The 72,089-nt window shown below is 41.0% G+C and overlaps 1 pseudogene; it reads right to left on the bottom strand.

Moving 5' to 3' along the window:
- Positions 1–42,959: 42,959 nt before the first annotated feature.
- LOC100347663 (small ribosomal subunit protein uS5 pseudogene) lies at positions 42,960–43,615 on the bottom strand (annotated as a pseudogene).
- Positions 43,616–72,089: the final 28,474 nt, after the last annotated feature.

Here is a 72,089-nt window from a genome sequence, read left to right as displayed (position 1 = left end):
CCATACTTTGACCTCTTTAGTCACTCCTGTGTTTTATACTGCAGAAAGTCTCATTTATACAACAAACTCGTTAACACTTAGCATGTTCTTATGTATATGCACTTGTATGTGAGTGTGTTTGTTTTGTTGCAAAAGTATATCTAGACAAGACAAGTAATTTCTTTTTTAGAAGATTTATTTTATTTATTTGAAAGACAGAGTTACTGAGAGAGGTAGAGACAGAGAGAGAGGTCTTCCATCCGCTGGTTCACTCCCCAGGTGGCCCCAACGGTTGGAGCTGCGCTGATCCGAAGTCAGGAGCCAGGAGCTTTTTCCGGGTCTTCCACCCGGGTGCAGGGGCCCAAGGACTTGGGCCATCTTCTGCTGCTTTTCCAGGCCATAGCAGAGAGATGGATTGGAAGAACAGCAAGGACTTGAACCAGTGTCCATATGGGATGCAGGCCAGGGCTTTAACCTGCTGCGCCACAGTGCCAGCCCTGACAAATAATTTCAATTTCATCAGTTATTTATACATTTGGATGTAAGACTATGGCCAGATTCCTTTAAGAACCTACTTTTCAGATCCAGAGGGAAGAATAATTAGATTTAAACTCTAAGAAGACAACAAGAGTTAATTGTGTAAATACAGTTTGCTAAATTTCTTTATTGTCAACAACTTGCTACTCATAAAGAAAGTTCTATGGAAACTCTGTCAGTTCTTTCAGGCCGTCCATACAATAGTGTACTAATAGAATTGATGTGACTGTTAAAAGTGTCTATTTACAACTCAGAATAAGTTATATAGTGCCTTAACCCAACTCAATAAAATGTTTGTGCTTGAATCTAAAAGAATCAGACACTTGTTTTCTCTAGGAATTAAAGATAGTATTAGAGGAGTGGGCCCCACCTACTCATCCCCCAGTCACTCTTTGATTCTTTTATTTGGCATAATTTTATTTAATGCCTGCTCCGTGCTGTGTGCTGGTTTACATTTTGACGTGGAATATCGTGTAAGTTGGACATGTCCTTCTTTTAGGAGCCTATATTTTAGTGAGGAGACAAAACAATAAACAATTAGTGGACAAACAGAAGGTGATTCCTAGTAGTGATGAGTGGCATGAAGATGGGTGTGTGTGTCAGGGAAATCCTCTGAGGAAGTAATGTTGGAGTTGCTCTCTGAAAGGGAAAAATAAACAGGTCCTTGAGGGCCTTATGTGTGTGTGTCGGGGAGAGGGGTCATGCATGCTTCCGGCGCTGGAAATGGAGCTAGACCTAAGCAATGGGGAACCGGCAGGGGGCATTCAGTCCAGAGGGGCAAAGACTCAGCTCTATAACCATGGTGGGAGTCTGAAGTTCTTTAATCAAAAGCCATCAGAAAGTTTGAAGTAGGTCGCGGGCCTGATTTATGTTTCGAAAAATCATTCTGATCACCGTGTGGAGGAAGCGTTGTGAAGGACAGGACTGGAATCAAGGGTTCTAGACAAGAGTCTGTTGAGGCTTGCACCAGGGTAGAGGAGACGGATGGCAGGGGAATGGGTTCTGAAGGGAAATGGGTTCTGAAGGATGCTGGCTTAAGGGAAAAAGGAGAAGCTCAGAGATGGCTCAGAGATGACACAAGCGGCGTAGGAAGTTGTGAAAAGCGGGTGGTGATGGGCTGGGCAAGGACCCAGTGTTCCGTTGGTTAAGTTGTATTTGAGATGTTGATGAGACGCCCTGGTTGAGCTTAGTGATCAGGCAGAGAAAGCAGGGCTGTTTGTTGGTCAGTTAATCAGTATCAGGGCATTAAGAAAGCCAGTAGAGCTCCAAAAAGAAGTAAAGCATGTGTTTCCCAAAGCTTGGAAAGCCTCTGAGTCAGGATTCCTCACTCAGCTTCCTCCTGGGCCTTATCTTTTACAATCCACTCCTGCCCCCCACCCCTCCCCCACCCCAAGAGGGACGAGTGTCTGGGGCCAAAGGATTAAGGACAACTCGGAAATATTTGTAGACTCCACTACACAAACACGATTTTAGCACAACATCCCCAGCCACCTCTTCCAGTGCTGTCCTGCACCAGCCTGGTTTTCTCCGATGCACGATGCACTGTGGACTACATTCCAGTGCCCAGGGAAGCAGGAAGAGAGCTGGTTGTACTGGTGTTTCGCATTCCACCCATCCCTCCAGGAGAACAGGCTATATGTTTATAACAAACCAGTAGAACTTTGGGTGGGAAATGTTTTTTTCCTCTGTTATCAGAACACAGCCAGACTTAAAGAAGACTGGTTATCTGTTAGTCATTTGGTATTCTAAACACGTGGGTGTGGACTCCCCACCTGCCTGTGGCTTGCCTGAATTATAACAACGTTTGTCCTAAATAGGTTCCCTGAATGCCAGAGAGATTATGTTTTTTGGTATTCAGCACAAGTCCAGTACTTAGGCCAGAACATTACTACTATGGGAAAGTCATAAAGGACAGAACTACTGACTTGACTTCTAAGATTCTAAGATTCTAATAAGAATGAAGCTAAGTGAGTGCTTTACAAATGAATGATACGAAACAAACACAGAGTGAGTTTGATCCTTTAAATGGTCCTTTAGAGAAACAATCCACAACATTTTAAAAATCCTCTTAAAAACATTATAGGAATAGTTTTGGTTTCAATGACTTTTTGATTGATATTTATCATTTTCCATCAAAATTCGTTTCTCATTATGGGGAAAAAATATCACCAGATTTAGAGAGCCATAGATTTATGTCAAATCCAACCTCTGTTACATTCTGGGTTTATGACCTTGGAAAGTCTTTCTTTAATTTCTCATTTATTCATCTAAAAAATGAGAAAATTATCATATCCTCTAGAAATATACATGTCCTGAATCCAGTCACTCTGCTTCTTGGAATTATCTGCATGATTATAGAAGTCCAGAAGGACTTATCTATGACAAATACTCTTTTGCAGCACTGAAGTATTTGAGTGGTTTGGGTAGTTTAGGGTAGGAGGGTACTTCGAAAAGTTCATGTCAAATTGAATTGAACGAAAACTTCATTTGGGCTCAAAAGTTTTTGAAACCCATGCATAGTTTTTCATCATACCCATTTCCCATGTACATTTTGAAGAATTCTTATATACCCACATATAGAAATACCAATTAATGAATAATGATTTTGTGGAAGAAATTTAGTGACATGAAAAACTGCTCAGAATATAATATTAAATGAAAACTAATAAAGTTAAATACATAGTGATTAATATCAAGGGTGGGGAATCACAATTAGATGCTCATAGAAGAAAGACCAAAAGACAAGCACTGTAAGTTTAATAGCAATGAGGTTTGAATTTTAATTTAGTAGCAATGAGACCCCAAAGGTTTGATTTCTTTACTCTTCTACTTTCCAAAATTCCTTCAGTGACATGTATTAACTTAATAATTATTTAAAAAAATTGAATGTAGGACATTAATAGCTACCTCATAGATTTGCGTGAGAATTAAATTGAGATGTTTTTTTTTAATAAAACTAAATTTAGTGCCTAGCATTTAGTTGATGTTTTCAATTATTTTTACCCAATTTAATCACTTATCAAAGACTTGGCTTAAAATTATTTTTGAGTTAAATGAGAAGCAAAAAATGTTACTGTTTAGTGGGTAAAGATTGTCACCATTCGGATATTTAAAAGAATGCCCTTAAAGCTGGGAAGGCAATTTCAGAAGAGATGTACATGAAGTGCTTTGAGCAATGGGAGTGATAATGAAATAAGCATTTAAGCTTAAGGTGACCACGAAGGAGCAGTTATTTGGACCTACAAGCTTTGGTTTGTTTGTTTAAAAACCTGTCATTACTTGATAGCCACATTGGGTGCACAGAGAGATGGAGCAATATCTAACTCTGAAGTGAGCAATTAGTCTGTCACGATGAATGCCCAGTCTTCTTCCGGCTGACGAAAAGTGTCTTGTCAGAGCCTCTGGGTCAGCCTCAGAACCCTGCGCCTGGGCCCGGCTGCCTTCTCTCTGCAGCTTTCTTCATCCTGCAGAAAGGAAGGGGAGCCTTTGTGGCTGTGCCTGATGGACAGCTCCTAGGACCCCTACCCCTATCTCTTCCTGCACTATTTATTCTTGGTGTGCTAGGCCCCTTCCCTCTGCCCAGGACAACACACACACACACACACACACACACACACACGCACACACACACGGCTCTACTTTCCCCTATCTTCTGCTATCTCCCTTCCCCCAGCTTTGTCAGGAACTCCTCCTTTTTTCGGTAATTTTTTTTTTTTTAGCATTTCCCATAGAATCTTGCGAAGTCTAGTTTACTTATCTCCCTCCCGCACTGGTTCCTTGTGAGATCTGCCACATTTATTCACCTCTCACAGCTTTTATTTCTTCATCTCCGCTTCTCATTGGCAAATGGGAGAATAATGCCTCATTTAGAAGTTTGTTGTGGGCATTCCATTGTGTAATGGAGGTAGAGTTCCTGGCATGAACCAGGCACCCAATAATAGAAGCTATTATTATAATTAATTATGTTATTTTTTCAATTTTATATCCTCAGGGCCTGGCATAGTACCTCAAATGTGATGGGTACAAAATAAATTTATGGTGAATTAATGAATTAACTTACAAGCTTATGGAATATGACTCTAAAATAACATAAGAATGTTGTTTGGTAGTGTTTATAGGAGACTCCGGCAACAAACCTTTCCCAGACGACCTGTCTGGGGCCCATCCTTGGAAATCATCTTTCCTTGGGAAAAACCATTGTTACCATAGAGGTATAGAAAGGCTATTGGTGGTTATTTCTGAGTTGATATGGCTTTATCAGAATAAGAACAATTTTCTCCATTGATCAACGCCTCTTTAATCTACCTAGATTCTTGCCCAGAGGCCAGCCTTCCTTGGCCTTGTTAACTTGCACACTCCCGGAGTCTGACACGCAGTCCCTGGCTGCAATAACTTGATCCAAATGAGATCAACTCCATTGCTGCCTCCACACTCCAGTAGATCTGTCTGCTAGTTCCAATCTACTCACCTCTCTGTGTTCATAAAACCTGTTAGCTAATTTGCATTCTATCTCTTATCTTTTCCCTTCTTCCTTTTAGGAAGATGTTTGTGAATTATTTTAAGCCAGTTGAATCATTCTGAGAGTTCAGTGCTATTTTTAAGCTGTGGAGGAACAGTTGGGCAGGAATGATTTAGGGATGTGAAGCCTTTCACAATAATATCCCGCAGACACTTCAACTTACCAAGTTTCTGGTAAACCTCAGTGTGTTAAGACAGTAAAGGTTTATGGGTCACTGTTCTCAGATACCAAATTCGAAGCTGCCAGGTAGCAAAATGCCTGATAAAAGCAATGGCATGTGGTGCAGGTGAAGCCGCTTGTCTGCTGCCAGAGGGAATGCCTCCCTCTCCAGCACTTTCCCATGCACTGCTTTCCCTTGCTGCTTTCTCTGCCTGTTTTATCAGGACCTGTTTGTCTTGTTTTATCAGGACCATGGTCTCCACGTCCTTGTAGACTTCTTGACTCCTACTGGCATCCTTTCCCAAAAGACTGGAGGCAGAAGGCTGACAGTGGTCCTGCAGGGTGAGCAGACCTCCCGTAGCAGTTCATAAGACGAAAGCCCCATGACTTACCATACCACTTTTTTTTTTTTTATGATTCTTTTCTGAGCCCCCAGCCCACAACCAACCTTCATTTTCCTACCAAAAAATAAAATAAAATAAAATAAAATAAAATAAAATAAGCCCTACCAGTTCCACGAAGTCTTCCCAGGTTGATGAGAACACAGATGCTTTATCTTATCTCAACTTTTCTAGACTGTTCTATTGATTGTTCCCATCTCAGTTATGCAAGGGATGCTCTGTCTCTTCTTGTTACTCATCCTTATGTGGCAATCTGTACCTTCTTGATCAACTGCGCTGATTCCCCATCCGTATGTCCTTATCGGGACGTTGTTTTCAATAATAGACTGAAGGATCATGTTTCTTTTCTCTTTCTTTTTTTTCTTTAAAGGTAGTCAGTGAAGCACCAAGTAATATAATTACAACTTAATAAATACTTTTTTGTTGATGATGAAAGGTTCTTTTGTAGTCACAGATTGTACCTTTCTGTAATCCAGGTACTGTAATTCATCAAGGAACACAGTGGAATATTGAAGCTGATGAAATTTGGAGTTATGTCTTTGTTATTAACAAACTGAAAACTTGGATATGACTTTAAACAATTTCTTCAAATATATCCAAGTTGCTACGTATCATGGGGTTAGGAGTGAAAATAAATCCACAATTTTCATCATTGGATTCTAGAGTTTGGATAAAGGCAAAAAATGTTCTAAAATGACAAGTAAGCTTCAGACTTCAGAGAAATTATCACACTGCACATAAGGAATTGTAAACTAATCCTGTTCTCAGAGTACCCAGTGTCCATCTATCTTTCTTGCTCACTTTCTCTCTCCATCTTATCTAGATTTATGTTTATAGATAAAAGTTTTTTACATGTAGGATACCAAGAAAATCTAATACTAAATTTTGTACATATCATTATAATCACTAATTTCACAGGGACAAAAGATGATTACAATAATATTTTTGTCATTTCATTGATGCCATTCTTGGCAATAATTGATGGCCAATTGAATTTATATTTTATTCAGAATTATCAACAAAAATAAGAAGTTTAAATTAAGAACTACATGGAAGCCAAAACCTTTTTGTTTTCTAAGTGAGGAAACAGATCCTTAAGTGATTTACTTAAGATTCAATGGCTGGGACCAGTGGCATAGAGGATTAAGCCACTGCTTGCGACAATGCTTGGATCCCATATTGGTGTGCTGCTTGAGTCCCAGCTACTCTGCTTCCAGTCCAGCTTCCTGCTAACCAACCAAGAAGGCAGTAGAAAAGAGCTCAGATCTTGGGTCCCAGCCACCCATGTAAGATACCAAGATGAAGTTCCTGGCTCTTGGTTTCAGCCTGTCCCAGATCTGGTTGTTGCAGCCATTTGAGGAGTGAATCAGCAGATGGAAAATCTCTCTCTCTCTCTCTCTCTCTCTCCTTTCTTTCTTTCTGTCATTCTGCCTTTCAAATAAGAAAATCTTAAAAATAAATTCAATGGCTAATGTATTACAAACCCAAGCTCTTGTATTCCGTTTCTCCTGCCCCTTGTGGTAAACCCGCACTGCCTCTATGAGTTCTTGGCACTGAAATAATGCAGTACTGGGAGATGTTGAGAAATTGTTCCCAAGCTGTGCTTATTTTTACAGAAGTTTTCGTGGTGCTTCCTTGAAGCCTACACATCTACAAAGGTACTTTTGTGGACAGAATCAGTGTGTCCCTGTGTATGCAGAACACACATTCCTGGTACGTACAGTGATGACCTATTGTAATAGAAACTTTTGTTCCAGGCGGTATTGAACTATCACACACCTGGCTGGTAGGCTTTGGTGAATAAAGATGATTAATTGTGATATCAGCCGGTTACTTGAGATGGGGAAAAACGGGGGAGGAGGAATAGATCTTCAACTTTTTGCACCTTTCACAGGACGCAAGGTTCCATCAGCTACACTCTGGGCTTATTGTCCATAAGGGGTTGCCCTGCTGTTTTCTTTCATCCTCTTATTTACACCCCCAACCCAAGAGAGCTCCAGACATTCCTGTCTCTTGTCCAGCAGAGGAGATAATACATCTTTCTTCCTGAAAGGAACGTTTAAAAGAGATAAAAATAGATTATAAACAGTATTTTCTTGATTTTACATCTTACTTCCTAGTTCTAATAGGAACTAGGCTGTGGAGATGGTGGGCCAGAGTTAAAACAACACCACCACCCAGTAAAGCAGAAGTCAGTCCCCTGAATCACTGTCATGGCCCTCTCCTCCTGCCATCGCTCCTGGAGGAGACCGTGGCTGCGTTCCTCAGGCACACTGTGGCTCAGGGGACTCCCCTGTAACCGCTCCAGCGGAAATTGGAGGGAGGGTGATACTGTTCCTGTTTACCAACATCATCATCGATCCTTTTCCACGTTAGGAGGGCATTCGTTACTCTGAAGCACAGGTCTTCCCTTCCCAAGAGACTTTGACGTGTGCATCTCTCTTCCAAACTTATGGGAATCTTAACTTGTCATAAAATCATATGAATGAGTTGTGGTTAAGTTTTTGGCAGGCTCTAGACAAGAAAAATGGTTTCATTTAAACATGAGTCACTAACTGCTTCCTTGACACAATTAACTGAAGGCAGCCCTTCTTGTTAGAATTAAGAGATTTCCCCCACAAAGCTCTCCTCCTTCACACCGACTTTCATGGTGGAGGCCTGGGCACCCTAAGCACGGAATTGTCATCACACATCGTCTTCTCTAAAACATGGGGAGAGATTCCCGAGATCCTTCTCATTATTTTCCTAAAGGGATCTTCTCACGTTTCTAGAGAGTTAATAGATTGATTAGGACATGCATACGTCAGTCTATCAAATGTGAAAGAAAGAAAACTGAGGTGGAGGGGGACCACCATGGCGGGGAGCACGGCTAGGCTAGGAGCTGAAACGTCTACTCAGGTGCTCGGATCCTAAACGGGACTGCTGTGGGGTGCACGTGGTGACAGCGTGAGACTTAATGAAGTATCAGGGAGAGCTTTGCTTTGCTGTGGAATCAGTTGCTATACAATATTGTTTCTGAGTCACATAAAGCAAAAATGACATTATTGTCAAACAACAATTTTAAACAGGTGGATTTGATGATGTGTAAGATGCTGAAGAAAATGAAAATGCTTTCATCTCTGAGAACTTAAAGTCTAAAAGACAACATGATTGGCAAATAGAAGAAATTAATTAGAAGATTTTGCTTTTTTTTTTTTTTTTTTTTTTTTAATTCTCTGCCCTCTGATACTGATTCTTTCTGTTCCAGGTTTTTGTTTGGTGATGAGGAAGGTAAAGAGGAATATGACAGTAATTTCACTGCAGCTGGTCAGAAAAACAGAAAGCTGATTAGAGAAAACAAAGCTGATTGGAGAAGGGGCATGGCAAAGTTCATAAATTAAGTATATTACCTTCAAGGCCATGATAGTCAATTATAAAATAGTGGAGTACTTCATAAAAACTATCCATGATTTTGCTTTGCATAGTTTCAGTTACCTGTGGTCAACTGTGCCCCAAAAATATTAAATGGAAAACTCCCCAAAATAAGCAATTCAGAAGTTTTCTATTACACATTGTTCTGAGTAGTGTGATGAAAACGTTTGCCGTCCCTCTTGGTCCTGCTTGGGACCTGAATCACTCCTTTGTCCAGCACATCACGCTGGACTCTACCTGCCAGCTGGTCTCTCACTAGCCATCTCAGTTATCAGACTGACTGCAGCGATATCACAGCCTTCACGGTCAAGTAGGCCTTCCTTAATAGCCTACCTCTGTGTCACAATGCCTACGTCATTCACCTCGCTTCATCTTGTCACACAGACATTGCATTATCACATAACCTCATGAGAACAATTAATACAGTACAGTAAGAGAGATCACATTCACATAACGTTTTTATAGTATGTTGCTATAATCATTCTAGTGTTACTAATCTCCTGTTGTGCCTAATTTGTAAGTTTTGCTTTATCATAGGTGTATATTAATAGGAACAATCATAGTATTTATAGAGATCTGTAATATCTGATGTTGCAAGCACCCATTGAGGATCTTGGAACATGTCCCTCATGGATAAGTGGGGGCTACTGCATCAGGATTTCAGATGTTAACACATTCTGGATTTCCTATTAGGAAAAATCATAGGGATCGTTGAGCTGGATTGCTTCTTTCAGATGGGAGCTTATGATCTTTTAATCTTCATATGGAATGGGATGCCTTTTACACTGAATGAAGTCTGAAGAGCAGAATAAAGCCGTAAGTCATTATCATCCATAAAATAAAGATAAACACACAATGAAGGGTGGCTTTTAAAGACTACTTCAGAAAATTACACTTTATTTATTATTTTACTAGGTTAAACATGCACATGATGCATCGTTTTCCAAAAGCACACAGTGAGAGGTGAACTTCCTTCTGATGCCCTGTCCACAGCCACCTGGCCTTTCTCCGGAAGCACAGTGCTTTACAACAGCCTAGAAAAGTTTAGTGATAGCCAGTTCCATTTCCAGATGAGAAAAACTGATTCCAGGAGATCTGTAAGGTTTGTTCGGTCAGGTGGTTTGTTCTTTGTAGAACCAGTGTTCCCGGCGGGCACTGACAGCCTCCAGCTGCACTCTCTCCACCATGCAGTGGGGCTCAACCAACTTACAGGGCTTCTCTGGCACCAGCTAGAGTGAGCTAGTGTGGGTGCAAATTGGTTTTCCTGTTTTGATATCATGCTCCAAAATAGCTTGTAATGAGCCAAAAATACTTCAGTATTGTGCTAGCTGTCACCGGAGTTCCAACAAAACCTTCAGCGTACAAATGTGGATAAATGCAGGCTCATGGTTCTTCATGACCTCCTCAAGACCCCTGCACACCTGACAGCAGGTTCACTGGGCACCACAGTTCTTAAATACTCTCAGTAGGAAAGGTAGGCTTGTTTCTGCTATAAAATGTCAAGAAAGGAGGGGATTCAGGGCAGACTTGCTAGAAGAGTCTGGCAATTGTTCTTCACTATTCTATCTGCAAACTTGTTGTTATCCTTTCCCTGTACTCCCAAATGTACCCCATTTCATCCTCTGGCAGTGACAACCACAGGACATCTGAGGTTGTCAGTGATCCAGCAGTTTCCCATTGGATTCCACTTGCTAGCACATTCTTAACTGTGCACATCTTGATTTGGTTTTATATGGCTCAGTCTCTTTCAAGCCCTCTGAAAATTTGACTATGATAGACGTGCAGCATTCATTTTAGAACCCCTTTTAAAATAAGGATCGTCAATAGTTTCCGAAGCATTACACAGGAAGACATGTTGTCCTTCATTTGTATTACCACGTCATTTTTTGGATGTCATTAATAATTGGTCTGCATCATCCATATGCTACCACCCCCAACTCTCCAAGGCTGATAATTTCAGCATTATTTTTAGTCCGTCTACATAGTTCTAAAAATGCCCAAAGAGAGGAGGAGTGTTCTTTTAAAGCACATTCTTTCTGAGCATGAGCTTATCGTCCATCAGTGTTCACAAAGAATGAAGTGTTCTGCCACTTATCCTTGATCCTGAAACACTGAAACATTTCTCATAGCTCTGTAGGCACCTAAGAATCAAAGTCCATAAATATCAATGTAGGTGGGGTGTACTTTTTTCCCTTGTTGTATTAAAAGCACAGCAACATGTCTGACCTAGATTAGTATTATTCAGCATTAGAATGCATAGGCTTTTAAATTGCTTTCCAACTGTATTAAAGTTTACTGAGGTATACTATTAAATACTTTCTTTTCTGAATCATGTAATAAAGAATATTTTTGGGAGTGATGTTCCTTATTTGCAATATTAAAAGATAAATTATGTGGTGGACATTTGGCCTAGCAATTAAAACACTCATGACCCACATCAAAGTACCTAGATTTGATTTCCAGCTCTGGCTCCTGACTCCAGCTTCCTGCCAGTGCAGATCCTGGGGGGCAGTGGGTGAAAGCTTAAGTAACTGGGTCTCTATCACCCACATGGGAAGGTCATACTGAGTTCTCAGCTCCTGGCTTTGGTTTGGCCCAACCCCAGCTGTTGAGGGCATTTGGGAATGAATGAGCTCATGGGAGCTCTCTTTGTCTGTCTGTCTCTGTTTCTAAGATGAAATTTTTCTTTCTTTGTTTTAAGACTTATTTATTTATTTTTAAAGTCAGAGTTACATAGGGAGAAGGAGAGAGAAACAGAAAGAGAGGGAGAGAGAGATCTTACATCCACTGGTTCACTTCCCAGATGGCTGTTAACAGCTAATGCTGGGCTGGACTGAAGCCTGGAACCAGGAGCTTCATCTGGGTCTCCCACGTGGGTACATGGCACGGCCCCAAGCAGTTGGGCCATCTTCCACTGCTTTTCCTAGCCATTAGCAGGGAGGTAGATGGGAAGTGGAGCAGCTGGGACATAAACTAGTGTCCACGTGGGATGCCGGCATCACAGGTGGAGGTTTTTACCTGCTGCTCCACAATGCTAGCCCCAAGTTTTATTTTTTAAAGAGAAATTATGTGTGGCACCTCTGTCCCTCCTATCCTGCCTCAGGAAGCATGCACAAAGGTAACAAGGAATTTGGCACCGAAACTTGGGACTACGGTACATTGGCAGTTGAGGCTGAGTAACACTGCAGACCACTGCTACTGTATGCTTTCCTGGGAGTAGAGTTCTCTAGGTGGGAGGAGAGTGCCGTTCCCATTGGGGCCAGGCGAATGACTGCAGCGTGAAAGCTCAGGTGTCCACTCACAAAACAGAGCATTTCCAAGGATGTTCTGGAAGGAAGTTCACATCTGCTGTTACGGACAGAATGTTTGCATCACTCTCAAGTTCAAATGTAGAAGCCCTGGCAGGCAATGTGATCGTATTCAGAGGCAGGGCCTTTGGGAAGCGGTTAGATGAAGTATAAGGGTGAGACCCTCATGGTAGGTTTATCTTGTACAAGAAAAGGAAGAAAAGTTAGTCTTCTCTTTCCCCACCATGTGCTTATTCAAGGATGTGACCCTCTGCAAGCCAAAAAAGGACCCCTAGCAGGGAACTGGATTGGCAGCTATCTTGATCTTGAACTTCCAGCCTCTAGAATGGTGAGAAAAACATTCCTATCCTTTAAGCAACCTGGATTATGTATGGAATTTTGTTATGGCAGCCCAAGCTGACTAAAACACCTGCATATTCTAATGCTGTTTAGCCACTGACATTTTAACTTGTCATTTTAGCCTTTGACCCAGTGTTGCTGTTTGTTTTAAAGTGGAACATTTCTTGCTTATGACAAAGCTCTTTTGTTGTTGACTGAACAGTCATTCCTCCAACATTTTCAAATTCAAAGACAGGCAATGGCTTTCCCTAACCAGGGGTATTTAGTTTCCTTGATTGCATTTTTCTGATAATTATTCACAGCAATAAAGTACTAACATTGTCTTAGAACCACATCATTTCATCTCCTGTGTCTGTGCCTCTCCACTGTCTTAGCTCTGTGAAGGTGGGGACTTTTCCTCTTGCCATCCTCAGCACCTCACACAGAACCCAGCCCCTACAAGAGCTGAGTGAATGACTAAAATGACAACATTTCTGGAGTGTGATGAGGGTAACTTGGTAAAAGCACCTCTGATTCATTCTCTGAGAAGAGTTAAGTAATTCCCACATAAAAAGCCACACAGAAATGTTGATAGAAACTGTACTGATAATAGCCAAGACTTGGAGACAACCAAGATGTCGTTCAGTGGATGAATGGATAAGTGATCTCTGGTGAATATAATGAAATACTGTTCAGCACTGGAAGAAATGAGCTATCAAGTTATGAAAAGATATGGAGGAAACCCAAATGCATATTACTAGGTAAAAGACAAAAATATCATTGCTGTATACTGTATGATTCCAACTATATGATGTTCTGAAAAGATGAAACTGTTAAGATAGTGAAAAGATCAATGGTAGCCAGGGCTTGGGGGATGCAGAGGTGAGTGAGTGGAGCACAAAGGATTTTTTTTGGTCAGTGAAACTACTCCACATGACTCCAAAAGGGTGGATACATGTCATTATACAATTGTCCAGACCCATTGAATGTACAACACCAAGTGTGAACTACGGATTTTGGGTGATCACGATGTGTCAATGTAGGTTTATCAGTCATAACAAATGTGCCATTCTGGAAAGGGATGTTGATAATAGAGGAGGTTTGTATGCCTGAGGGCAGGGCATATATACTAAATTTCTTTATTTTCCTCTCAGTTTTTGCTGTGAACATAACATTGCTGTAAAAACAGTCTTTAAAAAAAGTAAGGAATTCTTTGGATGATGTTTTTCCCAAGGTAACTTTTCCACCTTCCCCTGTATTCCTTCTCTAGATGGCATTGTATTCACTTCTTTGATCTGCCTTAAATGGAGCTCTCTAAATTGACTAGTAACAAGAAGACTTAAGTCAGCAAAAGGGACAGCCCAGAACTCTGAAGAAGTTTATGGACAAAATTGGGAGTTGCCTGGCCAGATTTGTAATCACAAACAAGTTATAGTTTATACCAAATATTCTCTTCAGAACCAAGAAGAAATCTAGCACAGACCCAGGAAACTATAGTCTCCGACTTTTCTCTGTTTAGCACACTATAAAGCTGGGATTGCTGAACATTTTACATGTAGGAAAATGGAGAGAAAGATTTCCTGAATAATTGACTACAAGTCCGAACTAATTACCTTGCATTAGATGGCAGATTTACATATGGATATGGGGAAACTGTGGGTGGAGTATATATAGCTTTTTGTAAAGTATTTGCTAAAATTCGACTTTTGGTGAGATATTCCAATAATTGTCTCACTGGGAAGGGAGTATGATCAGTCACAGTTGCAGAGCCAAATTAAAAACAGGACATGAAGGGGATTGTAAGTAGACAATTTTACTATGGAGAAATGTAAGGGAAACAATGTTCAAGCCTTTCAGTTAACCAAATTCTTTAAATAATTTTTGGTTTAGGATAAAATGTACAGCACACTCTCCAAGTTTGTGAATGGCACAAAACTATTATGGGTTGGGAGGCAAGCCAACAATAGAGGTTAATGCAAGAAGTTTACAGAACTGTATGGGGATAAAAATGACAACTAGAACATTTGAAAAAGTTTTAGATATAAGAAAAAAGTAATACTTAGTGAGTTTACCATGTTCTAAGCACCTGGTATTTAATATTTTTCTTATATTCATAGCACTGTATGAAGTTGATATTATTATTCGCCTCATTTTATTAAGGCTAGAGCTGACATAGTGAGATGTTAACCCACCCAAGTTCACACACAAATAGTAAATGGTACAGCTAGACTTAAACCTGGAGAGGCTGATTCAGAACTTGTGTGTTGTTTCACTCCCCTGTCATTGAATACCTAGAAGATGAAGGGAATAGAAACCAAGACAGTAAGTAAGGATCTGAATGTGACGTGGAGTTGGAGATTTCTGTTAGAAATGAGAGTGGTCGTTTTGAGGAAGTGATAGAGACTGAGAATATGGTTTCCTAGAACTTTAGAGGAAGAATATATAGTGAGAGTGATTGCTCCACTGACATTTTTAGAAAAGCAACTATTCCTTCAACCTAATGTGACCAAAGCAGCCTTTACTGAGGCACTTTGGCATACGGGTGTAGGCTCAACTTTGTTGTTCATTAGCTGTGTTGCTTTGGCAGGTCTTTTAGTTCAGCTCAAAGAATGTGTGTAGAGAATCTGTTACGGACTTAGTATGTTTGAGAGCCTTCCTGAGAGTCAAAGTCATGTCACTTCTCTAGGCTTTGATTTCTTCATCTGGGCCAAACATTTTGGTTCAGATGATTTTTTAATGTCCTTCTCAATTGCCTTGGCCTCAGTGTTTCATGTAGGGTTCTTAACACAGACTCCACGGAACCCTTGTCAGGGGATCTGTTAGCTGTGGGTGGGGAAAAATTATGCCTTCAGTTTTACTGACTTCTAACTTAAATTTGGCCCTTTGTTTATGAATGTAGGCCAAAAATCCTACTTTCAACAGTATTGTGAGGGTTTTCTTTCTTTGTCAGTGATGGAAATCACAGGTATTCTCATATAAATGTGTAATCCATGAAGGATATTATATAATAAACTAGTAAATATGATTCTATCACAAAAAGTAACTAAGGATCTGGAACATTGTTCAATAAGGAAAGTCTTCCGGGAAAATAGAATGAAACAAAACTGATGTATCACTCTGTTTTCTGTTACTATAACAAAATACTGGAGGAAGGCTAAATTTATAAAGAACAAAGGTTTATTTAGCTCATAGTTCTGAAGGTTCAAAGTCCGAGATGAGATAGCATCATTGGTTTGCCCCTTGGTGAAACCCTAAGAGCAGATGACATCACAGTGGTGGGAGGAAATCATATATCCTGGAATGAATGTTTGGTACATCAGTTAGGATACTGTTTGGTATGCCCACACCCCATGTCAGAGTTTCTAATGTGAGTCTTGGCTCTTAATCTGGATCTAGTTTTCTGCTAATGCATACCCTCAGAGGCAACAAGTGATTGCTCTAGTACTTGGGTTCCTGCTATCCATGTAGAAGACTTGAATTGAGTCTTGGGTTTTTGGTTTCATTCTGGCCCAGCCTTGGCCATTACAGGCATTTGGAAAGTGAAGCAGAGGATGGAAGATCTTTCACCATCTGTCTGTCTTTGTCTCTCTGCTTTCAAATAAAATGAAAAAGAAAAAAAAAAAAAGATTGGACATATCTCAAATAGGAAACTAGAGAGAGCTGGGTAGGGACTGTTCTTGCTCCTTTTAGAACACTCTTGTGAGATCTAACTCATTGTCTCATGGGAACTACCTTAATCTCTTCTAAGAGCAGGGTACCCAGTGACCCAAGAACCTCTTAGTAGGCCCCACTTCTCAAGGGTCCAACCACTTCTCAGTCACATTGAGGACCAAACATCTAATATAAGAACACTGAGGGGACAAAGTATATCCAACCATTGTAACTGAGCACCAGGAAGTTATTGAGAAATCTAACTGAAACTTATCCCATTGGTTTATAAATAGGATGCATGGTTTTTTATTTTTTTTTTTTATCTTTTTTACAGGCAGAGTGGACAGTGAGAGAGAGAGAGACACAGAGAGAAAGGTCTTCCTTTGCCGTTGGTACACCCTCCAGTGGCCGCCACAGCCGGCGCACCGCGCTGATCCGATGGTAGAGGCCAGGTGCTTATCCTGGTCTCCCATTCGGGTGCAGGGCCCAAGCACCTGGGCCATCCTCCACTGCACTCCCGGGCCACAGCAGAGAGCTGGCCTGGAAGAGGGGCAACCAGGACAGAATCCGGCGCCCCGACTGGGACTAGAACTCGGTGTGCCGGCGCCGCAAGGCAGAGGATTAGCCTAGTGAGCCACAGCACCGGCCAGGATGCATGTTTAATTACATTATTTTTGGGGAATTCTGGTTAAATTCATTTGAGAAACAACCAATAGAAAGAGTCTATTAATAAAAGGATTGAACTGCTAAATTCATGTGTTGAGATATTGAACTATACCTTAGAAAAATGTACAAATTTTATATGTTAATCAAAAGGTTTTTTTTTTTTTAAAGGGCCGCCTGGGTGAAAATCAAATTGGAGACTTTATTATAGAAATAAAGATTGAGAATTAATGTCTGTGAGGTCATAACTGGCATGACTAAAGTGGATATGAAAATTCATGAAACTTCTGGAAAATAAATTTAGAATGCTAAAAGAGATAGCGCTGAAATCATTTAGTAATATACACATGGCATCATTACCATGGGAATTAGTATGGGCAGTGTTTAACAAATTATTTGGAATAATTATAAACAACTCCTGAAGATAGGGATGGAGCCAACCCACAAAAGCAATGCCGAGGACGGTAGTCTTGAGCTTTACCCAGTAAACCATTTCTAAAAAAAAGAGAGAAAGCATTTGTAGAGGAGTGTGACTTTGAAGTCAGACCTAGGTTCAAATTCCGGCTCTACAGTTCACTGAATAGTTACTTAATCCCTCTGAGCTGCAGTCTTGCCACCTGCCAAATGCAAAAAATCATACTTCACTGGACAATTGGGCCTGGCACCTAATTGGCACTCCAAGGATGTTGACTGTTGTTATAATTAAGATGACCCCGTGTATGTCTGCCTGATGCGCTCAGAAAAAGCCTTTCTTTTAATTTGGGTTGGAGGATGTTGAGAATTTCAATTTTGTTTTACCCTGAGCTGCACGTCTCAGGCTTAACTCTGAACTGTGTTCATCTCTATCTATATGCACAACGAGAAATTGCTGTGACCTCTTTTAATCTTCAGAAAACACAGACTTTGGTGGCAGCTTACCTCTGAGTCCTTGATGATCTTTTTAAATAGCTTACAATTATCTACGGCTCTGGGAATCTCTCTCTCTTGAATTTTGTGTTTTGCTTGTGTGGTTTGTTTCTGATGATCCTTTTATGTCTAATATGAGGTGAGAAGGGCAGCGGGTGTTTGCCTTTCTGCTGAGAGGGGGTTCCTTTTTGCTATTTCTTATTTTCTGTATTGAGAACCCTTGAGTCCGGGGACCAAACGACGTGCAAGTTAACAGCAAGTACACAACAAAACTCAGCTAAGCCTCCTGCAATGGAAATGAGATTCTGAATAAAACACACAGTCTAATGTGTTGGTTATGACTCACATGCTGTCTAGAACTTCAGAGTCCCTGCCCATTTTGTGTAAATCAAACATGTCAGGTGATCTGGCCACAAAAACTGACTGTGACACTGATGTGTATTTTGCTGAAATCAGGTCAGCAGTCAGAGCTGGAGAGTGACACTCTGGTGAATTTAGCTGTGTCAGTTGCCCAGAAAATTATAATTTAGGAAATTATTTCCTAAATTTCAACAATTCTCATTACTGGACAATGTCATTTTAAAAAAATCCTATTTTTCTTTCCATTTGCTTACATGTAGATGACAGCAGTGAGAAAAAGTAGAAAATTGACCTGAAAGAAACAGGAAGAAAGAAATTGTCTAGAACTTTGAAATTATATATTTCTACTTCCATTATATTTATAGTTTCAAAGATATAAATAGAGAAATGATTTTAAAAAGGGAGCGCCAGCCAGAAAAGCATTTACAGTAGAAAGCAGCTAGTTGACTAGAAGCTAAGATGATGACTGTTCCCTTCTTATTTTTATAAACTGACACCTACCTTAGAGACACATTTACAGTGCCACACACTCACTTATCTTCCTTTTTATTTTTGCCTCAGACTCAAAGTTTCTGGCAACAGTCGCAGAACAATTAAAAGGTCAACACAGAACGACATAGTCTCATTTGATCTCTAAAACGTCACAAGGTGCTTTAGCTGGCATCTAGCTGCGTCGGGGCCCTGGCCCCTGAACTGCTGCTTGTCCACAAGCTCGTGACAATGGCTCCTGGGATGCCATCCACTCAGAAATGCAGTCATCATCTAGGTTTGCTTTAGATTACAAAAAAAAATATATATATATATATATATATATCATTAACAAAGTCAATAAATTACTGAGCATCTTAGCTAAAATTAAAATTATGTTGAGAGAGACATGATGGGACTTAAATGTCTGTTTTAAAGTTATGAGCCTTCAGAGAGCTACCTCTACACGACCGCCCCTCCGTATCACCATGACCATACATGTATTCTTTTTCCTTATTCCTCACAGTTAACAATGAAATTGCAAAGGTTATCATTGGTACTTTTTTTCCATATTTACTCTTGTCATTTAAAAAAATTAAGCATATTCATTCATTTGTTTATTTTTATTGGGGGAGTGGGGTGGAGAAGGAGAGAATATCTCTCTTCAGCAGATTCATTTTCCAAATGCCCATAACAGCAGGGGCTGGATCAGGCAGAAACCAGGTCTCCCACATGGGTGGCAGGGATGCAGATGCCCCTGCCATCACATGCTGCCTCCCAGGACGAGCATTAGCAGGGACTCAGAATTGGAAGTGGAGCCAAGACTCAAAACCAAGCACTCTGATATGGGATGTGGGCGTCCCAACTGGCATTTTAACTGTGACAAAGGTCTTGCCTCCACACCCACCCCTTATTTTCAGGCTGGTTTTGAGTCATATTTGGTATGAAGAAGAGAGGAAACAGGCTAAAAGAAATTTAGAGGTGCCAAATCCCGATTTTTGTAAATAATACAGATACTACAAGTGGTCTTCAAAAAGTTGATGGAAAATGCTTATTAGGGAAAAAAGTATACATGGATTTAATTTTTTGACTCCATAATACACTTACCTATTAAATCCTATCTTTCCATGATCTGTGTGGAAGCACCCCCATACATTACAGACAACACTTTTGTAAATTGTGGCGAATTTATAAATATCTAAGCATTTGTCTTGTTTTTTATATTTATTTTAAAAAGTTGATCTCAGTGTAGGAGAAGCTAAAATGGTTATGTGTCCTCCAGCAGTGAAGGAAGGCTGGAGAATGGCCCCCGCCTGCTAACCTGGGGGAGGGCTCCTACCTGGGGTCGGTGTGCTGGCCCCTGCAAACTGTGTTCAGATCCCAGTGTCCTTGCTCAACTAAACAATCGACAAGAGATGGCTGTAAGGCTAGGTTATTTTTTTCCTGTATTGTTTTTAATTCTGTCATTAAGGAATTCTGGATATAGATGAATTTTTCTCCAGCTCCATTCATTTCTCTCCTAGGATTTAACTAACAAGGACAAAGCACTATAGTGCTTTAATAGATTTCCTGTTTCAACAGTGAAATATTCTTTTTTCTTACAATGAAAGGTTTTCTATGCGCCTAACAAAGTTATTCTTTGAATTCCTGATTCCTTCCCTTCCATGTTTCAAGAAGGGCCAGTTAAGCAATCCTGCTGTTTCTTCTGAAAGTAGGAAAGAAAGTGGCTTCAAGAGCTCTTATGCTGAATCATGACATAGATACTTTTTCTACACTGCCGGGAACATTCTGAATTGAGACTTGAGTCTAAGTCCTGGGAAGAAAAAAACTGGAAGAAGAAAAGAGTTGAAGGAACACAACCTCTTTGGAGCAGAAAGTTCAGTCTTAAAAGTGTAGACTCATTGGAATGAATCTGAGGGTTAGGTTACAATTTGTTTATGGTAGATTTTATGATTAAACTCATTGAATAAGCCTTTTGAAGTCACTAAGTAATATATACATGGGATTGAACAGGATGAAATTCTTCAGTTCTTGACTAACGGCCTCAACCCCGTATCAATCAGGATCATTGCTATCTGATTTCCTGTTCTGCAAAGGACCCTGGAAACAAATTTGCCTTTCACAAATGGGCAGGTGTAGGAGCTGGGCATTTTGGTGTCCTTAGGTGCACTGGGCTGGGCAGCTCGATGTGTGCAGGGAATGCTGCATTCCATCGAGTGAAGGGCCCAACCCAGACCATACCTTCAGTGTCTTGTGGAGCTGGAGGATACAGAGATAAGGTACACGGAAGGGAAGGGAGGCAAGAGCTCTCTTCTCTCCCCTACCCTCCTTTCATTCCTCTCGGGAACAGTCCAGCCTTTCGTTATGTTTTTCTTCCGAGCAGAGATATGGCACTTGACCTGACTGTCACTTCTATGGCTCCGTAAAGGGTTCAGAGCCATTTTTTTCCCTAGGGGGGAATTCCTGATACCCACTCCTATTCAGTTCGGAGGACTGTCCCCTTAATGGGTTATTTGTGTCTTCTTCCTCTGGAGTGGGCCCCGGCTGTTTCACCCTCTTTCTCATGCCCTACCCCCCAATTGACTGGGGAGTTCTCCTTTCAGACCTGACACCCTGGCAGTCTTGGAATGTCTTTGCAGCCTCCTGTCCTGCACTTAGTATATGCACGCTTGTTAACTGAATGAGCAAACAAACTGTGGGAACCCACAGAGCTGTTCTGACTTCCTGACTGCCCTTGTGAGCTACGTTTATGTTGCACCGGATAGGAGCCCAGCACTTCTTAAAATAGGAGATACTTTGAAGGGGTGCTGGTGCAGGCAGAGGAAAACAATGATAGAAGCCTCTCTGGTAAACAAAACTAAGGGCCTTTGGAGGGATCAACAAATAAACACTGGCTGGGAGTCTGTTTTGCTGCCAGTTGAGTTTTCTAAACTTTGAGTCAGTGCTGCCTTGCTTTGTCACTGTGGGGCAACCACAATTCCAGTTGTGTCTGAACATATTTTTTTTCCTTCTAGTTCTGTGGTGGAGTTGAAGCCATCAAAATGCTAGTATGATCTATGTCAGTAGTCTTGAAACTTTTTAACTGTGCAACCTACAAGAAATTTATCAGCCTGCATATTCTCTTTCCACACAGCTATCAATTATGTGCATGCACTACCATGCTAATGTGTCATGTATGCTATGAAATATTATACACATAAATTAAAAGAGCATGCTATGGAAGTATAAAAAGAAAGTCCAGAATTTTCTTCCCAAGTCTGCAGAGATCCTTGTTGCGCCCGCCGTGGGCAGCACATGGCATTTTGGAAGTTGCTGCCAGGGGTGTGACTTCTCCCATCCATGACTTTATGATTTGGACAAAATCAGAGCTCCGCTCCTCTCCTGAGCTCTTGGGGTGGGGGTGTCAATGATGTGACTGTGGGCTGCTCATTATGTTTCTCTCAGCTTTGGTTTCTCTTAGCTTATGATATTGCCATGTTTATCTGAGAGAAATGTACAGATTAATGGGTGATAAACCTGGCTTTAAGACTGATGCTCTTTGTTTGTTATGATATGTATTAATTCCTTTTTACATCTTCTGTTTTCTGGGAAAATCCTATTGCTGCATTAAATCGTGTTGGTTCTTCCATTAATATTTGGGAGTAGTATTGTCATCTTCATCTTTGAACTGCGTAATGCAGGAGGCATCATCGAGGGGACCTTTCATCGAGATGTTATGCAGTGACATAAGAGAATTGAGCCATAAAGAAAATAGGAAATGTGATATATAATTCTGGTTGCCTGCAAACATGACCTCTCCTCCTTTCCTGTAATTTTGTTTATCCTCTTCCGAGTGTCTGATGCTTGAAGACAGGCTGTGCTCTTCCTCTGGCCACTGCCCTCGGCCCCAGGCATTGCAACCTGGTTGGATAAGTCAGTTAGGCAGACACCATCCATCTGCCTGGTCCAGTGGTTGGGTATCTACGTGGACATGGGCTGACAAGCTGCTTGGGAAGTTTCTTTTGCATTGAAAAAGAGGCACAACTGGTGGATATTCCCTTCCTAGCTCTGGATCTAAGTGTCTGCATGTGACACAGACACTGTAGTAGCCTCCTGAGGGCCATGAAGGAAAGCAGTCTACAAGGATGACCGTGGTAGAGTAGAAAGTCCCAGGTCCTGGAGCTGCCAACTGAATCATTCTGGAAATCCTAACTCTGGACTCCATGCTTTGAAAAATAATAAAGACTGTAATTGTTTAAGCCTTTTCAGTTGCATGTTTTGTTATTTGTAGCCAAATGCATCTTAACTGATACATTTACAAAACAGGGTGGAGGTGACAAAAATGGAACAAGAATCCAGATCTTAAAAATAGTAAGTACTTGGTTTTTATTCTCAAATAATGGCTTAAAAGAATTCACCCATCGTGTTCAAGAAGGGCAGTTTGCTTTTCACTTTAGGGACTTTTGTCCCCATAATCCTAGAAAGCTCTGAAAGAGTAAAATCATTCGGTTACAGGAGTGTTCTGCGTCCTCGCTTCCATTGAGTGTTCAACTCTGGTGACATCTTGATGGACTTTTTCTGGGAATACATATTTACTTTTCAATATTAAGCTTCTCATTCAGGGATATCCAGTTGCACTATAAATTTCATCTGTTGGCAAACACAGTTTGCCCACAGAGGCCTGGGCCAACAGTCCCTCAAATGAGCTGGTGGTGAACTGCCCGAGTGTGGAGTCAGGTGGCTGTGTGAACTCAGAACTCGCGGGCTGCTGGTCCTAGTTCCCTTTGCTGCTGATGAGTTGGGACACTCAGAAATAACCTCGGGGGCTTCTAAGTGTAATCAGTGGTTTCAAGTCACCCATAGACACCCATAGTAAATGGAAAAGCTTTTGTCAACATCTTTAATGGTTTCAGTTGGTAAATTATTAACAGAATATATGTGGAGTCCTCAGCGTTTCAAATACGTTTGCTTTCTGAACAAGAACAGTCTCTCCTGCCAACTTCCAAGGTACAGGTGTTCTCTTTCCGGCACTCCCCACCCCCCCCAATCCCCCGCTTTTCTCTCCCTACCCCATAATGTTAGGAGCCTCCTGCACTTACAGAAGGGGCTCTCCCTGCAGGGCCAGGGCCTCTTAGCTTCTGGTGTGCACTTACCCTAATCCAGGCCCTGTCATGTGAACAGTTCTGCTGTATTCCATTCCCTTTCTCCTAGAATGTGGGGGAAAGATCACAGTTTGAAAACAAATAAACAAAAACTTGGATTCTTGTAAAGGCTCTGCTACTTACTAACTTATTAACCTTGGGGAAACCACATAACTTCTCTCGCCTATCAGTCAGGGGTAGACCCACTCTTTGTGTTATCTAAACCTCAGAGACCTGTCGAAATCAAGTGACATCATCCTTGGGGAGAGGCTGGGGAGCTTATGGTTCTCACCATCAGGTATTGTCCGCTGTTGGCTGTTTTGCCAGCACAGGTTCATTCAAACATTCCGATTCTAACTCAGTGGGAAGAACAAGTCCACGTGCCAGTGAGTGGAATGACCTGCATGCATGATGCAGTGCTGAGAGAGAGTGTGTTGTTTTCCTACTGACAAACCCAGAGAGGGGGATCCTGTTATTGTTCTTAGCCATGTTTCCTGGTTTAGGCCTGCAATCCTGGTTAATGTGTTGGGGACATTCGACATTTCAAGGGAGAAAAAGGTATGGTTCAGAGGCATAGAGGAGGGGTGTGGGGGAAATGAGAGGTTGTATTTTATTAAGATTTATTTTTAAGAGCATTAACTATTACATTGTTAGGATTACATCTGTGGGGTGGGAGGCGCTGTTGTGAGTGATAAAATAGTAAAGTATATGAACTATTATTGTCGCTAACTCAATGAGTTTGGGCAAAATATGTAACTTTCCTAAAATTTCCCTAGTTCACTAAATGGAAGTGGGAATGGTTATCTGCCCCATAGGACTGCTGGGAGTGTTAATAAGATAACATACACTGTAACTAGCATGTGATGAGCATGCTCTCTGTGTGTGGGTTTCAGTGCTTTAACCCCACCCAGTGTCTGATTCAACAAGAGCCACACTTTCCACCAATGACTGCACTTGTTAATCACCTATAGAACATAGTGCCATGCTTCAAGGCAGTGTGCTTAGCATCTAGACAAAAACTAGAGAAAACAAGGACACAGAAAACAAGGAAGAATCCAGGTGGAAACGAAATAAACTAAGATGCCAAGTACAGATCATTATTGATGGAGAGAAGGGTTTGAATTCCTTGAGACGTGAGACATTCACAGAAGGTATGCTTTACAGGCAGTGTCTCGGAAAGTGACTGTGTTTTGAAATAGGGAAGAAATTCCAGGTGCAGAAGCAACAAGAGCCCAGGCATGCTGAGGAAGGAGGAAGGAACCTAGAGGGCTTCAGCGGCCGGCCCATGGGAACGGATGGGTAGCAAGGCAGGGCCAGGCATCCTTTACAGGAACCTGCCATTGGCCCTGGCGCTGATAGGATCTGCTCAGGAGTCATTGCTCAGGAATTCTGCTTCTGAAGGGAGCAGCTTCAGTGTGCGATGCCTGGGGGCACCCCATTATCCTGTGACCCACAGTGTGGCTGCTTCTACTTTTTGTGAAGAATTACAAACATTTTGGTGTGCTATGCATCAAGAAAGGTTATGAAGAAAGTATAGACAGGGCAAAACTCCTGGGCAGAGGAGATCATCCCAATTATGGACATAAGAAGAACCACACTGATAAAGAGAATAAATCTTTATAGAATAGGAAAGCTGCATGCTTTAAGGATGTTGAAAACTTCATGATTTCAATAGAAAAAAATGGGGTTGCTGTGAGGTTTGTGTGCGTGCAGAGTAACGTTTGGAAAACCTGAAATCATGATTTGACTATACCTTGCTGGTTGTATGAGAGGCCCACTCAGCCTGGGGGGAGCCATGGGCATGCCACAATATTTCCTGTTTGCTTGTCAGGTTGCCTGTCATATTTTGATCTTGCTCCATCAAAGCAGTGTTGACGTGTTCAGTGATCTTTTTCCTTAGTCCTCTTCCTCATTTTCTTTTTTTTTTTAATTCATGGATCATGTGTCTCCAATAATTCCTCCTCAGCCTCCCTCTTGGTGTTAATCGTATAATTTTCTTCCTCACTTACTGACAATTTTTTTTTATTTTATTTTTTGACAGGCAGAGTGGACAGTGAGAGAGAGAGACAGAGAGAGAGAAAGGTCTTCCTTTGCCGGTGGTTCACCCTCCAATGGCCGCCACAGCCGGCGCACCGCGCTGATCAGATGGCAGGAGCCAGGTACTTATCCTGGTCTCCCATGGGGTGCAGGGCCCAAGCACTTGGGCCATCCTCCACTGCACTCCCTGGCCACAGCAGAGAGCTGGCCTGGAAGAGGGCCAACCGGGACAGAATCCGGCGCCCTGACTGGGACTAGAACCTGGTGTGCCGGCGCCGCAAGGCGGAGGATTAGCCTATTGAGCCGCGACGCCGGCCGACAATTCTTTCTTATCCTATGATACTTTTAGTGTGTTCTGGAGGAGGACCCTGAATGCCCCCTGCTTCTTGTGAAGAGTTGGGGAAGCAAAACCCTGACAGATGAATTGGTTGCATCTGCAATTTGGAATTTAAATGTGGATGCTAAAAACATGGTGTTAATCTTAGAAATTGTAGTTAAATCGTAGCTATGTAAGTTTTTTAAAAAATATTTATTTTTACGTGGCCTGCACTGTGGTATAGTAGGCTAAGCCTCTGCCTGTGGCACTGGCATCCCATATGGGCACCGGTTTGTGTCCTAGCTGCTCCACTTCCCATCCAGCTCCTGCTAATGTGCCTGGGAAATCAGCAGAAGATGGCCCAAGTACTTGGGCTCCTTTGCCCGCATGGGAGACCTGGAAGAAGCTCCTGGCTCCCAGCTTCAGATTGGCCCAGCTCCTGCCATCACAGGCATTTGGGGAGTGAAGCAGCGGATGGAAACACACTCTGTCTCTCCCTCTCTCTCTCTAAATCTGCGGCAGCTTAACATGCCACACAACAGCACAGTCTCCGGGATGTAAGGTTTTATGTGGTCATAAAGACAACTAATGCAAAGAGAGCCAATTGCTTTCTTTATGAAGGTGAGGAGGAAGTATGATGAGGGTGGGAGCTCTCACCAGGTAGCTCCTTGGGAGCAGGGATTGTGTCCATTACTACTTTGAGCTGCACACGTTTTAAGGACTCACTGAGGGCTGTGTGCACAAATAGATGAACAAACTCCAAAAAACCCTTCATAGACAAAATAGAAGCCTCCAGCAAAGGAGTAGACCTTCCAGAGAGTCACCATGTGGGCCTCTATTTTGACTTTGAACTGATCACAGATGTCCATAATTTGGTGTTTCCTCTGGAATAAAACCACTATTTGCGACCTGAGATCAGCAAGTACGTGTGCCAGCATTTCCTGAAATACTGTTGAGGTGGTAGCATCTTTTTGTTTCTGAAAGTATTCCTTTATCAGATTCCTTGCCATTAATATTAGACTTATTTTTAAAAATACCTTTAGATTTTCAACTTTTATTATGTCGATTGTATTTAACAAGTGAGTATTCAAATCCAAACCTAGTGACTTTCTAAGGAAATTACACATAATTTCCGAAGAACTAAGCAGACAAAATTATTGCACGGAAGAAAATCCACACTGTAACTTTGTCACACTAGTGTCCTTGAGTCTATCATTATTTTTAAGAAGAAAAGAAAGGTCTGTTTGTATTATGGTCTAAGTAAGAATGGATGGTAGAAACACACTTTTCTTGGCAACAATGATGTCATATTTTGTGTCATTCAACCATTTTTCTCTTTCTGTCTACAAACCAAGGATCAGAACAGAGTGAAACAAAAACTTTCAATGACTATAACAATAGCAACTGTAACAAAAACAATAACCCAGGAGTTAGGTGCCATGGTACAAAAATTAGATCAGCAAGTAAGTTTTAGGAATTTCATGTGTCTTATATAATTCTAGAAAATAGATGTTTTATGTGCTGCTACCAAAGGTAAGTGAGAGATGGAAGAAAAGAAAAAGAGAAAGCCTGTGTCATGATCAGTCTTTTTCAGAGAGCATTGTGAGCATTTGGGGTAAGGGGTAACCATGTTGTATAAACACAATGAAGGAATTCTGATACAGACTTAAACAAGGGTAGGACTCCTCTTGATTAGTTGTGTACTTTATCTCCACTTCCAAAAATTTCTAATGTTTAAAACTTTTTTGAAAGAGGATTTCTTCCTTCTACAGTTTATAAATGTCTCAACGTGTGGGTGTATGGCAAGCCATTCCAAATTTACCCTCCGAGACGCGTTCTTCCCTTCTGACTGTTCTGGTTCTCCATTTGACTTCTGCATGAGAATCCTTAGCTTCTCTGCCTTTCAGTTACCTCTGGGGTTAACCAGTTAATCTTCATGGCTTCAACTGCTGTTGATGGCCTAGTTTTTAACATCCGTGTCTGACATTTCACTACTTTTCAGCCTGATGCCTTCAGCAGGGGTAGGGAATCTGCATTTAGATCTATTTCCCTTATCTATGAAAAACATGATAAAAATCATCTATTTCTCTTTAATAATAGCCATGACACCATCATTTATTTTCTTAATTTCAGAAATATTTGAGTGTGTAGTATGCTAAGTTCTAGTGAGATGACGGTGACCAAATAAGCAGTCTCTGATCCCATGGTACTTCATTGTTCAGGGGTAGAAGAAAGTTATTAGTTAATAACCACACAAATATATGCTAGTAGAGCTAATGACATGGAAAGAACTATACAGATTCCTACATGTATGCAGTATAATAGACTTCACTTAATCCCATCTCAAAATGTCTTTATAGACTACATTTCTATTAATTCCCATATCCATCCAATCACTAAGAACTCTTGACTGTTCTCCTGTTGTTACAGTTGCAGCTGTATTGGGGGCCCTCCATATCTGACATCTGGGTTACTCCAAGTGGATAGTCACTGGATTCTGTCTATTACAGATTCTCAGAATATAGCTGCCATGTTAATAATTTTTTTAAAGATTTATTTAATCACTTGAAAGGCAAAGTGACAAATTGGCTGGTTCATTCCCCAAATGACTGCAACAACCAGGTGTGTACCAGGCTAAAGCCAGGAGCCAGGAAATCTAGCCTAGTCTTCCACATAGGTGCAGGGGTCCAAGCACTTGGGCCATCTTCTACTGCTTTCTTAGGCACATTAGGAGGGAGTTGGATCAGAAACAGAGAGTCAAGACTTAAACCAGTGTTCTAATATGGGATGCTGGTGTCACAGGTGGCAGCTTAACCCAATGTGCCATAATGTTGGTCGCTGCCACATTAATAATATTTTTTTGTTGTTGTTCCTTTTTAACTCATCATTCCTCAATTCAAGAATCTTCAGTGATCTCCAATAGTGAATTCAATAAATTTTACCCAGATTACTTTGCCTAGATGTGTTTATTGTGCTGATATAAAATTTTATTTATTTCCTCATTTCTAACAATTTTCATGTACTTGAAGTGGAGAGAGAGAAAGAGACAAAGATGCAGAGAGAGAGATCCTCCATTCACTGCTGCACTCCCCACATGCCTGCAGCAGCCAGAGCTGAGCCAGGCTGAAGCCAGGAGCCTGCAACTCCATGTACAAGTACTTGAGCTATTACTTGCTGTTTTGCAGGGCACATATTAGCATGAAACTGGGTCACAAGAGGTGACAGGACTTGAACTCAGACACTCTGATATGGAATGTGGGCATCCTAAGCAGCTTTTTAACCATTGTGTCAAACACCTGCCCCAAGTGTGAGGGTAGAAAATCTTTCACCAGCCCCTCCTTCCATTTTACATATCCTCTTCACACTCAGAATGCTGCCTGCCTTCTCTTTTGATACTCTGTATCTTCTCTATTTTGATGATCTTCAAACTGAACACTTGGTGGGGGGGCGGGGGATGACGGTAAGAACAGAGGACGTGGAAAGGAGAGGTGAACACACTGTTAATGCTCCTTGCATTCATTTTTCTTCCGAGATTTTGTTTGAACAAAGAGGTCCAAGGCAAAAATAAATAAAAATGATAAGCAACAACAAATGGAACCTTAAACCACTTGAAGATCTCAAGAGTTCCATTAACATCCGTCTTTCCTTATCATGCTTCCCTCTCCACATTGGCTTTTCCCCTCTGCTTTCAAGTTCCAGAGTGGTGTAACTGTTCTAGTTGAGACGCAGTTGCTTAAGCTCTTGCATTATGGTGTACTTTTTTTTTTTCTTTTTAGATTTATTTATTTATTTATTTGAAAGGCAGAGTTACAGAGAGGCAGAGGTGGAGAGAGAGAGAGAGAGGCCTTCCATCCTCTGGTTCACTCTCCAGGTGGCTGCAATGGCCGGAGCTGGGCATATCCGAAGCCAGGAGCCAGGATCTTCTCCCAGGTCTCCCATGTGGATGCAGGGGCCCAATGACTTGAGCCATCTCCTACTGCTTTCCCAGGCCAGAGCAGAGAGCTGGATTGGAAGTGGAGCAGTGGGGACTCGAAGTGGCATCCATATGGGATGCTGGTACCGCAGACAGCGGCTTCACCTGTTAGGGTACAGTGCCAGCCCCATGGTGTACTTCTAATAATAAATAGCCTCCTTGATCCTTCTTTATTTACTTCTTTTGCACTCCCTTAATTTTCTTTATCTTTGCATATGTGAAAGAATAAATTTATAAGCACATTAGTGCTCTATGATTCTTTCAACTAGTGAGAATTTTCTGTTCATCAAATGTTTTGAATTGTTCCTCCAGTTGCATCAATGAAATACATAGAAATGATCCATATAGCTGAAGTGACAGTCTGTTTGGGTTTCCCTACCAGATCAGGTGAGTCCACGTAGATGTCCAGAACCTAAGGGAGGGGCTGGTGGGAAGTGAAGCAGATGTTCTCCCAGGAGCCCCTCGTTCCCCAGGATTGACCTCTTGCCTCCCTGTCCACCCCTTGGAGGTGTACCTTTGCTAATCTGCAGCACAGAACTTCCCTTTTTGCATCTTCCATCTCTTAGTGCAAAATGGTCTACTTTGTTGAGCTGGAGTAATGTGAGTTTAATGAGATCACAAATATTGTTAGCACTTATTATTCAAACCTGTTCTTGAATTATAACAGGACACTGATTTATCCCAAATTCCCAACTGGAAACAAAGAACAAAGAAAACAAGTCCCTGCAGTGGTTTCTCCACTGAGCCCAAAAACCACATCTGATAAGCTATGTAATTTGCTATAGCAATTTGTGCCAAAAATAAAGGCACACTTCTGCAGAGTCGCACATTTCTAAGAAAAACCGAACTCCGCCCCATGCTAATCCAGTTCGTTTTCTTTCTTTTTTGAACTTGATGTTTATGGATAGAAAATACCAGCTTGCCTGTGAGGTCCTGTACGTACCATTGATGCCAAGTGGCTTATCTATTTTCCTTCGGTCACCCCGAGCCTCTCTCATTGTCAGGGTGAGACCTGAAGGTTAAGCAAAAGCAACAGCAGTGGTCTGTTTTACAACACCCCCAAAACACGATGGCTTTAACAGCATAGCAGATGCTTGCCCTGGTTAAAGGAAGAGAGGCACAGAATCTTCGAAGTCATCAATTTTAATGAGTACTGCAACTATTCCAGTAAACTAGATCCCTTTATTTTTGTTTGCCCGACAAAGAAACTTGATACATCTAAGACATTTATTTCTTTTTAGTTCAGCACCAGGACAGGAACTTGCTTTTTCACCACCCAATGTCAAGCCCCCACTGGTGATAAAAATTCCTGTGCAGTCTTCTGGAGGGGAAGAATAAAGGAGGCTGTTAGGGGCGGGGCAGGGGTGGGATGGGGGGGGCGGCAAAACAACAACCACGCACATGCAAAGTTCGAAAAATTGGGGCTTTCTTTGGCTCAGAGGTCAAACATGAATTGTTAGAGTTGTTTTTCTTTTTTTTTTTTCAAAGTTGGAGTTTGCAAGTGTATCTCATAAGCTTAGGTGGTTTAGTGGAAGTTACAAAAGAAGTAAGAAATTTCATTTGTATTTTTAAAGACCAGGAATACTCATCAGTGTGTGTGTGTGTGTGTGTGTGTGTGTAAATGTAAGAGAGGGGGAGAGAGAGAGAGAGAGAGAGAAAACCAGAAACAGATGAAAATTTAACCACTTTACAACTTAAAATGAATTGAAATTTTTTGAAGTCCTGTTTCTGAGCACTCTGAGGCAGTCCCAGTAGAAGCAGTCACTTCTAAGCCTTGTAGTGAGATGAACAAAGAGATAAGTAGCTTGAGATATTTGTGTGTGAGAGAAAACAACCTCCTAACCTTTGCTTCTTGTCTTTTCCATCTTTGTTCAAATTCATTGAATTCTTATTCCAGATCTGAAGGCAACAGGCTGGAATTTGTTTTTTAACTCTCCAGACACAAATTTTAGAATCATTAAAGTTGTAAGTCTTTGAACCATTCACTAAATTACCCTCCTTGTTAGGAAGGGATTCATAGCTTAGGACAAGTTGTGCCATCTTTAGGAATTTTTCGATCAATTTTTTGAAAAAAAAAAAAAAAAAGTGACAAGGGAAGCAATAACAACAACAAAACCAACCCAGAAAAAAATTCTGCAAATGATAAGGTGCTGACAAGGCATCTATCACAGTGGCTCTAGAAACTCCAAATTTTAAAGTGCCATAACAATATCGTTATTAATGATGATTGACTCGGTTTTCAGAGCCAAGATATTTCAGGTTGCTAAGTTGGAGTTGAGTGCAAAAACAGGGGTGCTGAAATGGCTTCAGGGGCTCCTCGCTTTGTTCCTTCATTGATTGCTAAGTAACGTGTGAGCACAAATTGATGATTTTCATTTTGAATTAGTTTGGCCTCTGCCATGGAGGACTTTCCATCTTTTCCTGACTGTCAGTGTCTAGTTCATCTTCATCAAGTCCCCAGCAGGAAGATTCAGATCTTATTACTCTTCATTTTACTGTTTCATTGTTTACAGGAAATTGGGACACAAAGAAAAATAGAGTAATTTACTCAAGTTTTTAGTAGACATGCCCAGTGGGAGAAGGTACATCTCCATTTCTAGACCTGCACAAGCAGAAACTTCTGAATTGTGGCATTGCAGCACATGAGACATTCGGGACTATAATCCGATTCTCCCTTGAAATGCTTTGTTTGTTTACTCTTTTGCTTCTGTTTCTTTCCTATTTCTGAAAAATATTAGCTCTTGGTCTGGTAAATGTCACACCTTTTACCTGAGGTCTCTATGAACCAAGAAAAACTATCTTATAGCTGGGAAAAGTAAGGCTAAAGATAAACATGCACACAATTGGCAATAACCATATTAGATTTCAGTTAGATCAACTGTTACTGAGAAAGTCTTACATTTTCAGTCACTGTAAAGACTGGAAAAAATGATAAGTATAGTTTTTAGAAGTATAAGTAGGGGCTGGCGCTGTGGCATAGCAGGTGAAGCTGCCGCCCGCAGTGCAGGCAGCCCATATGGGCACCAGTTCGAGTCCCGGTTACTCCACTTCCGATCCAGCTCTCTGCTATAGCCTGGGAAAGCAGCAGAAAATGGCCCAAGTCCTTGGAGCCTTGCATGGGAGACCTAGAAGACGCTCCTGGCTCCTGGCTTCAGACCGGCACAGCTCTGGTCATTGTGGCCATCTGGGGAGTGAACCAGAAGATGGAAGACCTCTCTCTCTGTCTCTATCTCTCTCTGTAACTCTATCAAATAAATAAAATAAATCTTAAAAAAAAGTATAAGTAAAATGTGCTTGAGAAACATCACAAGAATATTGTACTATTTAGGTAAGTCCCACAGCTCAAGTTAGAGGACTTCTTTAAGGTCACAGGAAAAAAAAAATCAACATCCACAAAACCTATCATTTTCTGAGCAAAAAATCTTCTTTCCACCCCCTGAAACTGCTTAGCTCTCAACCGCTGCTTTTAACAGCTAGAATTGCTGCATCCTCTCTGAGGACTTACTCATTCCTGCAGTCCTATGGGAAGACCTCAGTTTGTCCTTAAAACAGCGTGCCAAAAATGGAAAAAGGAAGAGTTTAAGCAACTGTCAACCAGGAAACTTTTTGTTTGTTTATTTTAAAAAAAAGGAAGACTCAGTAACCCAGCCAAGAAATTTTTGTCTGAGTTACAGACTGTCATTCTTTATCATCGCTCCTCTTCTTTCTTCTTCTTTCTGAATCCCGCGTTTTCACAGAGGGTAGATCATCTTTGGCATTATCCTTATTGGCTTGCCTTCGCTTTTAGTCTCTTGGGATCCTGCTAGCTCTATAAACTTTCAATCCTAAATCCAAGGCTGGCGCACCCAGGAAAGGAAAAAGCAAATTGAACAATAAAATGCAAGCTGGAGCTTCTGTTGTGACTCAAGAACAGAAAATGTTTTTAATTGCCAACAGCACATCAAGTGCCATTAATCACCAAGAATTTACTATTTCTCATTGAGGTCCCCAACCATTTTTCCCAACTCCATTACTATCCAGGATTTGAAAAGCCTTTCAAAGGTAATAATCTGATTGGATCTTCACCTAGGGATGAGCATTTTGAAAATTCCCTCATAAAACTTGAATATGAAGAAAAGTAGCACATTTTCTTTAAAACAGAGAAAGCAATATGTTTTCTTCCTTTCTTTTCTTGTCATTCCCCCTCTTGCCTCTCTTCCTTTCCTTGGCAACTCTTCTGCTGTGTCAGCTCTTCTATGCACGATCAGTTTGCTGTGATCTATGGGAGACTCCCCCCTCAGGAATTTTAAGCCTTGTGTTAAGTCTTTTCATTTTGTTTTATTTTGTTGGGTCCAGGCTATAGATTTTTGTTTTGACAAAAGCCTTAGAGGCTTATGTTATAGCCGAAAATTTTTTATTCTTGGAACTTCGTGGGTCAGTTAGACCATTTTAGGAAGAACCTTATGGTCAACTGCCAGGAACACTTTACTAGTGTATCTCTGAAACATTCAGTATTAAGGGTTCACAAAATCGGTTGACAGGAAGTTTTCTTTTTTCATCTGATGTTCCTAATATAGTACATAAATGATTGAAAGAGTATAAATTCAGTTGTTGGTAATTTTAGGAGTGAACAGAATAATGGATGTGGCTGATCCAAGCAAATATTCATCACAAGAAATTCATTGTTGATTTCCTATGCAGGACAGAAATCCCTTGAAAAGGTAAGGCTGAGCAGTAGGAGCTCCAAGGCCACTCTGGTCCTGGGGGAATAGCACAGCTTGTACTTGCTGCAACTGGAATATTTAGGGTGAAAGAAGTAGTGTTACATTTTATTCTTTTCTGTGTTGGGATCAACTTTAATCTTGCAGAACATTGCAATTCTGTGTGCCGCAGTCAAGTCAGGTGCTAATGTGGGAACATAATTGTGTTTACTGAAAGCTGTCTGTGTACCAGGCTCCTGAGAAGTTCTCCCCACATTACTTCAGGGCAAGCATCCTTATCCCCATTTCCCAGATGAAACAGAGGCTCAGAGGGATTAGGCAGCTTAACCATTGTATAAAATATAACACGTAGCCAATCTACGAAGCTCTTTGTGACTCCAAATCCATGTTCTTTTCTATTATAGCCCATTACCTCCAATGAGTATGTAGCCTAATTTGACGCTACTTCCTACCTATACAGCTACGTTTCATTTTCCAATGATTTGCCTACAAGAGGTGTGCACAGTCATTGTCTTTGGCTAGCCTGTCTCCAGGAGTTTTGAGCAAGTATAGAGTGTCTTCTCCTCACTGTGTTACCCAGGGGAAATGGGAAGCTAAGAGTGCTCATTCCCTAATCCCAGCAAATGGCAAAGTATATTTGAAGTGGAGGGAATATCAAGTGTCTGTTGGCATTGTTAAAGCAGGTATAGTAAAAGAAACACAAATGATCTTCCGTTTGTGTTCCCCTCCTCCCACTGCCTCTTACCCCATCACTGCGGAACCTCGAGAGTTAACTTAAGCTGGGAACAGTTTCAGGGAGGGATGGGAGTAGCTGTGACACTATGTGCAACTGTAAAATAGGAAGACTCCTTTTCTGGGATAGCTGCTTCCAGTTCAGGACTTTTTGTCTGTGGTACGGAAATTTTTCTTCCTTCAAGCACCCCAGGTCTCACACTCTCTCCGTTTTCCACTCAACACGACCTGCTCTGGTGAGCTATCGCTTGGAAAGGATCTGCTTGATTACATTATCACTTGCAGTAATGACCCTAATGGTGGAATGTCAAGAATTAAAGTAGGCCAGTAAGGATGAAATGTCAGAATGGCAGAGGTTTCTTCACACCGTTCCATGTACAGAACACAGATGATCCCCCGTTTATGGATCAGTGTGTAAGGCTGGCGCTGCATGCAGATGGTAGAAGCCTAATGCAGACAGATAGCCAAAGGTGCCTGCTCAGAGTTTGCCTCTGGAGAAGAACCAAGTTTCTTTTGCTGGTACTTGATCTCTGGCCTTTTCCATGTCACTCTACTACAACTCTTGACATTTAGATAGAGGCTGGCAGGGGGACTGCATGTGGGCGCATTTTCTTTCCTGTGACTAGGTTCTCGCCTCTTACAAGAAGGCCAAAATTATTCTTCTAATCATTGTCTCTTAGTCAAAGTTATTTTCTATGGATAAAAGAGTGGTTATAAAAACGAATAGCCTAGGAAATGCAGCACATAAAACGTAGTCTACTGTTTGGCAGTACCACCAGTGGAATCAAATGAAGTTTTGCTAAAACTATTGCCAAATCTATTGTGGGGAACTATTTTGATGGCCAGAGTTTTCATAACTGAGTTGGGAAATGTCCTATGCTGTCTATTTGTTTACTTATAGTGAATAGTCACCCAGGGCAGTATTTCCAATTGAAAGCATAGTCCATGTTATAGGAGAACATTTTCTGGGAAGAGGTTTCTTCCCAGTTCTGAAGCATTACTAGTTTATCTAGAGAAGTAAGAAATACTGAAAGTTGCGATCTCCGACAGGACAAGTAGATGCCATTTATTTTCTGCCTGAGAGGATGGCCAACAAGGTTTGTGGTCATTGTGACTGTTCTTTCTCCCAAAGCAGAAGGTTTTAGTGCTTAAGGGGCACTTTGTTTATGAGGCTGCTTCCAAAAGGTCTTGGGAAGTGGAATTCAAAAGTACGTTGATTTTGGTGCAAAAAATGTTAATGTCCGCATACAGGTTTTTCATAACATGCATTTTCCATGAACTTCTTGGAGACATCTCATATCCACACTGTTAGGAAGTTGCTCTGTAGAACAAAATCAGACAGTAAGCCAGATGAAAACTCAGAGAGGAAGAGAAGGAGAAGGAAAACTCATGTCCAAAGTAGGTGTCATGAACTAAGGACCTTTCTCCACTGATAGAAATGAGATATAGCAATGATTTTTTTCTTTTTAAAATTTGTGCTCTTGTATTAGAGTAGTGTTCTCTGGTAGTTTTATGATTCTTTCTCTAAGTCTGCCTTTCTCTACTAGACTATGATCTATGTGACGATGAGCATCTTCTTTATTTTTGCATCCCTGTCATCAAGCATGGTGCTTGTTGTAGAACACATTGCCAACACCTGGTTGTTGAGTGATTGATGTTATTTTCACATCATAGAGTTTAAGTTTAAAAAGATCACTTTCTGGAAATAAGATGCTACTTTTAGTTGTCACAGAGAATTTAGGAGATAGTGGAATGAATAACTTTACTTGAGAAATGCTAGATGATTAACTAGTCAAAGAGATGTTATCCTTTCACATTGCAAATTCACTGACTCTGAACCATGAATAAGGTGAAGTTAACCCAAGAGGGTATACCCAGAGGCAAGGAAGATCATACAAGTTAGAAGACCTACAGAAGCCTGGGTTCCAGAAAGATGTGTTGTTTGCAGGGCCTGCTTCATGGAAGTACAAACCTGTTCACTCACATAGACTCCTGCATTCAGAGGGCTGTGAACTTGATTTAATGCTGTGATGCTGCTGTCTTACAATTCTTGAAATTCTTAACATTTTCTTATCAAGAGACCCCATGTTTTCATTTTGCATTGGACCTGAAAATTAAGTAGCTATCCCTGACTGCTAGTAAGAAGATGAGAACTGTAAGAGTCAAGATGAGAAACCACACTCAGAAAGTATCTGAGAAGAAGGAAGCATTGGTTATAAGTAGAACTAGTCTTACCTGGATGGTGAGTGGCCTGCAGGCTCTGCTGATAATGGTGAAAGATGGGACTACTGGTCAGAGGAGGACAGGCATCCAGGGAAAGAGTCTTCAGGGAACAATCAAGCAAGGCCCTCTTCCCTCTGGGGTAAGAAAAGTTGGAACATGGACAGGAGGGAGGTTAGGGTGGATAATGATACTTCCCACCCAACCCTCCCTCCTGCCCATATACTTCAACCTTTCTTCATCCTCCCTCTCCCATTCCCACTCCTAATTTTTACAAAGATCTACTTTCAGTTTACTTAATGATCATAAAGTTAACTCTACACTAAGTAAAAGAGTTCAACAAATACTTGAAGGAAAAAAAACCATCATTCCTCAACAGAAGAAACAAGGGCTGTAAACAATCATCTAATCTCAAAATGCCCATTTCATGCAAATACATTATATTTTAGGTTCTCTATTAGTTACCACAGACCTAGGAAAAACACATGGTATCTGTCTTTTTGGAACTGGTTTATTTCACTAAGTATAATGGTTTCCAGTTGCATCCATTTTGTTGCAAAAGACAGGATTTTTTTCCCATTTTTTTACAACTAAGTAGTACTCCATGGTGTATGTATACAATAATTTCTTTATCCATACAATAATTTCTTTATCTAGTCAACAGTTGATCGACATCTGGGTTGAGTCCGTATCTTAGCTGCTATGAATTGGGTTGCAGTGAACACAGGGGTACAGATAACTGAGTAAGTTAAAAAACACCCAGGCTTATAGAGAGGAAATAAAGGTGCACCAAGACTGTGAAGTGACTCTATGGTTGTTGCTGAGAGTAACTTGGAGGCCTGTGACATAGCTGGGGATGAGCAAGGGAATGTGAGGCTTCATGGAGGGTTTGGGAGATCTTTCTGTTGGAGGGAGATTCCAGACACTCCCAGGAAGAGGTATTTACCCAGTCTCCAAGAGACTCTAAGAGCCTGTAAGCATGCAGATGACTAGCTGTGTGTCTCAATCAAATAGAAACCCATCCTTTCCTGTGATGTGTAACTCTTTGCTGGCTGGGTGAAGGGAGCCATGTGTAGACCTGGAATGATCATTGGTCTGCATGCTGCTTTCATGGACAAAGGATACGATATGCCTGTGGAGGTGATAGAGAGTCTGCTGAGACTTGCCAAAGTCACTGACCCCCAACACCACTCCAGTTGTTCATGTGGAAGTGATTTTCTCCTAGGGAATCTTCAGTACATCTCTAGGGCCAGGGAAGAGAAAGGACAGGAGACAGGCATAGGTGTTTGTCTCTGCTTCTACTTTGTGGTCCCAACTGTGATGGAGAAAGGAGAATGGAGGATGAAAACTGCTTCCATAGAAGGAGTTCAAAGGATAGCATTCATCTACTTGTCATGACAAAAATGTCAGGATTATGTACCTCTAAAACTGGAAAGGACACCAAATCAAAGTAGGAACATATGGATGAAGGAGGGAGACAGATAGGCACGGTGCGCATGACAGAGGGGTCATAGAATGGAGGCGGTTCCCCATCATGGTCATTCTTTCATTCACCAAATAACAGAGATGTCCACTAAGAATAATATTTATGACCTTAGGAAACCATATATGTCAACCCAGAGTAGAGGTGGGTGACAAAATGAACTCAAAAGTTTTCAAGCAAAAAGTAAATCTAATGTTATTGAGAGCAATAAACTTAATGGGAGAAAACTAAACCTAAAAAATATTTAAACATTTTTTCTGGTCTGAGGAAAAATAGAATGGTACTATTTGTAACTAATGTATCTAGATGGAAACTATGGTAAGTAAACTAAAATATATGAGAAATTAATGACGCTGCTATGAGAATGTGCTTCAGACAACTGGGAAAGAAGGAGAATTTCGGTACTGTATTTTTGGTGTTAAATCTTGGTAGGACATCACCCTTTGCAATAATGGGAGAATGTGACTATCCCTTTGAAAACTAGTTGTATTAAATTAAAGTATTTCATAAATTTCTAACTTTTAATGATGACTTTTACTTTCTAAAAGAAGACAGAATGTAAAAGTAACTGATTGAGATAGAAATTTTAAGAGGTAATAGAAAGTGGCTGGTGTTGTGGCTTACTTGGCTAATCCTTGCTTGCCGCACTGACACCCTGGGTTCTAGACCTGGTTGGGGCGCCGGGTACTGGTCCTGGTTGCTCCTCTTCTGCTCCAGCTCTCTGCTGTGGCCTGGGAGGGCAGCGGAGGATGGCCCAAGTGCTTGGGTCCCTGTACCCACATGGGAGACCGGGAGGAAGTATCTGGCTCCTGGCTTTGGATCGGTGCAGTACAGGCCGTGGCAGCCATTAGGGGAATGAACCAGCAGAAGGAAGACCTTTCTCTCTGTCTCTCTTTCACTGTCTGTAACTCTCTCTGTGTCTCTCTCTCACTGTCTCACTCTGCCTGGCAAAAAATAAAAAAAATAATAAAATAAAAGAGGTAATAGAGAGTAACCAGAAATCTTGAAGTTTTGAATTTTATGAAGGTAATACATGTGTCCTTTTCCAGTGTTTCTTGAAATGAAGCCATTGGACAGGTTTTTTCCACAAATTGTTATTGGTCTGCAACATGAAAATACATGTTGAAAACTTTTACATCAATTTTTTTTATCACCGTGACATATTTGTTTTATTTTACAAAATTAAAACTGATCTCTCACCATAGATACTTTGAAAAATACTGTCCTTGTTCTTGATGAAATAGAATTTAGTTACTACCCTTTGTTGTGCAAATGTCTAAAGTTTCTTAGGAAGAGGAACTCTAAAGAGAAAATGAAGGAGATAACTTAAGTTTATATTTGTGCATGATTCAAATAGAATACATGATGTAAATTATCAAAAAATAGTGTGGTTAGACAAGAAGCCCTCGTGAGGAGAAAAGAGGGTGCACACTTTTTACTGAACACCTCTTGCATGCGAGGCACCATGATTTAGATTGTCTTATTCAATGTTTACCCTTCAGATAAGTGACACTCTGATTTTTATGGAAGATGGGCCTTAGTCATGACCTATGAGACATGTCCACATCCGAATCTTCAGATGTGATTAACTTACAGATCTTGAGAAGGGGAGCTTTTCCTATAGGATCCCTAAATGCAGTCACCTGTATCCTCACATGTTAGGCACAGTGAGAAGATACACAGAGGAGAGACAGTGTGTCCATAGGAGCAGAGGTTGGAGTGATGCAGCCATAAGCCAAGGGATGTCTGGAGCCATCAGAAGCCAGCAAAAGTGAGGCACAAGTCTCCTCTGGAGCTGCTGGACAAAGAGTGGCCCTGCCAACTCTCACGTCAGACTTCTGGCCTCCAGAACCATGAGAGAAGAAACTTCTGTTGTAGCAACTCAATGTGTGGTCATTTGGTACAGGAGTGCTAGAGAACTAAAATAGTGACTGAAGGTAACTTCTGGGACAGGAAAGAAATCTGAAATTTAATCTTAGATGTAACTGCACAAGCTTTCTGCCATGATGCATCCCAGAGCAAGACAGCTACACCTCATTCTGCTTGCATCAAATGATTAGAAACAGACTGCAAGGTGAGAAGAGTAAAACAGTGTTTGGTGTGGTCTAATGGACCAGCTTTGACCCTGGTTCCTCTTCTCCCTTTGCTTGTCTTCTCTAAGTCTTAGTTTCTTCAATTATAACTAAGTGTCATACACCAAATTAACAATGTCACTGTAAGGACTGAGTAGGAGGCCATGTGTCTGAGTGGTTGTGCCCATTGTAGAGCACTATTCAAATGCTAATCTCTGAGAATTTTTTCCCTCTGGAAGAGACTGATGAGATGCTGTTAGTGTTAACCTTTATACTCAGGGTCTACCTCATATTCAGCAGCAAGGATGGCCTGGGGTGGCCTACCTTTTTGCCACAGCAAATAGCAAGGCCAGCGTACTCCTTACTAGCTGTGCAGCCGGAATAACAGGTGCCTAGAGCAACAACAAGAAGCTCCTGAACCTGTTGAGCAATTTCTCTTTGAAAGAGAACCTCAGCAGCTACCATGCCAAAACAAAATAGTTGGTTTTGGCAGATTTTTTTTTTCAGTATTCAGATGGACAATGCTAAATAACTCTATTCAGCAGGCCAGTTCATTTTAACTTGTTTACTTATACCCTGCCTTGTTCCAGAAAGGATTTAAGGTGGATTACCCATTAATACCACACAAGATAAAATAAAGTGAAAAATAAGTGGGTGAGGAAAGTAGGACAACTGGAAAATGAGACTCAGAAAAATAAATGAAGGCAGGAGAGGGGGTAGACTCATTGTGTTCCGTGAGGGCTTGTATACTTACCAGGACTGGCTTAGAGAGCGTCTCTGGGTTTTCTTGCTGTTAATGCAAAGAGGACTTTAAGTCAAGGTCCCCAACAACATCCTCTGAAGGAAGTAATTTCTGTCTGCCCAGAGCACCAGCTATGGGAGATGAAGACCTCAAAGATCTTGACACTGAGCATGACACTCATTTTAGTCTGGATTAAAAAAAAAATTAGTGAAGGATGAATGAAATTTCTGTCTTTGAGAAACATAACTTCCTGATATATGGTCTAATATACTAGCCATAAAATTTGTATTTACAGAACTGATGGCTAACTAGCTGCACAAGATGATTCACCATAAATCAGTTAAGCAAAGGGAAATGTCTACCAAAAGGGATGGCCTTAGTTTCAGAACCACTCATCTGTTGTCCTTTTTGGCACTAATTAGGGCAAGCTTGATCTGTAGCCACCCTGTTCATGGCAATTAACTCAGTGTCTCCTTATAAGAGACTGCCTGTTTTTGTGTTCACTAGAACAAAAGGAAATGCATGCAGTTCATACAGCAGTGCCATTAAATTATTAAGATTCAAATTAAAGGGAAAAAGAATGGTGAGGGCACATGCCCCTTGGTGTATTCCACTGAAATCCTGCCCTGAACACTAATTCACTTAGCCGTTTGGGTATGGGTTTTTTGCATTCAGTTCATTGTGGAGGAGCCCTTAACATAGTTGCAGTGATAAAAATAAAAATATTGACGAGGGAGGGCTTTATTAAATTATTTTATTGTGATGAGGAAGAAGAAATAAATGAAGCCCTGAAACCCTTTCAACTTGAGTTACCATCCTGTGCTCTGTATAGGGGCTAAGAAACTTTTCTGCAAAGGGCTGGGTAAGGAATATTTTGAACAGGCTTAATTCACTTTATTTTTCTTGTGTAAAAACCTATGTAGTAGCCACAGCGCAAGCCTTGTCCACTGCACAGACACTCTGGTGTGAGTCTTTACAAGATGGTCCATGAATTCCTGATAGGCAGAATTGGTGAATGCAGTCTTTTCGAAGGTGGCCTTGGTGAAGTTGCCCAGGGTGGCAGTGCACTCCCTGGCTGAGGTATGGCATGGCAGTCATCAGTGCCAGTTTTCATCAGCAGCTTCTTGGGGACAGGGGTGGAGGTAATGCCAGTGACTCTGGGAGCAAGAATGAGGCACACCAGCACAGAACCATGGGATTGAATCATCTTGCTATGCACTGTGTATAGTTTGCTGATCTTGTGCCCCTAGTAGCCTCTCCTCATGGGCACAGTGGAGATGTTGGCAAGGATGATGGCCCCTAGGATGGCGGTGGCTACCTCTTTGGCGCACTTTACACCCAGGCTGACATGGCCATTGTAGTCCTTGATGGCAACAAATGTCTTGAACCTGGCCCACTGGCCACCTGGTGTCTGCTTCTGCACTGACATCATCTTCAAAACCATGTCCTTGAGGGCTGCCCCCAGCAAAATGTCAATGATCTCTGACTCCTTGATGGGCAGGGAGAAGAGACAGATCTTCTCCAGGGACTTGATCTTCATGTCCCTAACCAGACAGCCTAGCTTGGTTGACAGGAAGCCACTTCTTGTCCATGGCCTCTGATTCCAGAGTCCACAGGGTCGCTAGGCCCTCTGCCATACCAGCCTCATCTGGTGTTCTCTTGGAGAAGAAGCATGTAGCTGCATTCTAATAAAAATTTTCTTTACAAAACACGTGGCAAGGGAATTTGGCTCATTTGGTGTAGTTCGTTGACTCCTACTCTATGCTGTAGCACTGTGCTCTTTTTAGGTTCTTGCATAAAATCTTCAGTATATCCAAAATTGTTTTCTAAGAGAAATTTCGGCTTGGAAGCTTCACCTCCCTGAGGATGATGGGAAAGCCCTCTCTTTAGACAAAATGATCTTAATTTTGAAATAGATCATTGCCACCCATACACCAGTTATCTAAAGTGTGAAGCTCTCCATTTTATCAATGATATTGAAAAACTATATCCTTGGTCCCTCATTGCCCCCTGTATAACCTCAGCCCCTCTATGTGAGCAGCCTAGCCATTTATCTGTAATGGAGATAACAGAGATGACTCAGTAGGCATGATAAGAATTCATTACCCTAGATTTTAAAAAAATTAGCCTTGTATCAAGCTGTGCAATTAGAATATTTATTTTCATACAAGATTATTTTTCCTTCTTTAGAAATGCCTTCCAGATGCCCTAAATAGCACTCTGGCCTCAGAATCAGCCCTTAAGGCATTTGGATCTGGCTAAAAAGCCCATGAGAGTTTCTCAGGCATGGAAAGCCAAGACACTGTGGCAAAAAATGTCTTGAATGAAAGATCTCTGTGAGTGAGATCCCAGTAGAAAGAACGGGCCATCAAAGAAGGAGGCACCCTTCTCTGAAGGGAGGAGAGAACTTCCACTTTGACTATGGCCTTGTCTAAATAAGATCAGAGTTGGTGAACTCAAGAGGCTTCCATAGCCTTGGCACTCATGACAAGAGCCTCGGGTGATTACTGACATCATAAATAAGAGTGTCAGCTGTTAAATCAACAATGGCAGTCACTGTGCACCTGCTCCCCATGTATGATCTCTGTCCTTAATGTGTTGTACTATGCGAATTTACGGTAAAACTAGTGCTCAAACAGTACTTTATACTTTGTATTTCTGTATGGGTGCAAACTGTTGAAATCTTTAATTAGTATATACTAAGTTTATCTTCTGCATATAAAGATAATTGAAAATGAATCTTGATATGAATGGGATGGGAGAGGGGGTGGGAGATGGGATGGTTGCGGGTGGGAGGGAGGTTATGGGCGGAAAAGCCACTATAATCCAAAAGTTGTACTTTCGAAATTTATGTTTATTAAATAAAAGTTTTTAAAAAATGTCCTCACAAAATCAGTTTGACATCACTCACTCACCTTTTATTATGGATTATATATAAAAGTGACCATTTGGACAACAGAATTCCTTCTTTGTAAAACTTAGACATGTTTGTTCCATTAGATTGCTTTATGTCCTCTGTGTGCTGGTGCCTCTCGGAGTTCAGTGGGACGCAAAGTGCAACCCTTGTTAATCGTCCTGTTATTAACCAGAAAGTACAATGTAACTCCTCCCATGCTACCCCAGTCCATTTTCAGCTGTTTCCAAAAAGTGAAGTTAAGTACACTTTCAGTTGTTATTTCCAGCCTAGGTTTTCTCACCCAGCCATCTCTGTCTTTTCATGTTTGTTATCTTTACCTTTTTCTGGTTTTGCTGGATCTTATTATACTTCTATCTTAATATAGAATACCATATGAGTAAAAATAACTAATAAATAATGAAGTTTGGGCTAGTGGAAAATATTAAAGACCACAAAAAGACAATTTCATACGTGTTTGAAACTAGCAGAACAAGGAAGTGATCTCCACGCTGCCTCGGGCAGATGGTGCAAAGATAACAGATAACAGAACTATTACATTCATATTTTGCTTTCAAGCTCTACAGCAAGGAAAGTGGTCTGCAGGCTGCTGGGATGAGAATAAATAAAAACTTGAATTAATATTTTTGGGAGCTTTGTTTTTAGGGGACGTGTTTTTTTTTTTTTTCTTTCTTTCTACACTTCATCTCATTTGTTTTCTCCCTGTGAGGTAGTCAAAGCAGTTATTATTATCCTGCTTTACTGGGGAGGAAATTATGACTCAGCATTAAATGACTTGTCCAATTTACAAACACTGCAAAGCAGGCTTTGTAGAGATGAGTGGACAGTAAGACACAGCCTGGCCACTTTAAATAAGTTAGAGTTGCCAGTATCAGGTGCAAGTTCTGCCAGGCTACTGAGAAAACTGAAGTGTTGGGCAAATAGTAGTTGCGTAGAATATTCTTTCTGCATGAGTGAGTGTGAACTAAAGACTGGTCTCAATATCTACTGAGATTTTTCCAGAGGCCAAAAGATGAATGAATAAGGGAAATGTTAATCCATTTTTTTTTTTCAAAAATGGGATAGACTCCACAATCCACACGCACAGGTCACCTCTTCTCGTACGGTGAGCCCAGAAAAAGGCAATAATGGATTTTTAAGCTAATGGTTTGTGAGTATTAACAAAGGAATGTGGTGGCTACTAGGAGTGAACATAGATAGGTTCACCAGGAATGTCATGCCAGATTACTTTATTTTCTTGCTTTTGAAATAGAGCTACCTTATATGATCAGAGGCTGAGGAAGAAAATGTAATTTTCACAGTGATATCATAAAAACAGTGACTACTTGTGGAATGCTCAATAAAAGCCAAGCACTATTTGTGTGTTTCTTTCAACCCATAGCAGTCCCATTAGATATTTGTTTACCACCCCTTTTGAAGATAAGAAACAGGATCAGTGAGATCAAGCAGTTTCTGTCAAGTCACATTGCTAGTGAGTGACTGAGCTAGACTTGAAGCCAAATGTGTTTGACTCAAAGCTGTTGATAATAACTACTATACCATGCAGTGTTGACGCATTGCCAGGCTCATGAGATCTTGGAGGCTGGGTTAAACTTAGGATATACATGTTAGGTCACAATGGAGAGATTCACAACAGGTTGTAAACAAATGTAAAGTATGTTGATTAATATTTTGCTCTTAATCTGGTTGGCATTTGAATCAATGAGTTGGCTACACACACAGAAAATATAGTTATCACTGCTGCAGTTGGCAAAATCAAGAAGAAAAGCCAGTCCTATCACTGCTGTTAACTAACATTTGCATAGTTCTTCCCACTTTACAGAATACTTTCGATTCACTTGTCACATTTGATCCTTTGATTCTCGCAGCTCTGCAAAGGTTTGCTGCTCCATCACAGCTCTCTCTGCCTCTTTTTTTTTTTTTTTTTTTTTGTAATAGTGAGCAGAACTGCCGTTTAGTGAAATCAAGTGATTCGATCAGAGTCATACAGTGGAAATAATCTGAGGACTTGTGTTTTCTGTTATACTGCAGTAGACATGAAGTCATGATCAGAAACAATATCAATACATGCAAGTGGAAAGGCAAAAACAGATACGACGAAATATAAAGTTGAATGTATAGTCTAAAGCTGATGTCAAAAATATATTTGCTCAGTCCTTAGTCTAAATTAACCTTGCTTTATCATCATTAATAATGCTAACTTAATCTTGGGTTGGATTAATGCAAATGTAATGTCTATATCTTGAGAAGTAATATTCCCACTGAACCCAGAACTGTTCAAAACATACATAGAATCCCTGGTCTCAAAACTTAGTAAAAATATGTGAGCATAATTAGTATAGGTACGTTAGCCGAAACCTACTACGGAGATGGTGGGCAGCATGTAGAGGTGGAAGGCAATGAGGAAATGAAGAAAATTTCTACTTCTCTTCAAGATTTTGAATTACCACATGGAAGAGGAAAAAAGATTTTTCTATGTTAATGAAGGCCCAAAAAGTATGTCAGAAGGTCAGAGTTCAGCCTGAAAGAAAGAATATCAACAATTATGTAATGTCCAGTATATTGAGCTTTGATGTGAGGTTTTCTTAAAAAGATCTATCTATCTATCTATCTATCTATCTATCTATCTATCTATCAAAGAGAGAGAGAAATCTTCCATGTACTGGTTCACTCCCCAAATGTCTACAACAGCTAGATCTAGGCCAAGCTGAAGCCAGGAGCCAGGAACTTCATCCAGGTCTCCTATGTGCAGATTAGCAGGACGTTGGATCAGAAGCTCAGAGTAACCAGGACTTAACCAGGCGCTCCCCTATGTGATAGGATTTCCCCAGTAGTGTCTTAACCTGCTGCCCTACAATGCCTGCCCATGTTGTGATAATTTAATGATCCATGATGGAAAGAATTCCCTCAGAGACTGGATGGTCTTCCTCTCAGGAGTCAGGTGAAAAGTGAGATTATCACGAGTCATCATGAATTGTACAACAAAATAGTATTGAGTAATTAAAATGTTACTCTAGAAGGATAAGGATGATTCCTATTTTGGTTTTCACTTAGCTTCATGTAATGCTCAAACAATATTTCTTCTAAAGAATCCTCAAGAGGGTGAGGGAGGGACTAGGAGCTGATAGTAGGCTACATCCCACCTGACACGGTTAACACTCCTTGGAGCATTTTGCAGTGAGAAGCATCAGTGAGAGGTTCTGGTTAGAGCATTTGCACTTGTGCCCTTTGCTTTGATTGTACTTCCGCTTGGGTTTTTCACCAGACTCAGCCCCTAACTTTATTCAGATCTGCTCAAAGGGCACTTCATCAGAGAGCCACATGTCCCAAGTGGCAACCCTGGAAGCCTCCTCACTACACTATAGCCTCGCCCAGCAATACTGCTTCTGGTGTGCATACACACCCACTCACCCAATCTCCTGACATCTGCATCTAGGTTCCTTGACAGTGGTCCTTCCTATGGTGAATTGAATTGTGAATACCTTAGAATGTGGCTTTATGTGGAAAAAGGGTAGTGAACCATGTAATGAGTTAAGGTGTGGTCATACTGGAGTGGGGAGAGCCCCTGCTCCCATATAACTGAGTCTGAATAAAAGGGGAAATTCAGACCCAGAGACAGGCACACGTACACAGGGAGAACGCTATGTAGAGGTCAGGGTGCAGACTGGGGCCATACTTCCAGCCAAGGGAAGCCAAAGATTTCCAGCAAACCCTGAGAAGCCAGGGGAGAAGCAATGAGTAGATTCTCTTTCATGGCCACAGAAGGAAGCATCAAAGCCAACACCTTGGTCTCAGTCTCTTGGTCTCCAGTGGTGAGATAGTTCCTGATGTTTAAGCCTGTTCACCTGCTCTGACCTTTTGTTTTTGTTAATAGCAGCCCTAGCATAATGATGTTCTGCTGTGTCTCTAGATCTACAACTGTGACTGTTAGAGTAGGCATTCGATATGTTTGGAAGAATGAACGAATATATGTTACCTCAGGAAAGTGATCTGTTTTTTTCTATTCCTCATTCTTGTCGTTTGTAAAATGACATCCACTACAGTCTAGAAGATTTATTCAGTTCTCATCTATTCTACTCTGTTCATAAAAAGAAACACATGTGACAGAACAAAATTGATCATCTGTTAGGACTTATCAAGGAAGCGTAATCTGTATCTCTATTAAAAATACAGAAAGATTTGTGTTTTAGGGATAATTGAAATTTTAACTTGACTTCAGGCAAATGTCTGAAGCGAAAAGTTTCCTGCAATAGCTTTTAGATTTTGATCCTGTGTTTTTCCTTGTATCTATTTATAGAAACCAGGTCGGGGAAACTGTGTGTAATAGCCAATGCAATTGGACTGCATTCAGGCTCAAGTGTGTATCAGCGTTGAGTCTTTCTCACTGAGGAAATGGAGCATCAGCAGAGAAATCCTATGAGACTCCAATCAGAGTAGAATGCAGAAAATTGTCTGCATGATCGGGAAGGTTGAGCTGGCATTAGATTTATCCACGTGCCCCCAGGTCATGGGCTTGGAAGGATGGCCTGGATGAAGAGACAATGAAGGGGTCTATCCACTTCTCTGGACATGACTTGGTTGTATCTGGAGAGCCCCAGCTGTCCAAAGGCAGTAGAAGTTTTCTGTCCTTCCAAGTCTGGACTAAGTCGACTCTCCCAGGCTGATCCACACAGTAGTTTTCGAGAATGGTAGTCTACCCTGTAGAACTCTGCTTCCTTTTATAGAAACACTGGCTCCAGCAGACCAGCGGATTCATGTTCCCTCTCTCCTGCTAGTCAAAGCCTTTAACACTTAGTTTTTGTCCTCTTCCCAAACCTACATTTCCTGAGATAAGATAAATTGATACCTTGGTGTGCAGAACTCAAAGATTCCTAGAGGATGGATGAGGTGGACAGAATTTATATTTCTGAAGAGGAGCTGATTGTTCCCCCTATTGGCTGTCAGGTTCCCTAGGGAAGGTATTTTGAAGGGAAATGTTGGTATTTTGGGATTCATCAGATCTTGGGCTCTTCTAACTATCCTCATTTAGCTCAAGTCCCACAGGCCTGTACAATGCTGCATGCACAGATTCCAACTCAGCACAGTGTAGAGACTACCTCTTATTTTCCCCCTTGCGTGGTCTGGGTATTGGTGTCTTCCGCAAATTCATACAGTAAGTCTAATACACATTGTGATAGCACTAAGAGGTGGGGTCTCTGGAAAGTATTTGTGTCATGGAGGCTCTTCTCTCATGAATGGGACCATGCCCTTATAAATGAGGCCCAGGTGAGTTCTCTTCCCTCCTTCCTTATCCCCTACCTCTGCTAGGGTGAAGCCACAGCCAGGTAGCAGAGAACTTTCACCAGGCACTGAATCTGCTGCCATGTTGATCTTGGACTTCCCAGGCTCTCAAACTGTAAGATACAAATGTCCATTGTTCATTAATTACTCAGCTTAAAACATTTTCTTATAGGCAGCCCGAATGGACGAAGACAATTAGGCCCATAATTAATGGACGAAGACACCATCACTACTGGTTTTTCAATTGGGTCAGTAAAAACAGTGTCCTTGGTGTGGGCAAGAATACAAATCAGTACAGTGATGACTCAAATAGAAAATAAATCCCCAGAGCAGAATATATCTGTATTTTAATCTTAGGATTCTGGTGAGCAGTTAGAGAAAATCTTAAATGTCATTTAATTTAACTCACTCATTTTACAGATTATGTAACAATGTTCTGAGTAAGTGGTCTTTTGACTTCAGACATAATGTTTTTCATGGAGTGCTATATTTTTATAACTTTAGATTAAAAAAAGATTCTTTCTTGCATGATCTCTTCCTGATCCAGAGCAAAAATGTTTATCAAATAAGAGGGTAAGAGAAGTAATCAAGAGATTACTAGAGCTAGCAGAGGGAAAGGACTGAGACAAGAGAGCATGTCTACTCATTCCTAATTAGTGCTGCTGGATCTAGTTGAGCCTTAAAATAAATCAAGGTGGATGGGAATTAGAATTTGTGACCCCTAGACTCTTAGCTAAAATAGATTTCTGTATTATTCTCTGCAGTTTAGGAGCTTTGCTAGTCTCATGGTATTCATCTCAACAACAAAGATTCTCATTTCTCCTGTGGGTTAGAGTAATGGTTCCTGGTTAGGAATTTGAAGACTAGCAAGGATTGTCTTTTCTCCAGAATACACACACACACACACACACACACACACACACATATATAGTGTGCATTCAAGTTCAGGTGACTGGCGTAAGTGCTCAATGAAGACAGGACCCTAGGCTATGAACTAATGTTCTAGTGCTAATGGCAGCTCTTGAGTATTGTTTACTGGCTGTTTGGGATGTTTGAGGTATTGTTCTGAGGCCTTTGCCTGTGTTACATCATTTCATTTCTGCTGTAACCCTGAGGTAGTCACTATTATTGTCTCCATTTCACAGAGAAAATAGATTATTTAACAGCTCTTTCTTAAACATTGACACCAGGCACCATACTATGTGCTGAAGATATAATGGAATCCCCAAAATGGGCATACCCCTGCCCTCATAAAGCTTAGAATTCAGAGAACCAGAGAAAGCAGACCTGTGTGTGTGTGTGTGGGGGGGGGGGTGTTGGACAGTGATGATGACGTGTGTGTGTGGAGTGCTGGGAGAATTGAGAAGACATGTTGCCTGCTCCCCAAGGTAGACAAGCGCAATGAGGGGCTGCGGATGAGTTACGGGCTGCCAGACTGCATGTGAAGCTTAAGTCAGGAAATCATTCACCAAGGGTTAACGCCGAAGGACAAAGCCTGACCTCAAACCAGGTCCATCTGCCCCCAACATCAGACCCCGCCCCATCAGCATCACAGTTCAGTTCCTCCGACTACAATGACTCTTAAGTAATAGTCTCTGCTGGCCCTTTGCCATCAATTGAGTACTTCCGTGCCTGTGGAAGCACACCTCTCTCAAGTGCCCTACTGTGGCGAAGGACCAAGTTTATAAATTTTTGGTCTTTCATGCTGTGTTTTGAAACTCTGGCCCTTATTTTCAGCCAAGACTGAACTTGACCTCTCTCTCCAAAGCCTTGTTCTTGAAGGGGAGGGGACGTTAGGTAGAAATAGGGAATTCTTGGTAGTTATCGATATGTATCTATTCATTTCTGGCCTCACCCTAAATACAGAGGGATTGTTTGTCAGAGCTAAGGCCTAAAAATAATCTGTAGTCTTTATTTCTAAAAAATTACCTAAAAGTACATGAGTCTCACCATTGCCCCCGCATCTGGAGAGGCCTGCCTCAGACAATTAGGCCTTTATTTCATCTTTCTGGAGCAGCAGATTGGTGACATATGAGGTTGCCAGGCCTGGGGCTGGAGCCCTGCCCAGAGTGGCAAGGGTAGGTACCCAGGCCACATGTGACTCCTACTCTGTCCTCCAGCTGATGTCCTTGGCACACTACCACCAGTAAGTATGCCACACATGACAAACAGAATCCCAGTGCTAATTTCAAGGCCTATTAGAGACACAAGACAGTAGAAATAATAGTCGATAGACAGAAATGGTCAGAATTGGCAGGTTAAGGAGTTCTATTCTAAAAGCTTCTAGGAGATGTCGACAAATAATGGAAAATGAATAGATACACTTTACGATAATCAAAATGTACTTGACAGTGTGCTTTTGAATGAGCACAGTGAGCGACTGAAGAGGACAATATGTGACCATGGTTTTTGGCCCACAGGATCCAAAACTGCTGATCAGGTCAGGCAAAGAGCAAGCATCTGTGCGTTCATGTGAAAGCTTTCGGAATGCAGAGTGTTCCCAATGAATACGTTAATAACTTTCAACAACCTTCACTTCTGGGCATGATGCAATTAAGTTCTGAATCGGGGAAGCAAGATGGTCTGTGGTCTGATGTTTTCATTTGAAAGCAAGTGGGAAGACAAAAGCAAACAGGCTCTTTGGCTGTGAAAGAATGAGTGACCTTCCAAGTCAGGAATTTAAACTGGAGCTTTCAACTTCAGAGGGGAATGAGGCTGGAGGACCTTATTGTAGCAGAAACTTAAGGTGGAGAAATGGTTGGGGGTTACCACATCCCCTGCCGTGCTCTGAGCACACACGTCCTTCCCCATTCCACGCACCACTTTCCAGGGCTCTGATGTCCCTGAACCACTTACCAGCTTTTTCTTTTTTAACACAGGGCTGGCATGCTGGCACATGCTTGAATGCTCTCACAGTTACATATAAACTTTAACAAGAGGTCCCCTTTCCCCCCTATCCTGACTCATACTCCATGAATCATATAACCAGAGTTTGGAGCAGCTGTGAAGAATGTGCATGGTGGTTGCATCCATGTTGTCAGGTCCCAGGCATGATAAAGGCAGGTGATATAGCAAGCAAGGGTAGGGATGTGGGGGCGTTCAAGGGTAGAGTGGGGAGGGATCAGGCAGGGCATTAGGAAAGTTTGCTGTATTTTTTAATATTATTTGGGACATTTAGGTTAGAGTCACTATATTTTAAGGAGGGAAGAGACCTTGGAAACTTGCACTGAAAATTCAGATGTATGAACTGCCAGTGCACAGTCCTACAGCTGGGGCGAAGCTGGGGGAGCCAGCATTGGAACAGCACAGACCTTATCTTGGGCCACGAAACCCATTTGAGAATCTGAGAAGGGCTACAGACACATTCTCTTGAAAAACAAAACTACACATCATATTTCCTGTACAGTTTCAAAGGATTTATGCACTCCTTAAATTTGTCCATGAAACAGAGCCTTTGATGAACTGTCTGTAACACTAGTATGGGTTATTGATTGGGCATATAAATAATGTTCAGATGGACTAGGGTTTAAATTCCTCTCCCTTTCCACTTCCTAGCTCTTTGAGCACAAGCAAGCATGAAATGTTTCTAATCCTTAGTTTCCTGATAGATGAAACAGGTGCAATAATAGTACCTATTCAGAGGTTATCATGAAGATTAAAGGTGATAATGAGTTTAATGAATTAGATTAGCATAAAGCTGAGCCCATGGGAAGGACAACATCATGTTGTTGTTTGTGTTCCTGCCCTCCCTCATTGACCTCATGGCCTCTGGGGTTGCCTGTTGGCTACCACAGACGCATGTCTCTGAATTTCTTCCTAGTCCTTTGTTTTTCACTTGTTTCCAGGCTAGTTCCATCTGCTTCCTGGCAGTTCTTTCTTTCTGCCTTTTTATTAAGGGTCTCTCCATCTTATCACAGGAAAGGCAGCCTGTACTAAATGTCTTGATAAATTTGTTGTGAAAAAATCCATTAGAAGGAAGTGCTAGGAAAATAGGGCTGCTTGAGAAAAGTGTATGCCTGTGAAGTGCTCCCTCGCTGTGGTGATCAAACAGTAGGACAAGTGCAAATACTAGGTCTGCAAGAATGGTTTGGAGCCCGTGTTATTATTTTCTATTCCCTGTAATAACAGGGAGACAGGGGATGGTGGTGGCTTGTTTTCTCCACAGAGTAAATTTTTAAAAATCTAAACTTCAATTAGGAATGCTCCTGCTTTTAATATCAGGTTTCTCTGGTGGATGTGCTGAAACTACTTGCAATTTTCTCCATCTAGCCTTGTTTCGAGTCTGTGTTGAGAAACAGAATAGTAGAATCAAGAAGAGAAAGAGGGGTGTTTAGGAATGGGGGGGCAGAAAGGAACCTGCTGCTATTACCCTTCTCCTGGCTCTTGGGCCATTGGAAATTCTCTTGGGGCCTGGTGCAGTGTAAATTATTTGAAATTTTGGAAATAGTCTCCAAAGACATTTGGTGCAAGCCTCTAAGCTTCTGTTCGTCCTGGCAAAGCGGGGTCAGAAGAACCTGATAATCCTGTGTGCCAATTCAACCCTTACCCTCTTACACTTGAAAGCGGAACTCTAAGGTACTTTTCTTTCAGAAACAAGAAATCGAGCTTTAGTGCTAGAACCGCAAAATCTGCATTCTCATTAGGTTAACTATGAAGTTCAACTTCACCCATGTAAGAAGTATGTGATTATAGCCCAGAGAACAAATTTCTGACTTCTTGATGCTTTTTTTAAAAAAGATTAGTTATTTATTTTCATCTACTTAAAAGGCAGGGAGGGAGAGAGGGGGAGAGTAAGGGAGAGAGTGGGAGAGAGGTAGAGAGAGAAGGAGAGAGGTGGAGAGAGGGGGAGAGAGAGGGAGAGAGAAAGAATCAGCCATCAACTGGTTTCCCCAATGCCAGGCTAGCCAGACTGAAGCAAGGAGCAAGGAACCCTATCCAGGTCTCTTACATTAGTGGTAGTGGTCCAGGCATTTGTGCCATAATCTGCTGCTTCCTGGTGACGCAGTAGCAGGAAGCTGGATAAGAAGCTGACACACCAGTGGCTTAACCACTGTACCCCAATGGCCACTCCAGGATTGTTTCTTAACCTGACGGCTAGGGATATGTCTATGTGTTCTCAGAATCCTCAGGAAGCTTCCTTACATTCAGGATGCATATTTTATAAAAGCTGAACAACACTGGCATAAAGGTTCTGGAGTTCTCTCCTCCTTACCCCTTAACTGAGAATGTGGTCCCAGCCAAGACGTGAAATTAAATCCATTAGGCCTCAAAATCTTGCTGTAAAATAAGGTACCTGGAACAACTGAGGTCTGAAACTCTCCCAACTTTAATGGTTTGTGCTTTTCTGACTTTCCCTTACTGAGAATTAGCACCTTAATTTTCTGTAATATCTGGTCCAGAGGAGAGAGCACTGGCTGGACTTCAGATATGTTCTAATTCTGCCTTTAGAAATGATTACTAGGTAAACATTGGTGGAATCATTTTCATTGTGCCTCGGGCTTTTCATCTGAGCCATAGGATGACATCTTTAACAGCATCAACAAAAACCAAGTGTGAAAACCAGTAATAACTGATGTTTGCAACACTTTAGAATGCAACAGCAATGTTACAATGAAGATGAGGCCTGTGGTGACAGTAAGTGATAGGACAGATTATTATCTAGGTTAATTAATCAGGAGGAATACACGTTATGTTATGGCATCAAAGGACTCAACACATTCACTTGTGTGACATGTTGATGCAGGTTGACAGCGGCTATGCCCATAGCAACCACTGAAGGAAGCAGGCTTCTGGGGTCTCTACCTAGATTCAGGCCCCTAGTATTCCTGGAGGAGAGAGACGCGGAGACTGCAAACTGTACCTGTCCCTGAATCACATGTCACTGGCTAATGTAGGTTGTATGGTTATGCCTAAGGTCACGGGGGTCGGGTAGAGAATAGCAATTGTACTTGCAACCAAAAAAGAGAATACTATGAACATTTGTGACAGCGTGTCTTCACAAATATAACATCATTATCATGCTTAGTTTTAAATTTAGACTAAAATCCATATTATAATTCCAGGTAGTGACCATTCTCAAATGCAAAACAATGAGCAAGTTCTAGCTGATTTTGGATTTGACCGTACACATTTCTCAGAAGGAGGGAGATTTCCTGGAGAAAGTGAAGAAAGAGAAGGAGGGAATTGGCAGCTGTCAGTGTCAGTGGGTGCCCATGACAGAAGAACTGGCAGGTAGGAATCATGAAAGGAATAAAACAAAATTAACTGGGGTTAAAGTTCATGAAGCATGAAAGAACACAGATAGAGCTATGATCAAAGGAGCAAGTGGCTTATGAAGGACTCTTAAGTCAAAGTCGCGTTTGTGTTTAATGTAGAGAATCCCATATGGGGAACTAGTTTGGAATGAAATAAATGTGTTCAGATTGGAAGAGATGGGACAAACAATAGGAAAGGCTACAGAGAAAGTACAATGAATATTAAAATTTCCATGTTGGCCCATATGAATTAGCTTTGCTGGCAGCACATCTTAACATTTATTTCCTACTGTGACTGTCACTATATAGTTCACTTTGAGCCAGCAGAATAAATGAAATTTCTACAAGACAAAGTGATGTTTCCATCAAAACATGTAATTAGTTGATTACCTGCTTCACAGAGGTAACAACTTTGCTTTAGTGTAGTCTGTCATTCCTAGCATGGCTTTATTGTGCTTTGCATACAATGTTAGAATAACCATGATTCAGGGTAAAATAATAATTCCCAAATCGCCACACTACAAACATCTAGTCAGATCTAAGTATAAAGGCATATTCAAAATGCTGGCTATAACTTTAATAAATGAATACACAACACACAAAGTATTGGTTGATCACTGAATTTTGCATTTATTAGTCTCTATTTTAGGTTATTTTTCACTATTGTCCTTTTTATTGGTGCATCTAAGGAATTGCTGGCATACAAATAAAGGTGAAAGGAGGAAAGCAAATTCCTTGATATGAATCTTCTGGAATGACTGTTCATGATTTCGGGCCAGCAAAAATTAGAAAGAAAAAACTTGATATTAAAAACATTTGTGGATATTGTGATGTTTAAATTTCTAATAGACAGTAGAAGTGCAGGTAGAAATAAAGCTGGTGTGGAGAAAGAGCGCCTCAAAAGACTTGACTTCCAGATTCCTGCATGCCATTTGGCATTGTGTGCCTTTTCATAAAGCATTTTTCTACCTGACAAATGCAGTCCCTCCTTGACTTTCGATTACATTAAATCCTATTATAATCATTTCCATATAACAAATCCTCTTTAACGCCTGGAAATACATAAATGATATTGATGCTACTAGCAATGATGATAAGTTTCTGGTCTTGCATGTACAAATGTGTGTCTGTTGAAAAGCCATTAGGGGACTCCATGGCAGTAAAGAACTAGGGTCCATGATTGGAAAGACTGTTCTCTAGCTGCGTGTCTGGGATATGGCCTCAGGCTTAGGTCTTGCTTCTGTCCATCCACAGATTGAAAAACCAACCCAAAGAAGCTCCCAATGGTAGTGATGACAAAGACAAGCTAAGGACCCCCTGGGGTGGTAGAGCATCAAAAGTAAAAGAGGGAGAAAAAAATCCCCTAGAATGACAGAGAGGAGCACATTTAGTTAGCCACTCCCATCTGTCTTGCTGCCACCAAGTGCTGATCTTAGAGGATTATGATTATTTTATGATGCCTCAAGTAGTCATGAGGCCTTGTTCTTCATGGGTCTATCCCCATGGAAAAGCATTCTAATGTCTGATACATGTACTGTTCTCAGAGTGGGAATGGCATTTTCAAGATAAGGAGCGAAACATTTGGGGAGGGAGGCAGTTCTTGTATTTTGTGTGCATGTGTGTGTGCCCTCATGGCCACTGTATTGATAGACTTAACACAGATATGTAAAGCACCCATAAGGACTTCATGTCATGGGACTGGAAGGGTCAGGGAGTTAGCTGAGGGATAGGCCTTTGTCTTCTGGAGCCTGAGAGAACCTATGGTTATTGCCTCCCAAGTCCTGGACAAGAATTTGAGTTCTTATATAACTTGTCTTCACAACTTTCCTATGGGGTGGGGAGGATCCTGCTGTTCATACCCTCTTGCCAAGGAGGCACTTTGGCACCTGGGTGTTTGACATCCATTGTGCTGGGACAAGCTTATCAGGTTGCCCAGCCTTGTAGATCCTGTTGTGCATACAATATTTTCTCCTCTCCCCACTTTTGTTGTTTACTTAGTAAAAGGCACTCCACCCTCACTGCAAGTTTTGACACTCTCTCTGATACACTGTGTGGCTACTGTTCCTTGACTTTTGATTACATAAAATCCTATTATAATCATTTTCTTATAACAAATCCTCTTTAACACCCGAAAAGCTCAGCTTCCATGGGTGCAGTGTTATGCTGTCAAAATAAAAAAACAGAAGAATCCTACTGGAATTGTGGTAGCTAGTGCATATGATTGGAAGGAACATCAGCATAAGGTCCAAAGCTACTTTGCATTCAATTCTGCTAGCAAAACAGAATAAAATTATTCTAAGTCATTCAAATATGGCTTGACCTATAAACCAGTGATTTCAATTCAGTGATTTTAAATCAATGTGATATCATGTTAAAGTACTTTCTCTGGGAAAGCATTTCTTGCAGAAGTGAGGTCCAGAATTCCTAATTATCACCATTGTAATGATTTATGTGGAGCAGAATATTGTTTGCTCATACATAGCAAGAATGCACTGCGTGAGAAGGGCTTTGTTTGTCTGTTTTGTTTCTTTTAATGCTTCTATGGTATTGACTCAACCATAAGCAAGTTTCAAATCTGGGGGAGCAAATAGGCATAATGGTTCTCGTTCTCCCTCTTTGGCCAACATCCGTTATGTAACTCAGAAACCTGTTTTACTGTTCCATTATTAGGCCGTATTTCATTGGGTTAACTCATCATTTTGAGGAATATCCCCATGGTCAAAGGACAAGAATGGACATCTGAGGAAAAGTAAAACAAATTTGGTTAGCAGGATCTATAAAGTCTTAGTTGCACCTGTTAATTCTTCACGCTGACACTCAGAATTCCATCCTGGGCAATGAGAGTCCTTTGATTTGGCTAGCGGGAGGATATCTGTCCAGTTAATCAAATCCCATCACAGCAATTATTTCATTCCACTTATAATCAAAGAGTTAGCTTAGCTTAGGTTATGTTTGCACTGTGGTAGGAAAACGAGTAGCTCGTTTCCCAATCAGAAATAACACATTTCTTCTTCCCTTTTTGAGTCATTACCTCCACTTGACAAGTTAGTAAAATCTTAGCCATTCTGGTAATGAGCATGTACCACATTTTATTCACTTTTTGAGGGATCAACAATTGTCACTCTATAGAGCAGGCAGGTCTTTTGCTATAACTTAGAAGAGGTATGTTCTGTTTTCGCAATGGAGCTTTGGTTCAGGCTCATCTTTCCAGCCAACAGTAATGTGAGTTGGAATTGGTCACAGAGGCCCTGGCATCTGGCTTAACCTGTTTATATAAAGACAGAACACAGCCACTGACTAAGAGAGCCACCTCCTACTGGTTGGTTTTGGAGTGAAGCCCAGAATTTTCCATGGAGATAGCTTTTAAAAGTTGGGTCAGCATCTCAATGAAAGATAAGGACACACAAGAAAGCCCTTGTGGATTTATCTGTCTTCAGAAGCCATGCTATTCAGCAAGCATCAGAATAGATGTATTTAACCACGGAAACGCATCCAGTAGGCTTATCTCCATGAAAGGATCACTCTTTGGAGAGATCCCCCTGGACTGAGGATGAAGGGTGTCAGTTTGAGCCACACTTAGCATTTAGCGACTGATATATGGCCTTGTCTCTTCAGCTCTAAAATCCTTCAGAACGCACTTCAGTGATAAAATCAATTTGGTGTCAAGACATTTTAGACAGGATATTTTTAAATGGTAAGGATAATGCTGTAAATCATGAAAGACTAATGCTTCTGGGTTTAAATCAGGGAATCAAGGTTACAGGGATTAAAAGATGGGTGTGCAAGAAGCTGAATGGGGGCGAGGGGAAGGACTTGATGGGAGAATTCCATGGACAGTCAGTGGAGAAGCTGTAGGTCCTGTGGATTTCACCACCTCCATCACTGAGCAAATGTACTTGAAGGAATAATATTGTCGCGAAACTGAGAAAAATGATCTAGGTCATGGAGGCAATTTATAGACATAAAGAAACCTTAGGGTTGGAATCGGACTCTCTTTTTATTTATTTGGTAAATAGGTACATTCCCTTATTACGTTTTCTATCTGTGTACTTAGAAATAAAGACGCGTAGAAAAAGCAAAACACTACTGGAGCTGGAGTGTGTGCAACTAAAAACCATGATTGGAGAATAGTCCTTCCCTCTAGTCTACAAATCCCGCAGGTTAACAAAAAGGGGAGGGGGACATCCCACTTTTATAAAAGGAGAAGAATCTTTTGCATAGATTATTATATAAATAAATCTTCTTAACAAGCGCTGCAGTTCTTCTTTCTCTTTTTTTTTTACAAAGCACAAAGAGTTATTGTGTGATTTATGTGAAAAGGTTATATAACTGTACTCTGTTACTTTAAATAGTGTTTTTTATTTAAACTGCCAACTTCTTCATCACCAGCACAAGGAAAAAAAACGCATATTTGCTAAGCACAAAGGTAATTTTCAAGGACTGTAATTAGCTCATGATAACTCTATCTTTTGTGATGTCTTTGCTGCTGAACTAGGAAAGAAATGGACTTTTTTCCATTGTTAAATCTAAACTATGGCACCTGCAGTGTGTCAGTTCAGTGAGAACCAGGGAAGGAAAAAGTTTGAAGGATTACACTTGGTTAGGGGAAAATTACAATGTACTAAAGTAACAGATCTTGCAATTTTCGTTTGGCTTCATTTTTATAAATATTACAAAGCTCCATTTTCCCTGTTCTTATTGTCCAACTGACCTTTTATTACCAATATATTAAATAATCTATTTAAAAACCAAAGCTGAATATGAGGGGGAAGAAGAAAACAATAATGAAATTATAGTAGAAGAACATAGGAAAAAGTAAGAGGTGTGAATCATTGAGTCTTCTGAACGAATAACAGGGTAGAACACAGCATGAGGAAGAAAAATAAATAAAGGAAATATTTCAGGAAGAAAATGCTATCTATTTTAATTCATTCCAAGAAAACCCATTACTAAGAAAAATTTTATTTCCATGAAAATTTTATCTTTAGTTGAGGTCAGAGTAGAATACACACATTGTGTGTGTGTGTGTGTGTGCGTGCGTGTGTAATCTCACTAAATGCATTTGTGTCACTGGTTAAGAAAACATTATGGAGGAATTCAAGGGTCAGAGTCAGAAAATTTTCCTCATGATGAGAAATCTCTCCAGAGAAAATCTGGGAAGTTTCCTTCCTAGGAAAATAGATTGTTGTTGCAGTGGAATTCCAGACAGGTCCTAACTGTGTTACCTTCTGGGACCTGCAGGTCTGTTTCCTTCTGGGAAGAAAACCCTACTGTTGCAGGCTGAAGTCTGGAATTCGAGAGCTTGTTTTACTCACTAGCTTTGGAATGGAACCACATGAACAATAGAAAAATCTATACAGCACTTGAAATCAAGGAACTGGCATGTGGCAGTGTTCGTGTTGGGTGTGTTTCCTGTGAGACTATAAGAACATTGTCGCCTATTTGGTCACCAGCCCTGGTTGCCCAGGTGGCAGTTTGGCAGACACCAGCATGAACAACAACCACGTCTTGCAATGGGCTGTGAAACAAGCAGGCACAGTTGTTCTTAGACGTTATTGATCCTTTTCAGTTCAAACATTAGGTTTCAATTTTAACGGGAATAAAAACAACTATATGAGACTGAAAATGAATAAATGCTTTCAGGCATCTGATACTCACTTCTAGCAACACTGCACAGGGAGAAGACAATTGATTTTTAAAGAGTGCCTTGCAACCGGCAGAGAGAACTGAGACAATAGCTGGCTCTTTCAATCTATTATGGACAGTGATGTCAATCAGCACGCTTTGCGGCTAGAATTCAATTTCAGCCTGATTGTTACATCTTTAAAAGTCATGTGGCAGTGTTGAGCCCCCATCAGGTGGAGTCTTCAGCATTTAGAGTCTCATTACATTTAGGATTTCATTAAACCTTGTTGTCTGGAAGGTGTCACATACCCTGTTTAACAGATCAAATAAGAGAGGGATGAAAGTTAATTTCCTTGCCAGGAAAGAGGAAGTCAATTAAAAACATACGTCTGAAGGATGACCAATTTCCTTCACACTAGAACTCAAAGGAAGTGTTTTGAAATGTGTATTTAAACTAAGAAAAGTAGAGTACATATCAAAGGGGAAAGAAAAGTTAAACTGTGAGAGGAAAGTCCAAAGTTAGCAGCAATGGTATATACAGTAACAGGTGCGGTGTTTTCAAAGCTCATCTTCTCTGTCTTTGGCACATGATGGGAGACTCTCTTCAAATGGTAGATACTTTCTCCAAGACTGAAAGGCTATCTTTGGCTTCTAGTGAAGGTTGATGAGTAATAGAAATTCCTGCTTGTGCTCCACATGAGGTTCAGGCTAAAATTAACCCCATTTGTAGACAGGAGGTTGCCAAAATGACACTATTATCCATTATGCCAAAAAAGAAATGCTTCCCTTTAAAACTAGAGGAAAAATGTAGAGACAAAAAGTCCTTCAAATGAATTGTATGCCTGGTTTTATCCAAGCTGGGTCACTTGGAGAGACACATCTTTATTTCTGTCCTTTCCATGGGCTACATTTAGACTTTAAACAATTAGCCCTCTTTAAGCTTTTTTTTTTTTTTTTTTTTTTTAAAGTCACCTGCTCTAGAAATTCTATCATTTTGTATTATTAGATGCTGAGGTCAAGGCAAGTGCAAAAAATGGTGACATTTTCTACCCTCACCAGCAATTCTTTTTGACTTTGACAGGCCACAATAAAGTGAGTACTGAGAAAGTTGCTGCATTCCATTTTAACCCCTTAAGGTCAGAGGCACAAAGTGTAAGTACAAGTATGTTCTTAGGAGGTTAACCCCATTAGAGTAAACCCATTTAGGAAGACAAGTGCTCCTTGTCTCGAAACCCCTCAAGGTCCTACAAACTTTACAATTAGGCGCATTTATTTTCTTGATGTGCTGTTATTTAATTAGAACCAGGAAAACAAGGCAAAGAGGCCGCTTTCTGATTTGATTCTCGTTTTCTCCAACAATTCTAAACCAGGTTCTGTGAACCGTTCAGCTTTCTAAAATATTTTTCTCTTTTAAGGAGAGGAAGTGTCTTTTCCGTTAGAGGACAGAACCTCCTGTCTTCTCAGTTACACTCAAAAATTCAGTCCAAGGCTCTTAGAATAAATCACATAGGAAAGGAAAGGAGGGTGGCTGGAGAGAAAGAATGGAAAATCACACGGAAGTGAATAAACATTTTAACTTCCAAAGGAGTACTGGCAATTTGTCACTTGTGGTCACCCTTCATTGGAGAACAAAGGGTGTTTACATAAATATTGTCCCTTTTGGCTCTTCCATCCATACTCAGGGAGACCTAACCCCTAAGAACCCTCATTTAAAGCCCAAGAACCCCTTCACCTTATCACATCTCATTCATTCACTCATTCATCCATTCAACACGTATTCAGTGGATACGTATTACATGCATTAAGAACCGGGGGTAAGCAGGAATAGATCTGGAACAGGCCTCCAGGAGCTTCTAGTCTGGACTCTAGAGAGAGAAAAGAGCCTTTATTCCCACAGTTACACGCATGGATTGTAAGGCCACCCTCTGGTGAGTGCTATGAGGGACCGGCACAGGAGCTGTGAGTGTAGGTGATGGGAGAGACTGAAGCTAAGCAGGGGGTCAGGCTGGAACTTCTGAGGAAGTGACAAGTGCTGAGACGTGAGGGTTCAGGAGGAGTAAGTTCCTTCAAGAAAGGGGTGAAGAAACTTCCAGGTGGAGTCACGGCACGGATTGTGGAGTTGAGGTGTGATGGCACAAAGGAGGGCTGGAGACAAGAGGCCGAGGGCGGCTTGGTGACAGCTGAGGCAGGAGAGCAACCAGACAAATGATGTCAGAGCTCTTGCTTTACTTTTTTTTTTTAAAGATTTATTTTTATTTATTTATTTTTTGACAGGCAGAGTGGACAGTGAGAGAGAGAGACAGAGAGAAAGGTCTTCCTTTTGCTGTTGGTTCACCCTCCAATGGCCGCTGTGGCTGGCACGCTGTGGCCGGCGCACCGCGCTGATCCGATGGCAGGAGCCAGGTGCTTATCCTGGTCTCCCACGCGGGTGCAGGGCCCAAGCACTTGGGCCATCCTCCACTGCACTCCCGGGCCACAGCAGAGAGCTGGCCTGGAAGAGGGGCAACCGGGACAGAATCCAGCGCCCCGACCAGGACTAGAAGCTGGTGTGCCGGCGCCGCAAGGCGGAGGATTAGCCTATTGAGCCACGGCGTCGGCAGCTCTTGCTTTACTTTAAGGGAATTGGGAGGACAGCAGAGGCTTTTATCTGGATACTGGGTGACTGGGAGGAAGAGCAGTTTCTTGGGCTGCATTAGCCGGAAAGCACACTTCCTGAATTCCCCCATTGCTACCTTCCCCACCACCTTCCCTTCACCTTAGAGTCTCCCAGAGGCCCTATTTCTGCTGCTTGCCCTCTGTCCGTCATACTCACTCCAGAGCCCTGCCACCTTTTCACCATGGGTCCCCGATTCTCCCCATCTCGGTGACCAGTCTACTGGTCTTTTTACCCTCCTGGCCCAAGGCCACAGAAACTGCATCACCAATGCAGAGTTCAAGCCAACAGGACGGTGTAGGGGATACATTCTTGTGAAGGGATTCGGGTACCCTGAATTAGAATTTTGAATGTATTTCCTAATAGAATTAGTGGTACAGACAATATTAAGATTCTGTCTCACCTGTGGGCTGGATGTCATTGGATTTGAAAGGTTGCCCTTGGCGCCTTACATCATAGGACATTGTTTCTGTCAGAAAAGGTATTTTAACAAAGAACATATAAACCGAATGCATCTTCTGATTGAGACTACTGGATATAAATAAGGTTTTGTGTATGGAGTGCCTTAGTGATATGTCCCCCACTTTCTTGACTCATTCTTTGCATATTAAACACAAGCAAGTATTGAATTATAAACTGGAGAACCTTTAGTTACAGTAATATGATTTTTGTTTGAATTCTGGCTTGGAGTTAGAACAGTGATTGAAATTACTAGCTTTTGTAAAGTAGCTAGATATAAAAACATTTTTTAGACTTCAGAGCTGAATGGAAATTTAACTCACTGTGAACCATTAATCTCCTTGTAGTTATTGAATAGGCGCACATTTGTGTTTGTCTTACATCCACTATTCCTGCCCGTGTTGCACTTTAGCCAGAAGCTCATCTCCCCCCACCCCCATGTGGAATTACTTTTAAAGTCCCATTCTCTGTCTTCCACATTGTGAATAGGGAGTGATCTTCCTGGATAAATTATTTATTCAACAAACATTGTTGTGTATTTACATATCTTGTTACATTAAACACTCAAGGCCCCATGATACCACAGGGAAGAGAGAGAGAGTCCCTGCTCTAGAGGGTCATACAGCCTACAGCAATGCTTACCAACAGAATCTTCTGTCAGGATGGAAATGTTGTTCCTCTACACTGTCCAGTGGAGTAACTCTAGCAACATGTGGCTATCAACTACTTGAAATGTGGCCAATGAGTTGAAAATCCAAATGTTTAGATTTATTTAAAGTAACTTAAATATAAATAGCCACATGTGGCCACTGAATTGTGTGGGTTGAGAGGCCAGAGAAATGGGCTTGGTAAGATGTAGGGAAGGTTAATGAATATGGCCTGGGGGAAAAATAACTACTTAGACCATATGGAACAAAAGGAAGATGTGACTGAGTTCCAGATAAATACCATGTTAACAAATGGGAAATGCAAGATAAATGATTCACATAAATTTCTAGGGAAGTAAGTTGAAAAGTCTTGTTAAGGCTAAATTTCACTAAAGAAGATGCTTGACTCCTCATTGACACTTCTCTAGATAGGTAGAGATGCAGTCACCCACAAAGATCCTGTGGGGTTCCCAATACCAAATACACAAGCACATTGAGCTTTTTGGAAGTAACAGGGGACTCTTACACCAGCATTGTGCTAGAAATCATTATTTAATTGAACTGCACAATAAGAAAGAAGTTGAGCTTTTATGGATAAATGGATCATAAGATGATTTAAATCATCATTAAAAAAATCTAGCATAAAATGTTTTGTTCTGGAAGAATATCACTTGTTTTAGAAACCAGTCAGAGGAGCTGTTCGGCTGGAACAGCTTGTATCAGACAGAGTTGTTTAAAGGTTGTATGTTGTGTTACTGGTAGCAACAGGCTTCCTAGATGTTTTATAGTTGAAAATCATCATACCTAGCTTGCAGCTGCTAATCAAATAAGGAACTACGAAAAAAGAGGAAAAGTTTCCCTCATAGTTTGAAAAGAACAAGGCTGTGGGTTGCGGAGCTTTCTTGGGTTGGGAAGGCTTGTTAAAGGGGAAGGAGGTTTCGGGATAAAGGCTGCCCTAAGTTTCTGACCAATGTGTACTTCATCCATGTAGAGAGGAATCTGTTCAAGATAAAACACATGCCTCATAGATCATGCACAAGGCCTAGAAAGGAAATTAAAGCTATATATATAATTATTTCTAGAACACTAGTAAGGGAAAAGAGACCATAGACAGATAAAGAGAGGTGCACATGGGGTTAAGCCTAGGAGGAATCTCACTGCAAGGTAGCAGATACAGTGTGGATTTCAAAAGCAACCTAAATCATATTTGGGAGGAAGACCAAATTTAGATTCAATGATGAGAAATAGATGCAGATTACTGAAAGAGAATGATAAATTCAACTTTATGCTATTGAAGTGTTCAAAATGCACTAATGAAAATAGTAAGAGGTATATTTTATCTTTTATTATTTTTAAGATTTATTTATTTATTTTAAAGTCAGAGTTAGAGAGAGAGAGAGAGAGAGGAGAAGAGACACAGAGAGAGAGAGAGAGAGATCTTTCAGTGGCCACAACAGCCGTGAATCAGGCCAAAGCCAGGAACTTCATCCTGGACTTTCACATGGTTAGCAGGGTCCCAAAGACTTGGGTCATCTTCTGCTGCTTATCCCAGGCCATTTGAAGGGAGCTAGATTGGAAGTGGAGCAGCCAGGACACAAACTAGCATCCATATGGGATGCCAGCATTGCAGGCAGGTGCTTTACCCTCTATGCCACAACACTAGCCTCTGACTGTTATATTTTAAATGTCATTAATCTTGGTTCATTTATATCCATCATAGGAGTCTCAGCTAAAAAAGAACATAGGAAGGGACTTCAAAAGGTCCATCGAAAATGCACATTATCCTTTAACTCCATTTTCCATGAGCTTTTTGAAGTACCTTTGTATCATCCACCTGCTTTCCACTATTTTGTAACAGTTCCTCAAATATATTTCTCTGAAACATTTTTGTACTTCTACGTCAGTCCCCTTATCACTAAAATAAGGTCAATAGTATCTATCCCTATTCCTACTTGTTTCAAAGAAGTGGCAATCAAACAAAGTAACAAGTGTAAAACTCCTGGAAAATTCTAGAACATATGCAAATATAAACCTCTTAAAAATATATGAATGGCAAGTGATCTCCTTAAAGCTTAAATGTATAAACTTCAACACAGAGTGTGATTACAGAAAGTATTGAGACCTGATTTTCTCTTTGTACTGGTTAGTTGAAGATAAATAGCAATGACAAGACAGAGAACGTGTGTGTCCGGGGGGCAAGTCTGCCCAGTGTCTGCATTAAGAAGAATTTCACAGCCTGCGAGAGGAAAGGCTGGAATGAGAACATCAAGTCATGTCCAAATTCTTTTATGACAAATATAATGGAGGTTAAAAATGCATGTATGTTTTCATTATGGCACAACCTCCAAGGTGTGTATCCTGTTAGTTCCAGATGCAAGTATAATTTCCTGTCCAATCACGGAGCACCTCTAACCACTGTAGAAAGTAAGCTAACAGAAATGACCGTATTCTTTAAGTCATAAGATTAGAGCAAGGCTGTCGTTTGGTTATGTGACTTTGAATAATTTATTTGTTCCTTCTGGGGCATAGTATTTTTAGCTTTAGAATGAAATCCATCCTAGATCTTATATTCCAGGGTCTTGGGATGAAGAGCTTACTTCATTAGGGCTTACTCCCATTAAGTAGCCGCAGTTCCTGGCTGGCGTTGTCAACTCCTGGACTCTCTTACTTAGTCTCCACAGGTGTCAGGAAAGAGGATAAAGCAATGGAAGGTGTCTGAAGGAAGGAAGAGGCCCACAGAACTTCAGTACATGTAAGGATGGCTAAAGGGACTGTGGATCAAGAAATCTCAGAGAAAGTCTTCCTGAAAGGGAACAACTAACTTGAACTGAGTGGCAATGTGCAGGAACTCGACTGGGCACTTGATATGTCTTCCCTTTGTTTAATCAGCAGGGATTAAGAAGAATTGAGTAATGAACTTGTTTATGCAACTTGCCTATAAAACACAAATTTTTCCAGGGTGACTTCGAATTTTCTATTGACTTTCATATTGCATTAGAACCATCCCTGTGGCTGTGGCTGCTCCAATGATCTCTCTTTCCTGGAAGTCTCAGCTTTCACATGCTCAATTATCATAACAAATTTGTGTCATCTGAGTTATAATTAGGCCTACTTAAAGGGATGTTGTCAGCAGCGGTTTTGTTCCAAATACATATCTTCCCCCTAAGTATGTTGGAATTAACATATTACCATTATTTCCAGGGCCACATATCAGAAGGCCACATTTGTGTTTTAAGTCTTGAGATCCTGCTTTCTTAATTCCACATGCTCAGTGCATGCTGCGTCAGTTTCCACGCATAGGGAGGCTCCTCAGTGCCTTGAGAAGAAAGGGGAGCCTGGCAAGCAGACTTAAGCTGGGCCCCAGACCTTTAGGGGGGTCAAAGTCCAAAGCAACAGGCAGCCAATCCTTGCAGACATTTTCTTGGCAGTTACTAGAATTCCTGGTTGGTTTTCCTGCTATTTCAGCAGCTCCCTCTATGAGCACAGGTTCTCCTCACCCACAGAATCCTGTTCAAGTCTTACTGAGGAGATCGAGAAGAAGAAAGGCATCCACTGATGAGTTCTCAGAAAGCAAGCATCGGAGCTGACTACAGGGCAGAGCTGCTCGGACGACTGCAGGCCAGCTGACTGCAAGGTTGCCAGGCGGCCCTGGCTCTGCCAAGCCTGGTGATGGAACGAAGCAGCCATGTGGTTTGCATTACCATTTTTCAGCTTTTTAAGGTTTTGAAAAGAGAACGTCACCAACAAGGATAATTCCGTTTGGAATGAGTACATTTTCAATGCAGTGTCCAATAACTGCTGATTTGCTTTAAATCCTAGAGTTCATATTCGCATTTTACAATGTGGACAAGATAAAATACAGGATATGTCAGGAGCCTACTATATGCAAATAGCCAAGTTTCTGGCCAAATCCTTCTCTTAAAAAAGAGAACAAAAAAAATTAAAACCTCTCCAGCATTTTCGAAGCTGCTACTTACAGCATTTATAAAGATAGCACAGGAAAAAGAAGCCAAAGCCAAAAAAGCTAAATTCTGCCTTCCATTTATTTGCACTGTCTTTAAAGTTGGAGTTGATTTTTTTTAAAAATGTCTCAAATTATAATTTGCCACAAACGAATCAATCTGTGTAGACCAATCTGTGTTAAACCTTAAAATTCAAATGTTTTAATTTGTCTTTTATTATCTGAAATTTTTGTTTAGAAGAAGAGAGACAAATCTGGGATTATTCACACTTTGAATTCTCTTGAGTGTTCTTGGAAATACTATTCTCAGAAAGTCTGAAATGCTAAATTGGAATAAATGATTCAATTCTTACACAAATTTGCAAAGTCATATGGTTTGAGGATCTGCATTGAGCTTAGTAAAATACTTTATGAATTAAGCCCCCTCCTCAATAGTATCCATCCACCTCCCTCTCAGTGGAACCCATCAGTGTCCTTTGGCATTGCTCCCATTCTTACCCCTAAAAGAAACACATTTTTAAAAAGTCGTAGTTTTCAAAGCCATTTTCACAGAATTCAGGTGTGCCTTAGAATGCTGTTTAGGTTTCTTAGAGCATCTTAAGGATTCTGGGAAAATACTAAGACATTGTACTCCTAGAAACAAGGTTTTTCCATAGAAACAGAAAGAACTTGTAGCTGGGGCAGTCATACAATTTTTGCAAAGACCTTCAAACAAAGAAGCAGCATAACTGGTCTGCCATGATGCCCTGGTCCAAACAAAATGCAGGCCTGCTTAACGAGATGCTGTCAAACATAGTCATTTGGGATCCAAAATTATGCTTTGTAAAACACTAAATTAGTTTTGTCAAAATATAACCTTTGTTCTCCAAACGTTGTCATAACTTTTAAAGTTCATTATGAGAAGGCAGTATTTGTGGGTTATGTGACATTATCCTGTGTCTTTAATGCACATTGAATCCATCTGTCTGTCCATCCACCCGTCCATACATGCATCTGTTTTATTCAGCCATTCCACAATCATGATTGAGTTCCTAGTATGTGCCAGTTACTGCCCTGGATGCTGAACACAGAAATGAAAAGATCCAAGCATATGTCCTTTGAGGAGGTCTAACAGTCCCAGAGAGGAAACAGATAGGAGTCCATTGTTAGAAATCAAATCAAATGAGCCCTATAAGTGACAGGTAGTGAGACCACGAGGCGAACCACGGCTGTCGTATTGCACTACTGTAGAATACTCTAGGATCTCTGCTGATTCCAGACCCTCTTTAAAATTTAGAGAAGATCCAATGTCTGAGATCACTTCATTTTTTCCATTGGGAGACACATGATTGATGACACAATCACAAGGATTACACCACGATGGTGTTTAAACACGTGTGCCTCAGAGGAGGGCGCTCTCCTGGAGAGGATGAAGGAAAAGAGGGAAAAATTTTGGCATCTACTGATTGATGTGTTACCCCTAGTAGCTGGAACGACTCTTCCCCTCCTTCAAGGAAACATATGAGGATGCAAATGAGAGTGACATTATTATATGGATAACCTAAATATGACATAATCTATTTTTAAAAACAGGCATTTTGGAAACTCTTCTGCCAAGTTACACCTTATACGCTTCAGATTTCAAATACATTGTGACAGTTGTGTTGATTCACGGCAGGCAATCATGACTTGTTGAAAAAGCCAGCCAAAGGCACCATTAAGGAGTTCCCATTCTCACACAGTAAGATAGTTGATGATTTAATGTGTCATTTCAGGAACAAATTATATAAAATAAATTTAATTTTATAATTTTACTTTTCATGACACTAGGTGTCATCAGCCATATAACTTGTGACAACCAGATTTCCCTTGTACTTTCCTGACATTGAGAATGAGAAATTTTGGTGGGACTCAACCTTTACAGACAGTTGGGAAAGTACCCTTTTCTAAACTTTTATTTAATAAATATAAATTTCCAAAGTACAACTTTTGGATTATAGTGGCTTTTTCCCCCCCATAACCTCCCTCCCACCCACAACCATCCCATCTTCCACTCCCACTCCCATCCCATTCACATCAAGATTCATTTTCAATTATCTTTATATACAGAAGATCAATTTAGTATATACTAAGTAAAGATTTCAACAGTTTGCATCCACACAGAAACACAAAGTGTGAAGTACTGTTTGAGTACTAGTTATACCATTAATTCACATTGGACAACACATTAAGGACAGAGATC

The sequence above is a fragment of the Oryctolagus cuniculus genome, chromosome 5 (assembly GCF_051225735.1).
Source record: "Oryctolagus cuniculus isolate XC-2025 breed Fujian yellow rabbit chromosome 5, ASM5122573v1, whole genome shotgun sequence".
Lineage (NCBI taxonomy): Eukaryota > Metazoa > Chordata > Mammalia > Lagomorpha > Leporidae > Oryctolagus > Oryctolagus cuniculus.
Note: the sequence above shows the minus strand (reverse complement) of the source record. Positions and strands in the feature narration are given on the sequence as shown.